This window comes from Ornithodoros turicata, chromosome 8 (genome assembly GCF_037126465.1).
Source record: "Ornithodoros turicata isolate Travis chromosome 8, ASM3712646v1, whole genome shotgun sequence".
NCBI classification, from domain to species: Eukaryota; Metazoa; Arthropoda; class Arachnida; order Ixodida; family Argasidae; genus Ornithodoros; species Ornithodoros turicata.
In genome coordinates, this window is record NC_088208.1 from 10,970,440 (window position 1) to 11,042,528 (window position 72,089).

The 72,089-nt window shown below is 46.5% G+C and overlaps 2 protein-coding genes across 2 annotated transcripts in view; one reads left to right on the top strand and one right to left on the bottom strand.

Annotated features, from left to right (window-relative positions):
• Positions 1–11,569: 11,569 nt before the first annotated feature.
• LOC135367503 (atlastin-3-like) lies at positions 11,570–43,466 on the top strand. The gene is made up of 9 exons (XM_064600803.1): positions 11,570–11,757; positions 11,944–12,274; positions 18,029–18,305; positions 27,091–27,218; positions 27,287–27,343; positions 27,419–27,490; positions 33,990–34,136; positions 43,208–43,331; positions 43,438–43,466. Exons 1-9 carry the CDS (start codon positions 11,570–11,572, stop codon positions 43,464–43,466), a joined length of 1,353 nt encoding a protein of 450 aa, XP_064456873.1.
• A 22,312-nt stretch (positions 43,467–65,778) lies between these two features.
• LOC135367504 (atlastin-1-like) overlaps positions 65,779–72,089 on the bottom strand; it is a 79,788-nt gene continuing 73,477 nt past the window's right edge. The window contains exon 7 of the mRNA XM_064600804.1: positions 65,779–66,051. Within this exon, the coding sequence (XP_064456874.1) occupies positions 65,779–66,051 (273 nt within the window). The remainder of the gene's footprint in view (positions 66,052–72,089) is intronic.

Here is a 72,089-nt window from a genome sequence, read left to right on the forward strand (position 1 = left end):
CGTAAGAGTAGGTTTTTTGTTAAGCGTAAGTGACGAAAGAACAACAACAACAAAAACTTTATTTTAAGATGACGAAAGGAGACTTTCATAGATAGAGGCGATATTCAACACTTAAAGCTATAGGCACATAAACAACATAGAAACACGTAATCGAAGTAGGCCGATTTTACCATAACGAGCCATGTTTCTACTTGATGGAAGCTGTCCTACACAAAGCGACGTTTATTACATTACCCAGATAAAAGCAACTGGAAACTCTCAAGGACTTACGGGCGAAAAGGCTCCTGGTTTGTTGGAAGTACCCTTTGGAATTGCAACAGAAAGAGCCAAGGGAGCCAATCGATCCCGTTCGTCGTTTTGTATGTTATCTTGATGTCGTGCTAGCTCGCGACAGTGACCAAGTGTCTGGTATGTGCTATCACGTCGCCCGGAATACCCTCCCCCGGTGATTGCGGATACCGATATATGATATATCGGTCTCCGCAACAACAGGTGGTTGTTTAGTTTCACGAATTCTGTTCAGGGCCTTCGACCTACCGTTGTGCTGCTTGGGATACCGCTACGCTGTCGCTCGGCGTGCTGTTGGCATCGTCCCCTGACGACCTTTGTTTAAATGCTGGTACTTTTATGGCCAGTACAAGTGCCAACTACTACCATAAGAACATGGACAATGCAGTAACGACGGAATAAAGTGCGTGCGAACAGCAATTTTTCAGACAGAACGAAACGTTTTACTGTAAACTCGAGTGTCGCAGGAATGCACAAACGATCGTCACTGGAAAAATACGTATTACTGTTCGCAAGTCAGTAGCGCAGTAAAAATAATATTAATAATAAAACAAAAAGAACAGGAGGAGTCAGCAGTAATATTACATAGGTGAGAGAATTTCACTATCGTTACCCCTGCACCTGATGTACGTCCAGAGGTACTATTCCGTGTGGGGGGAGGAGAACCCCTGAAACCCCCACTCTGGCTGCGTCACTGGCACAATTCGTTTTCCATGTGCTATTGCAGTAACCGAATGCTATGCCGGATAGGTAGTAGTATGAGGTGGTCTAGGTTGAAGAAAGATTAAATACTTTGTTAATATTAAGTCAGAATGATCGCCTTAATTGTACCATAATTCTTTAACTGAAACTTGTTGGTCAATGTGTTGCCCTTCTCAGTAACGCATGTGAAAAGGCTCCCTCAGAAGCTTTGAGACAGATGTCGCCACAGTTCTCTTCGCCAGTCGTACCAGCCATGAAGCTGCCCACCCCTCCGAGGCCGACAACGGCGAGCCCTTTCAGAATCGCCACCACCGCCAATACACTGAAAAGGTGAGGTCTCTCACAAGCACCACCTCCACCGCTTTGTCTCCAGAAGTAGAAGACAAAGGCAATGGGCGCAGGGGTACAACGTCGTGAATCCGGAGACGGCGCAAAAGGTAGAGAGACAGAGAGAAATTAATTACAATAATGAGTAGACAATACCACAAAATGTATTTTAAGATATAGAATACGAGTACCCTTTGAGAAAGTAATAATACGCTAATATACTACCAAAAGTACCTGAAAATGTACCTTATGTACCTTAACATGCGTTTGGGCAAGAAGAATGGACGACATCCATCACTCGCCTGCATCTGTGCTATTTTATCAGTATGGTCAGTACCATGCCCAAATATGCCCCTATTTGTACTTCGTTAATGGAAAGCGTAAAATAGGTGTTCTGTGACATTTGTCTTACTACGGTTACTTTTCATCGTACACACTAGATACAAAACAATCTTATCTGTACACGTCGTTCTGTAAACATGTATACGACGTGCATTTTAGAACAACCTCTCATTTACATTTGCGCGCATGCATATTAGAACATGCGTGTCATATTCCTAGAAGCACTGTACTTTCTTAGACTGGGGAGGAGGAACGTTTGGCCGTAGGCCAAACGCACGGTAGCGAATACACAACTGTCATTGGACAAACACTTATCGTACACAATGTAGGAAGGAGTACCTATCAGATGCCAGGCGAATAGATGTTCCCAGTTCTATGCGAAGTGTGAGAGTTGCCTCTGCGTAGGACACTCCGGGCGACTTCACTCGGTGAGTTTATCTCTGGTTTGAGTTATCTGTTCATGTACTGTCTGACTGGATTGTGCTGTTGCGTATCACGTTCAACATTACTGCATTAGCGTTTTATGACGTTTTTGTTTTTCTTCAAAAGCTTCAGCTTCGAGCGCGCAACTACCTTCAACAGGAAGGCAACGCTTTTTTCAGGCCTTTGTCCTCCAGGTGCTGCAAAAAGTACGTTGCTGGAAGGGGACGTATCCCCGATTTGTTAGGGTCGTTGTACGTGCTGCTCTCAACGCGCTGTGCTGCTTGCGGGGAGGGGGAAGCGAGGGCATGTTTATTAAGAAAAAAGGAAGGAAATGTCAACCAGACGGATGGCTGCATGGGTTGTGGCATCATGTTAACAACAACGAAAGATGGGTGTTTCGTAAAAAGTATATTATCATCTGTCCTGCACGTGTACTATTTTACATTTTTCCCTGCAGCAGAAGCCTGTATGTAACACATCAAAGAACGAAAGAAAATACTTGCGCACCTTAGCTTATGAAAAGCCAATATATGTAGTAATCCAGAACCTAGACTTGTGTTGAGCAAGATGGAGTGGTGTGCTAAATTGCTAAAGTGCTGCTTGGGGGTGTGCCCTCGTCAAGCAGCAGTCTTGCTGCTTTTAGGCCATCCCTTGTACATAGCCAGTGTAAGTTACATTCGCATATCTTGAATAAATTCAATTCAATTCAAAAAATTCAAAAAAAATGGGACTGAAACGGGGTCGTGACGACGGGCCTGCCGATAGGTGGCTACCAAGGGCTCGGCTCGGCTCGCTGCCGCTTCTCGCGCCCTCAGGGCCACGTGACCGCACGTGACCCGGGAGCGCCTGGGAGTTCACGCGATGCGCGAAATTGAGACATTCCACGGCAGATACAGATGGGAAAGAACAAAAAAGTGGATCTGCTCATGCGCCACTCTTGGCAGATATGATTACGACGGCCAGACGAGTTTTGCGTTTTGGAATGTTGTGGTAAAGGCTTCAAACGTCTCAATGCGTAATGCGTTCCAACGAAAGGTCGCTCGGCTTATCTTGAGTTTAGTGAGGACGTTGCAAAAATTTTGGCTGCAGGATTTTTTTACACCCCACTATGTTACAGCTCTACATAACTGCACTTGACGCATGGTACATGGATACACTCGTACGCTATGTAAAAAGTTTTAGACACGAAAGATTGACCATCGTGATACACGCTGAGAAAGTCACACAATTCGCACAAGTCACACTCATTGCGATATTCATGCTGAAATTTAGTTTTAGCCGCCAGTTCCGAAGACGGCGACATATACTCAGGGTTGTTGAGTACCTTAGTAAAAATATCTGAGTACGTGTACTTAGATACTTTGTGTATCTTGAGGAAATATTAGATACGTTTTCAAACGCGTACGCGTACGCGTGTAAATTCATTACTTTTTTCAGTAACTTGTATCTGTCTTTGTGAGTATTTTCTTGAGTAAAAACGGCAAAACACTGCCGTTTTGCAAAAACACAAAACACAGTGTTACAAAACACTGTCGCCGAGCAGGGGATTTCGCGAAGGGCGCGCCGGCACTAGGGATCCTCCATACACTACCAAGCAGTGCAGAGCCCTCTCGAAAGGCTCTTCAGCCTTAGAGGGCTTCTGGGCACTAAGCTGCGTACTCGGATGACGGACAAAAACCTTGAGATGACTGTGCCACTGCGTGCGAACAAGAAGTACCGAGTATGATGAATGCGCAGTGTGAACGAATAGTATGGTTTTCAAACAAGTGCGCGAGTACAGGCACTGTTGAGGCGTTGAAGCATTGAAGGCGTTGAAGCGTTGAAGCATTGAAGCATTGAAGCGTTGAACAGGATGACGGCACGGCAGACGGTGGCGAAGCATCACAACTGACGAGTAATCAGATCCGGTAGCCTGAGAAGAGCGAGGAAAAGAGTGAAGCGCTGGAGAAGTGGAGGTCCTGGGGTGCCACTACCGGCACGGGAGCCGAAGCTCTGAAATTCCCAGAGGAAGAAAGGGTGAGGCTCTGAGAGCCGTTGAGAGACGCCGAGACGCCGGCTGAAGCGTGCCGTGGCGTCGGCAGCCGCGACTGCCGCGACCAGCAGGTGAGCGCGAGGCTCGAGTGTCGCGGCCGGCAGTGAAGGAGCGCCGGGGTGCGGTGAACATCGGGCAGAAGTGATGGTTGATGAAGCTGTGAGGCGCGTGTGTGCCGGTTGGTCGTGCTTTGTAGGAGGGAGTCAGTAAGTCGGTATGCAGTAGTCCGCTTGCCGAGCCCAGGAAGCCATTCGGGAACGAGAAGAGGATGTTGAGGACGGATGAGAGTTGTGGCAGTGGGTCTGGACAGGTGCTGTTGAGGATACGTGGAGAGCATCATGCTCGATCGGTTGCCGTATAACAGAGCTACCATAGCGGTCCATTGTAGCGTCGGACAGGAAATGGAGGGCTTCCAGGCTGCGCGGCAGCGTGCCGTCGATGCTGGACTTGCGGGAAGGTTGCCAAATTTGGGATGGGAAAAGGGCCGAATTACGCCGAACATGGTGTTCATATTTCGGTCACCAAATGTAGAGGAGGTGGAGTTCCTCTACCTGAGTCCCGACCGACGGTGATGGTATGCCACGGAGAGGCGATGACGGTGGCCTATCTCCATGGCCGCGCCGGTGGAACTGAGGCAGGTGCTCCAGGCGCGTGGCCATCTTCGTCGCTGTCCACCGGCCGCTACACACTTTATACTTCAGTTGTGTGTTGTGTTTGCAGAGCGTAGATAGTGCTGTTCTGCATATTTTTTGCTTGTGTGATGTACTGTATTCATTGTATACAGTTCATGTAATTTACCCACCAGAATCGCAGTCTCACAGAGAACTAGTCGGGCCATAAGTTCCGTCCATGAATCTGATAGCCATGCGAAACTCAGTGAGATTTTTTGGCATTTAAAATGTTTATTTTTTGCTCAGTGAGCCAATTTTTGTCCCTGTCTCGGCTACCCCCAGTTTAGGCGTTCCCTTCAATGTTTTACCTGCAATTACGTACGATTACCCAAGAAAGGATGCCTCTGTGGCTCTAGAGTGACACTTATTACGAGCCGAAGGCGAAAGATATGGTCTGGGTACAGAATTGCAAAAAGTAACTCCACCTGTGGTCGGATACTTTCCAAGGTATTTGTAACTGTATCTCAGTATTTTTTCCTGTCAGTAACTCTAACTGTAACTTAATTACTCTTGAAGCTGAGTATCTGTAACTGTAACTTAGTTACTTTTGAAAAGTAACTTTAACAACCCTGCATATACAAACACATGCAGAGTAGTTGGAGAATGAATCAGACACCCAAGTCAATTCATGACATCAAATTGTGCAAGCTGAGCTACATCTCCTCGTTTACATCATAACATCTAATCGAGACGTTTGACCAGCAAAACTAGCGGTGTACCATGTATGTGTCGCGAACATGTGACTAGAGGTAGTGGAAGGCGACATCCTGTTTAGACAGAATGTTGCAACGGTAGGATCTACTCTGTCTCTTTACACCTTCATCCTGCGACAAAACGCTTACGCTTACGATTTCAGACCAGGGTCTATACACTATGTCACTGCTCTCTCCCCCTCCCCTTTCTTGTCTTTTCGCGGTGCCACAAGCTGTCAACGTCGACTTAAGGGTGCCATCGACGGGTCGATACTGCGTATTCATATTATGGAACGAGTAGGATTTTCAATGTCGTCTATAATAGGCTTCAACTTGGGATCGCTTATTTGCGTTTGGTTAAGACGAGACGCCATGCCCAAAATGTGTTTGAAAAATTTCAACCGAAGTGTCTGGGCGAGTACTCGGTTATCTAACCTCTGACGATGCACTACTTCTGGCAGACGTGTTTCAAACGTTCTGAATATCGGCGTCGGAGACACAGAAAATTGAACCACTCCATTTCGTGTCACCCCAAGGGCTCTAGCATGTCCTGCGCACTGAAAAGGAGTCGGATTAATCTGGATTTAATCCACAATCCCGCTGCCTATCTATTAATGGAACGGGACCTGCGTGGTGCCATGTCCCAGTGTTCATCGCGAATGGCCACTGCAAATGCACCAGGGACAGAGCAGTACGATCCCGAAAAACCAAAGACCATAATTCATTACATGGACATGAATTGACTCTATGGCGCAGTAATGCGTGAACCCGTCCCATTTGGAGACTGTGAATGGCTGTTACCCAAAGAGGTTGCAAATTTAAATGTAACCCCTGTAACCTTGTTGCAGATTATGCGGACGTCAGTTATTTTTTAAGGGTAGTATGTACATGAGCTCCGAGAACGACTAGAGATTTCCCGCTGGTGCCCGAAAAAATGAGCGTACCATATGAGTGGCCCTCAGATTATCAGAAAGACCTGATGAAAAAATCTAGCCTCCCACAGCATGATATAAACCGAAATTACTCCTTACATTGCTTGACAAGAAGAAATATTTTTTCATTATCGCAGTCTAGAGTTGTTCCTGCAGTTTGGTCTCTCGCTCGAGAAAATTCAGGCAATTCGAGGAAATTGGGTGATCAGGTTCAAACAAAAACCTGCGCTCCTGTGTTGACTTTCATTGCGAACAACGCAAACAGGCGACCAACACCTTCGGCGTAACCTGTACAAGCCTACAAGAACTCTGTTTAATTAACTCCGTATATGGGAAAACATATAGGAACGTACAAAAATCCATCGGCTGCCGCTTGGCAACGTCTGAGGAGCAAGTGTTGCCATTCTTGCATAAACAGATAAACATAATTCAGGGCTCTAAGTTCTGATATAGTCTTGTTTCAGTTCGCTCAATCGATAGTTCGTATGCGACAGCTCTGTACGTGGAGTTCACTAGCCTGGACCTCTCTAAAGTCATGATGTATGACTTTTTTTCTAACAACTTGCTTCGAGTAATCCTAGACACAAGGCTTTTGTATATGGACACAGATTCTTATTTCATGATTGTGAGCGATGAGAAGGCCCTTGCACAGCTCGCCGATACCCACATAGATACATCTCGTCATTCTTGTGATGACTCGCCATATTCTGCGAAAGACACGATGGTGCTAGGAAAATTTAAGAACAAAATGCCCCACGACTACGTCCTGGGGTTCTCTTGCCTGAAACCGAAGCGCTATGGGCTAGACCTCCATAATAAAAAACGATACAATCGTGCTAAGGGAGTGAATCAATGTGAAGCCCAGAAGTTGCATTATTCAATGTACATAGAGTCTCTTAAGCTTGGTGAAGCATACACAGTTTGTCTGAACCTCATTGTGCGCAACGAAAATATCAAAGAAAGTGTAAGGGTTACACTGATAGCTTGAAATCGTCTCGACACAAAGCGTTTCATTTGTGAGGTATGCGCTTGAATGCGAGCTTTCCATTAGGTATGCATCCAATGGAAAGGAATAAACAAGGTTTTATATAGGTGTTGCCTTAGCTGGCTGTTGTTGTTGTAATGCTGTTGTTTTTTATGTAAGATTGTGCCTGTAACGACATGGAAGTAAATACCATTTTATTGTGTCAAAGTAAACTGCAATATGACATGTTGTCTGCATTCCTTGGGAATAGCTTGCGTACAAGGACGGGTACCAGCTTGTCGTTCAGTGTGAAGTTTGTTGATGAAAATCTTTGAGGTGCACTATTGGAGCGAGAATCCACAAGCCAGCATGCTGCAGTACAGGCAGTAGAGGCCACAAGTAGCTGATCAATAGCCCTGAAGTATATTCTTGTTATAGTAAAATGACTGGGTAGGATGAATACATCGGTACATCATATCACATACATCGGAATTCTTTGTACACGGGCTGAAACCGTAACTGTGAAATTGTGTGAAATTCCTGGCCTGGCTTCCTGTCCTGCGATTTCGTTGCATGCCAATGTTCCCCAAAACAGTTCTCTGGTGCAGTAGTGTCTACTGAATGCCGCATAGAACTGCCACTCCCCCATGTTTGTTCTTCAAACAAGTTTCACTCGTGTCTTTCTTGATTTCTAGCACGCGAGACGTTTCAGATACAAACCACACCGTTACTGGTTCTGTAAGATTGGCAGCAAACGTTAGGGTCAGACGAACGTTGTCCAACGGGACAAAGGATATTCACTTCTGCATCTGGAGTCAGATGGTAATAAAGCATAAATGTCTCTTTTGTATATGCAGCTGGAGCTATTATCATATTCTAGCGTTTTAGTTTGTGAAGCAGGTGTATGCATAGGCTTTGGAATAGATGTGTCATTGGAAGTCGAACTCATCTGTGTACTGTTGTCCACCAACGTCCATTATAGCTTGCTTTAGTTTGAAGTTCTCAAGCTTGAACGGGTTTCGTATTCTACTACCTTGGTAGGCATCTCCCCTGACCATCAATACTGTTAACTTGGAGGGAACTCGCTCGCTGTACAAGTCGTCAAATATCACATGAGATTGGTTAGGGGCGATGGTTCTGTATTTAATTTCCAGTTCTCGGAGATGGTATACCGCAGGTGTTGCTTGAAGCATTTGTTTTATACCAACAAGTATGCTCCACGATAACTGAACACGTCGGAGGTAGAGCACGATGCGTGAAAATTCCACAGTATACTTTTCGAAGAAACGAAAATCCTCCGACGCTTGTCTAAGCACAATACCTACATCAACTCCGTTAAGAATAAGCTTCTCTTGTTGACATATGTCGCTACTGATCGGGTTGTACATGTCACACAGTGCCGCTCTTTTGGTTCGCTTGTAACGAGCGAAAACTCATTTTGAATCAGATGTGGGAGCATATACCACCATATACCGTAGGTAACACATGATGCACTAGTATACTTCTAAAACTGGGGTAATTTCCCAGCATACCATATACATCCCAGGTACATCCTGGCAATATAGAAAGGGTGTTCCTGTCCTTTCAGATATTTTTCTCTCAAACACATATTAAAGGCTTGACAATAGGAGGCATGTTAGCGCTGAAAGTAATTGAAAATAGTTGGTGGATATTTTTAAATTAAGAACCTGCATTGGAACGCGCTCTGGGCAGGGTAATGGTGCGCTGTTGGGAAAGATTCGTGAGTACGTACCGGGAACCCTTTTTGACCCTTTGCCCTCACGCCCTTGCAAAACGTACGTAGTACCGTTGCTGGGAGGGGACGTGCCCCGATATGTCAGGGTCTCTGCCCGTCGTTGGTCCGTGCGGCTGCCAAGGGGCTGTGCTGCTTGGGTCCCAGAGGAAAATTTTTTTAACTAGGGCCAGTTCAAACTGTGTTATTGAACTGGGACCAGTTCAAAAGCACTTTGTAACTGGCCCTAGCTTGAACTGGTCCCAGTTCAGTAGCACAATTTGAACTGGTTCCAGTTCAATAACACAGTCTGAACTGGTCCCAGTTTGAACTAGGGCCAGTTGAACACCAGTTTGTAACTGGTCGCAGATTGAACTGGTCCCAGTTCAATAGCACAGTTTGAGCTGTCCCAGTTTGAACTGGGAGCAGTTCAAAACCAGTTGGCACCTTGTCCCAACGTGAACTGGTCCCAGTTCAATAACACAGTTTGAGCTGGTCCCAGTTTGAAGTGGGAGCAGATCAAAACCAGTTTGCCACAGGTCCCAGCTTGAACTGGTCCCAGATCAATAAGATCAACAGTTTGAGCTGGTCCCAGTTGGAACTGGGACCATTTCAACACCAGATTGCAACTGGTCCCAGAATGAACTGAAGCAAGTTCAATAACACAGTTTGAGCTGGTCCCAGTTTGAACTAGGCTCTGTTCAGACCAGTCTGCAGCTGGTCCATCCTTGAACTGGTTCCTGTTCAAAATACCAGCTTGCAACTGATCGCAGCCGAAGTAGTAACGTTGGAGATGATTTCTCCTCCAAGCGGAACTGGGCCACTCAGGAGTTTATCTGGGGTGCCATGATGTAGCCCACCGATGCAGCATGATACTGAAATAAACATGACTTATTTTATCGTACACCTCCGAAACACACATTTTGTATTTCACCGATACAGTTCCTCACAGACATTACAGGAACGGTTGAGGAAAACAGGAAGCATTCAGGGCCGCCGTGTAAGTAGTCGTTAGTTGGTTTACTACGTATAGAATTGCAGGAGACTGTATCATAATTCATTTAGTTCAATACACACACTGGGAACAAGCTGATACCTGTTGACTTCTGTAATTAATTTTTTCGTTATGGCATCACTTTACCGGCAGTGAAAAAATAGGTGCCATATAGAAAGCATACTGTCATCTGTCCTGCATATGTACTATGCAAATGTACTATGCATATGTACTTCACAAACATTCACCCAATAGAGATTATATGGAACATATATGACAACTCGAGAACCCGTATGACACATGCCATATAACTGATACTAACTTTAAGTGAACACTAGAAAATATTTTTGCACCTTTGCTAACGGAAGGGTATAATTCCATAACCAGTGTGGCACATATAGTACGACTGCTACTTCTGTCTGTAAGAGAACTGTGAAAAAATATTAATATATCAACAAGATGCCTTTTCTTATGCATTGACTTTCCTGCTATGGAAGCTTGTTATTATGGATACCCGAAGTCTTCTTAAAGAAAAAAAACAACCAACATGCCAGGTTGTACTTCTTGCAAGCAGACATCACGGCGAGATAGGTTCATAGTGTTGTACCCGAAGTGCGGGGTCGATTCAGAAAGAAGAGCATAGCTTCGGTCACTGTTTGAAGAAAGAGCACCAAAAGACAATACGTTATTGAATACACTGCAAATGGCAGCACTTGCATTTGTCAGCATGACGTGAGAAGATAAGCTAGAAAAAATATTGACTAAAGTCTATCTACAAGAATGTCTCTGACGTGAAATGTTGTGGACTTTTAATCGATACCCTCCATCAATACATTATTTTCGCACGGCCCGGTAGTGGTTGAGTGCGACATTTTGGATTCAAGGCCACGATGGCTTATGAACATCATCAGAAACAGATTGGCATTATGAGTCATATCGCTCGTGCAGATTAATGCAGGATAATTTAATCACTAAAGTATTTGTTTATCTGTGTAACTTTAATATTTCCTGTGACCACGAAAACTTACCTTGAGCTGAAGATGTTCAGGCTTCCAGTTTTGTAGGCACGCTGGAGCTGGGAACACAGCCGCAGCAGACATTCATTGTAAAGAAATGGTCGTATTTTGTCTGATGTCCATACACTGTACGTGTTCTTCCACACTTTACTGACCCATCTTTTCTTTAAAACGTAGGCTGTTGTCCAAAATGCAACACAAGACGTATTATAGAACATTAAAACAGAAATCATGTGATGCTGCACTGCCAAGTTTGGGAGAGGCCTTCAAGAGCGATGTCATTCATGTTGAAAAGCGTGTACGATTGTGTTATCTCTACTTTAATAATGAAGATGTTGATGGTGTAATATAAACTACAAAAACGTCCTACAGTTCAGAGAGTGTAAGATCGGCACGTATTATACGTTTCGTTCATCGACGCTTTCATTTTGACAGGTCTACGGTGAGTGGTACGATGGTCCTGAAGAGCGGGCCTCAGCAGATCGTGATTCACGATGCTGCCAACAACACCTTTACACTGGACGAGAATGCATTGCGACGTATCTTGCTGCATGATGACGTGAAGGACAAGCCTGTTGCTGTAGTTTCCGTGGCGGGAGCCATGCGGAAGGGAAAGTCCTTTATGCTCAACTTGTTGCTGAGGTGTGGATTCCTCAAAGCCTTTTTTTTTTAAGTAGAATACCGTAGGCATTTTATGAGTGAAAAATTTAACGTCATTCAAGGAGGTCATATCACCCTTGAATGGCCTTCCTGAATCAAAGCCCGCAATCAATCCGCTATCTTTCACTGGCTGCGGTCAGTCATTGGAAATTTCTCTATTTCGTGCAGATATATGCGGTATCTTCAAGTATGCGCAGTATCTTCGAGCAAATGTGAAGACTGGCTCGCCGATCCTGATGCACCATTAGAGGGATTTTCATGGCGCAGTGGAATGAGAGCGGAGACATCGGGTATCCTCATGTGGGACGAAGTGTTCACGGTTACAACATCCGAGGGCAAGCAGGTGGCTGTCGTCTTCATGGACACAGGGGGCATGTTTGACAAGGGTGCAACAATGAAAGACTGCACTACCATTTTTGCTCTCAGCACACTGATTAGTTCTATCCAGGTGTACAACGTCTTTCAGACCCTTCAAGAGAATGACCTTCAATTCCTGCAGGTGAGATCGAATAGCTAAGAGAGCACGAACAATTAAAATCAACAAATTCGGCAACACTTTTGGGGCTATGCTGGAAAATCGGGTGAATTGGGAAAAAATATGGGTTTTAGTCATTCACGGAGGATTCTATAGGCCGATTTTTCTTTCGTTACTTCGTACTGCGTGATCCCTTTCATCCTTATAGGAAAAATTAAGTAGACGGCAAGACACCTTAAGACATCATGACTTGGCGACACAGGAGAAAAAAAAAGAAGATATAACAATAAAAATTTCTTTTTAATTTTTATAGCCTCTCCAAGGCTGAAGCGATCTTCAAAACAGATCGCGAAAGGGCGTTCTTCGTGCGCCTACACATTGTAAGGCGCCCGAGGTTCCGTTCCACATTCGGCCTAGGAAGCATTCCGATGAGCTGTGGATTTCATTTATCGCTTTTGCTGTGATGTCAGTGTTCATGGCCCTTCTGTAAAACAGTACGTCCGGTGTCGAACGCCGGACGCATTTCTCTGCGTGCGAACCGACAACCCAGAGATAAAGGGTGAATAACACACGGAAACGCCTGTGCCGAAGCGACGTGCTGTTGCCCCGAAAGCAACATCCCCATACCAAATTCGCATCACCGCCATCTTGGTTGTTTTGAACGCGGGATTCGTACGTTTCGCACCATAACTTTGCACTGCGATGCTCCATCCCGTGGAAATGTACCGAGCTTGAATATTGTTCGAGGATCTTCGGAGCTGTTTATGCAGTCAACCAAATGCTCTGGATGGATTGAGTAAGCGTGGGCTATTAGTACATACGTGAATGCTTATACAGGGTGTTTACCTTAACTTGCTGAAAAATTCTAACTGGCGACGTGTTCACCGGATGATTGTGAGACTTTCGGCAATTACCTTCTGGAAACTTTGTCACCACTAAGGAAGGCATTCGGCAAATTTTAATCACGGGGAATTTTTTTGCGGTTGAACTTTGAAAATTGTCAAGCGAGCCTCACTTTTTTTACAGAAATATGAAGTTCTCCACGGATAACCACAGACCAAATAAAACCTATGCACAGCACCGCACCAGGAATAGTCGAAAAAAAAAGAGTAAAATATTCCCTTTAGCCCCGGCTACTTTATTGTCGCAAAGAACAGCGATTAGGGGATGCGAAGAGAGGAGGAACCGTGCCCGCCCCTTGTTTCACCTTTCTTTGCTTCGCTTTGTACGTGATGCTCGTGACGACCCTCTTATCAAAAACAAGGGAAAAGGCGGAGACACTTCCTCCTCTAGACGCATGTTTAGCGCGTGCTTCTTTGCGAAAATGAAGCAGGCGGTGCTGAAGCGTAATTTGTTTTTTTTCTCGACTATTTCTGTTGAAATACGTTTAAAATGAAAGACGGAAGTGTCTGTAAAGGTTAGCCAGCTGTAGGCTCACATTTCTGTAAAAAAGAAGTGAGGTGCGCTGGTGATTTTCAAAGTTCAATCGAAAAAAAAATAAGTTCCCTTCATTAAACATTGCCCAAAGCCTTACTAAACAGCAGCAAATGTTCCCAGGAGGTAAATCCTGAAAGTCGCACAAACCTTCGGCTGCCTATATACATGCAATAAATAAGTTATGAAGCCAGTAGTAATAGTATGTTCATCATTTTGATTTTTTTTACACAGGTATAGACACGAAAAGTTTTTTTTTATTAGAGGCTGAAAATTTCCGGAAATTTTACGTCGCCAAACATACATGCATTCCCCAACATAAAGTGTGTTGTGTCAGTATCTACAGTAGAATAAAAAGCGTTAAAAACTGGGCTGCTCCCCAAGCAGCACAATGTACTGAAAGTCGAGTGCAATAGGGGTGGCCGGTATGTGTCTTATCAATTTCTCTAGGCTAAGAAGTCTGTTCAAGGCCGTCCACCTACTCGTCCACCCCTATTGCACTCGACTTTTAGTACATTGTGCTGCTTGGGTTGCTGGTATATTTTAAAAGCGATAAACATGCTGCAATCACAAACCCTTATCACACAAACAACGGCAACCAACCTAAGCAGCACAATGTACTGGAAGTCGAGAGCAATAGGGGTGGACGGTATGTGACTTATCAATGTTATGTAGTTTCATGAATATGTTCAAGGCATTTCATCCACCCGTCCACCCATATTGCACTCGACTTTCAGTGCATTTTGCTGCTTGGGAAGCAAACGCCACCCTCACCATCGAGAACACTTCCTCGTGTTAGTTTTCAATAAATTGCTGAATTTAATCAGTGAGCAACACGGAAGGATCGCTAATATAACTATAGCGTGTCTGTTGCACGAATAAAGCTTCCTTATCAAGAACACCTAACTTCCGACATTTATAAATCACTTTAGTTTTTCAGAACGGCGGTTTGCAAACGGAACAGGTCCTTAAGTGTTCGGCCAGCTCACCATAACCCTTTCCATTCCAAGCTCTATGTCCCATCAGGCGTACAGCTCCCCGCAACCTTAACTTGAACGCCGCTACGGGTAGCGGAGAAGGAGGAGAGACACCCTAGTGGGATTCAGCTGAACTATTGGGAAAGCGCGTTTCGGGGTGTTGCACACGCGTGTAGTTGTGTTTGGTTGTTGATCAAATGCTTTGACAGCAGGCGGGCGTTGCTTTCTGAAGATGGTGTTATCGGGATGGTGATTGTTTGCTTGCGTGAGATATACGCTGGATGACATCTGTAATATCGGCGATATTCGAGGCATGGCCGCGTTGCAAGCTAAAAATGATTGTGTGCGCCCGAATGCATCAGCAATGATGCTGTATCCTACTCGGGACGGCATGAACGAGGGTAAAACAACTTTATTTTGTGATTGTGAAGTTTCATCTCCTTGCGTGGCGATACTCTACACAATTGCTGATATAATACGGTGAAATGGGGATAGAAGTGCGTTACACACCTATTTGACCCAGAAAATGATTAAATAAGTCAGCCGTAGCAGGTGCGACCAGTGATCTCCGCATTATGACATAGGGTATCGGAACGGCAATTGAAACAGGACAACTTGTGCATTTTCATGTCGCTACACTTGCGAGTGTTCTTGACTGCCAATACATCCTTGCGTAAAGAGGATCCGCATAGATATAATTTGTGGTCTGGGTAAACTGCCATAACTTTTAAGATGGCACTTAAGAGAGAAAAGTAACACATACAGTTCCAAAGGACTTGAAACCCTTCACCCGGCGACGGCCTAACACCCCAAACTACTCGACAGCATCTCAAGGCATGGGCTAGTCCCGACACAGTCCGAATATGTACAAGGATGTATTGAACGTCAAGAACACTTGCAATGTAGCGACATGAAAAGGAAAGGCACAAGTTGTCCTGTTCCAATTGCCACCTACTAGGGCTGATTTAATTTCATTCTTTTAAGGGACAAATAAATGTATGATGCACTTCTATCCTCGTTTCACCTTGTTATATCAGCAATGGTGTGGGCATCGCCCCTCAAGGAGATGAAACTTCACAATCACAAACTAAAGTTGTTTTATCCTCGTTTATTTCGTCTCGAGTTGACGCAGCATCATTGCTGATCCATTCGGGTGCACACAATCGTTCTTAGCTGTCAACGCGGTCATGCCTCGAATATCGCGGATAATATATCGATATCATCCACCATACAAAGCGCACAATCGCAATCCCGATAACACCGTATTGAGAAAGCAACCCGCGCCTGCCTTCGAGGTGTTTGAGCAACAACCAAACACTCCCACACGCGAGTGGAACAGCCCGAAACGCACTCTCCCAATAGTTCAACTAATCCCCGCTAGGGTGCCTCTCCTCCTCCTCCGCCACGCGAAGCGGTGCTCAAGCTAAGGTTGCAGGGAGTTGTACACTAAAACAACGTTTAGTTTGCCCAATATACTAGCACCCACAAGACAAGAGAATTGAATAAACAACACCAACACAGGTCCCGACAGAAGTTTACGGAACACGCTGCTGTGTACTTTCACCTCGGCACGACACCCTAGCGGCAAGCGGAATCTGGCGAAATCAGGCCAGTTCACTGCATCAGAGGAGTGGAGGACTGCGCTCTTAGCGACACACCGCGGTAGATTCGGTATCATGACTCTTTTATGTGCCCGCGAAGGTAGTTGGATTTGTGCTCGCCAAGAACTCGTGACTCAACGTCAACTGTTTACCAACCAATCAATCATCAACGCCAATTCTTTATCAGCAGGTCACCACTGGGTTCTATAATAAAGCAACTGTTTATAAGATATCTTTCTTTCTCTTGTCTACATATCACGGCTTTCCAATAAAAGCAATACACCGTAATAATACACCATGTTGCCATCATGATTCGTCCTTGTTATCACGTTTATAGCAGCGAGCTCCCGGTCTTAACGATCGTTGAGTCACGTGTTGTTGGCGAGCACAACAGCTAAATCCAACTCACTTCGCAGGCACCATACCGAAACTACAGCAGTGTATCGGTAAAAGCAAAGTCGTTCACCCCACCGAGGCAGTGAACTGGACTGATTTCGACAGCTTCCGCTTGCAGCTAGGCTGCCGTACCAAGGGGAAAATACACCGCTCGCGTGCTCGGTAAACTTTTTGTCGGGACCTGTACGTCATCATGCTCTCATCGCCTGAAAAGGCAGCCTGGAGGCATGGCGTTGACGTGTGTGTGTGTGTGTTTTAAGGGGTCTCTGATGAATACAGTTACCCTGACAAAACCTGGGGTGTGTCATGTGAAACACTTAGATCTGTTTGTGCACTGCGGTGTTGGTGTTGTTTATTCAGTTCCATTGACTTGTGGGTGCCCCGTAGACTGGTCAAACTGAACTGTGTTAATGTACGTCTGATAGCTTGGAAAGGAAAGGGTTATGGTAAGCTGGGGCCGAACACTTAAGGACCTGTTCCGGGTACAAGCCGCAGTTAACAAAAAAACTAAAGTGTTGTTCAAAAGTCATAAGTTAAGGGATCTTGTTTATAAGGAAGCTTTAATGATAAAACATACAGGCAATAGTTGTAAAAGCGGGCCTTCCGTGTTGTTGACTAATAAAATTCAGCAATTCATTGAAAACTAGCAGGAGGACGGTTTCTCCGGGGGGGGGGGGGTTTGCTTCGTTGCTCTTGTTTGTGTGATAAGGGTCTGTGAAGGGTCTGGCCTTGGCTTCCACTAGGGGTCGGTTGAGAGCAGTATTGTACACTAGCGTGTGTCTGTTCCATTAAAGATGTTTGTTCAGCCAGTGCTTAGTGTGTGTATAGCCCTTCTGTGTCCCCTGCACTTTTAAAACCTGCAGTAGAACACTGCACGGTCTGAGCCCAAGCTTCATTTGGTGTACCCGTTCTGCTTGGTCTAGGTGATCAAGGACCGAGAAAGTGCAGGCCTAGGCAAGGTCCGGGCCCATAATGTCTAACCTGAGCCTCACCCCGAACTGCAATAGTATGCCCCACGATCTCCATTGAACGGTCTGCGTTATCAGTGATTCGTCAGGCGCCTCCCTAAAATATGCTTAAAGCGACTGTGGACAGCATTGATACTGGTTTCGCTTAGGTCTAAGATATCGCATCCTCACTCTCTCATAAAATCCGAGACTCCAACAATGTGCTCAATACAGTTTTGTAACATATAGCTTATCTCGCCTCTTCCCTTGTGAATTACTGGATGCTTCTCCCCCCAGATTCCGAGAGTGGAACCCTGTACGAACGTAGCTGCTATTTAACTGAACTAGAGTAAGACTAAGAGAACCTACCGCTAATGTAAAAGTATAATCGAATCAGTGCCGATTGTGGATTTCTGCTGGCAGTTTTCCACAGAGTACGGGCGTCTTGCAGCAGGGACCACGTCCGAGAGGCCTTTCCAGAGGCTTATGTTTCTGGTACGCGACTGGAGCTACCCATACGATGCTCCTTATGGTGCGGAAGGAGGAGCGATCGTTCTGGACGAGTGCCTAAAGGTTTCGGAGCAGCAACATGAAGATGTGCGACAAATCCGATTCAGCTTCTCACAGATCGATTGCTTCCTTATGCCTCATCCTGGGGACAAGGTGGCTACTTCTGCTGAGTTTGACGGACGCATATCTGGTGAGAGGCTTTTCAGGTCATCGTCGTCTAACAATGAAATAACTTGATGTTGATGACTCATAATCATGACCAATGTGTATATTGCCCATTGCTCATTAGGCTCTACGGGGCTCCCACATGATAACGCGCGATGAATTTTTCAGCGCAACCTTTGTCAGTCTGACGAAAGGAGGTTAGAAACCCAGCCCGCCCCGGGGATACCCTGTACATGTACTGGATGTCCCAGAAAACGTGTCCAAGAAAACATAGTCGAACATCATGCTTTTCGAGCACCGGACCATAACGCGCGATGACTTTTTGAGCGCAATAGCTCTCAGTCCGACGAAAGGAGGTTCCAAAGCCAGCGCCACAAAGTGATAGTAGAAAAAGTAGTAGTTCCTAAAATTGAGAGGGAAAACATTATCCCAGCGAAAGACGGACGCGATAAGCCATGCTTGTGTTATTTCTTTCTGCGATGCCGGGATGGGCTGGATTTCCAACCTTCTTTCGTCGGACTGACGAAGGTTGCGCTGAAAAATCCATCGTGGGCTATTCTGTGCGGGCTCTATAGAACATGATGTTCGGCCTTTTTTTTTTTTTTTCTCGATGTGATAGCTCCTGAATATCCCTGTCAACCATCGTTAATTTGAGTAAATTAGAATCGCTCCTCACATTGGTGGGGTGAGAAAGTGACCCTTACTTGGAAAATTTCCAACTTAAGCTCGGAAAAATTTACATACTTAAACTTACGTTACACGACACTCACATTAGGAGGTGGCAAAAAGCGAGTAAGAACAAATGCCGTTGACCGCATGACTCTAGGTGGCGTAGTTTTTTTTTTTTTATGATAATTCAATCGGCTTCTGAATTCGTCAAGAAAACCGTTGCCTTTGCTTGGATACTTTTCGAGTACGATTAGAAAAATTAGCTTAGTTTATACCTGACGCGAATGCAAACGGCCTCAATCTGTGGCAAAGGTCTCTCTGTGTGTATTTCAAGTAGTGTCACAGTTTGCTTAAGTAAAGCCTATCTTTAGAAATTTATTTATTTATTTATTTATTCATACTGTTGGTCCTCGTCATGTGGACCGTTACAGGAGTTGGCCACGGCATCTACAAATAATGACAATTGTCGCGCAAAGGTGTTAGTGTTGGGCATTCAAACAACCGTAGGTGGGAGGCTATTCCAGTCCTCTATAGTGCGCGGGTAAAAAGAAAACTTCACAATGTCAGTGTTAGCGGAGAACGGCACTAAGGCGTGCATGTGTTTATGCCTAGACTTTAAATCATCATGTACCAGGAACGGACAACTACGATGAGAGTGATGCAATTGAAACAAGTGCCGAAGCCGAAGGATACGAAAATGCTCCTCAATTGGAGCCAAGTTACCCCTATGACACAAACCAGTAGCTGATGTAGTCGTACGGAAATCTTTACAATGAAGCGATCCGCCTTTCTCTGTACACTCTCTAGCCTCTTTTTCTGATAAATGAGGTACGGCTGCCAGACCACGCAACCGTATTCTATAATGGGCAAGACCAATGACCTGTAAGCCGTTAGCCGTACATTACGGGTCGCATCCCATAACTTCCCTTTAAGCTGGAACAACCTCCGTAACGCCTTTTGACAAACATAATCTATGTGCATGTTCCATGAAAGGTTAGATTGTATATATACCTTTAAGTACTTATAAAAACTCACTCTGGTAAGAACATTATACAGATAAATTCCCGGGCTGAATAATTCGGCAACGGCTCCATCTATCGGGAAACTTTCTTTTTTGTTACCATCTCCGAGATATCGTCCACCAGCCATGCAGTGTGAAATTGATGTGCGCACTTTCATTAATTAGCTAAAAAAAAATCAACTACCCGGAAATGACAGCTTTCAAAGTACGCGTCCGACGGTACCGCGACATCTACTACACCATTGGGGATCTTGAGTACATACCCCTCAGAGGGAAAAAAAAAAAATCATCGGGTCTAGTCATTTTCGCGAGCAATTAATTAGTTTCGGTTTACATATTTTCCTCGCGTAGGGCCGCAGACACGAGTTCTTTCACATTGCTATCCGCCTCGGAATTATGTGTTCTTCCGCATGTTTGGCAGCAGAGAGTGCTGATAGAAAAGTAACAGCCGCAGAACCCGCTTCGCCAACCTTCCTTCCTGTTTATCTGATTGATGTACAGTCCGCTCTATGGGGCCGTCGTGTAGTCGAGATAACGTGCTTTTATCGCCAAAACAAAGAATGTACGCACGAAACAAACAAGCAAAACAAAGGAGTGAAGCGGGGATTCTGTTGTTGTCCTGAGCTTTCGTACCATGAAATAACAAGCCTTCTGACCAATTGACCTTCTATTCACTTTCAATCTCGAAGCTGGAGAAATTATGCGTATCATGCCATTTCCCCACTTGGTTTCGCTTCTGTAATGCCATATTCTCTGAATGTGCTACTTATGCACTGCCACGATGTATTCTTGTGCTTGCAACCGCAATGAAGATTCGTTCTTTACTTATAATGAAGGCAACCTCTTAAGTTCAAACTACAAAATTAGGAAAACACAAATTTGATTTATTGCGGCACAGAAATCACAGGATGTGTTCAAAATGCCTTCCTTCCGCGGCAAGGCACATACGGAGCCGCTATTCAATTGATTCCACGGTTCCTCGTAGCTGCTCAACAGTTATCTGTGCGCAGCATTCCTCGATCCTTCGCCTCAAGTTTTCCGGCGTCGCTGGGTCGGTGTCGTACACTCTGTCCTTTATGTATCCCCCCCCCCAAAAAAAAAAGTCCAAAGGAGTCAGGTCAGGGGATCGGGCTGGCCAGGGAACAGGACCTCTTGCGCCTATCCACTTGTCTCCGAAAATGCAGTCTAACCATAGGCAGGACGTCCGCGATGCATGACCTGGGGCGCCGTCGTGCTGATACCAGACGCCGCATCGGTCGGACAAAGGCATTTCGTCGAGGTAGTCACGGACAACGTTCCCGAGCACTTCACCGACGTACCTATGTGAAGTTCGGTGCCCGTCAAAAAAGTATGGGCCAATGACGCGGTCACCATTAATGCCACACCAGACATTAAATGTCCACTGCCACTGGTGCTTACCAGGCAGTAGCCAGTACGGGTTAGTAGAAGCCCAGTAGTGCCGATTCTGGGTGTTGACGTTTGCGACGCGCCCAAATCGCGCTTCATCGGTCCATATGACTTTTGATGGAAAGTCCTCGTCGTCCTCTAGCATGGCAAGTGCCCAGTTCGCGAATTCCGCTCTTCTGCCGTAGTCAGCCTGAATGAGTCCTTGATGTATGTGGGGATGGTAAGGATGCCTACCGGCCTTTTTCAATATGCGCCATGTTGTCGCTCGGCTCACTTCAAGGGCAGCTGCTGTGGAACGGACACTTGCATGTGGATGATCGCAGATATGTTCGAGAACACTGGACATGACCTGCTCGTTCCGCGCAGATGGCTCTCTCGTATGGAGCTTGACGAAGGTGACGTAGATTGAAAGATTTCTGTAGACGGATAATATTGTGTTATGATCCGGGTGGCGCCTCTGGGGAAACCTCTGGGCGTAAATTGTTGCAGCCAAAGATGCATTCCTCTGAGATTCCCCGAAGGCCAGGATCATGTCCACTCGTGATTCGTTGGAGTACGAACCCATATCTTGACATTTGACATGGCGCAATATCCCGGGGTTTTTATTGCCTCCAAACTGAAGTTGCGCCCAATGAAAACAAGAAGACATATCAGTGTCACATGTGCGATAAAGTGCGATTTATCCTACCCTATCAATGCCATGTACGAAGTCAGGTGCTGCCAGATCGCGTTGATGAAGGCCAGGTTAATGCGGCGCTTCTTACATGCACTGGGGATTAGTATCCCGTTTCGAGCTCTGGCACGGTGAGCCTTTACGTGAAACGGAATGCACAAAGTGAATTCGCGTGTGGGAAGTACTACCATCGAACCGTCATAGCTCGCGCTCTTTCTGCAGGGGAATATTGAGCCCCTTGAGGATCCCTGGGGGGGGGGGGGGGGGGAGTAGCCCCCGGAGCCCCTTCCGCCATCCCAATAGGGCTCCAAATTCCCCTGCAGAAAGTGTGAATATGTACAGTGCAGTGTATCTACGGCAATTTCGTCAAGCCCCATACGAGAGAGCCATCTGCGCGGAACGGGCAGAAGACTACGGCAGAATCGCGATCTGGGCGCGACGCAAATGTCGACACCCAGAATCGGCACTACTGGGATCCTACTAACCCGTACTGGCTGCTGCATGGTAAGCACCAGTGGCAGTGGTCATTTAATGTCTGGCGTGGCATTCATGGTGACAGCATCATTGGCCCATACATTTGTGACGGGCACCTAACTTCACATAGGTACATCGGTGAAGTGCTCGGGAACGTTGTCCAAGACTACCTCGACGAAATGCCTTTGTCTGACCTACGGAATGCCTTTGTCCGTACGTGCTTTGCCGCGGAAGGAAGGCATTTTGAACACGTCCTGTGATTTCTGTGCCGCCATAAACAAAATTTGTGTTTTCCTAATTTTGTAGTTTGAACTTAAGAGGTTGCCTTCATTATAAGTAAAGAACCTATGTGAAGTTCGGTTCAACTTCTTCATTGCGGTTGCAAGCACAAGAATACATCGTGGCGGTGCATAAGGAGCACATCGCTCTCTGCACTGTCACACCACCGTCGATACATCGTCCAACGGTCGCCTATGGACATTCAGAGAATATGGCATTACAGAAGCGAAACCAAGTGGGGAAATGGCATGATACGCATAATTTCTCCTGCTTCGAGATCGAAAGTGAATAGAAGGTCAATTGGTCAGAAGGCTTGTTATTTCATGGCACGAAAGCTCAGGACAATAACAGAATCCCCGCTTCACTCCTTTGTTTTGCTTGTTTCTTTTGTGCGTAGATTCTTTGTTTTGGCAATAAAAGCACGTTATCTCGACTAAACGACGGCCCCATAGAGCGGACTGTACATCAATCAGATAAACACGAAGGAAGGTTGGGGAAGCGGGTTCTGCGGCTGTTACTTTTCTATCAGCACTCCCTGCTGCCAAACATGCGGAAGTACACGTAATTCCGAGGCGGATAGCAATGTGAAAGAACTCGTGTTTGCGGTCCTACGCGAGGAAAATATGTAAACCGAAACTAATTAATTACTCGCAAACATGACTAGACCCGACGACTTTTTTTTTTCCTCTGAGGGGTATGTACTCAAGATCCCCAATGGTGTAGTAGATGTCGCGGTACCGTCGGACGCGTACTTTGAAAGCTGTCGTTTCCGGGTAGTTGATTTTTATTTTTAGCTAATTAATGAAAGTGCGCACATCAATTTCACACTGCATGGCTGGTGGACGATATCTCAGAGATGGTAACAAAAAAGAATGTTTCCCGATAGATGGCGCCATTCCCGAATTATTCAGCCCGGGGTTTTATCTGAGACACCCTGTATACAGTAACCGTGCAAAAAGACACTGTGTTTCCTTGTGACGTGCATGCAAACTGTTTTCTTTACGTTCATGTTCGGTTGAGACACATCACACCATGATACAACTTCCTGCAATGCTCTTGAGAAGGCTACCTGGTCGTCAGCACATGATATTCTGTGGTACAGTACAGTGTCATCTGCATACATACGCAACGAGACACCAAATTTACTTACGTCTGGAATGTCATTGATATAAATATTACACAGGAGTGGCCCCAGGACAGAGCCCTGAGGCATACCAGATGTAACGTCAAGTAAACCAGAACGAGAGTCTCCTAGTTGAACAAACTGTTTCCGATAAGATAGATAAGACTCTATCCAGGTTAGAATCTGTTTGTTATTAAGAATGGCGCTAAGCTTGGTTAGTAATTTCTTATGAGATATTGAATCGAATGCTTTTGCGTAATCAATAAAAATGACGTCGGTCTGAAAGCCATCGTCCATCGCTTTGGCTAAATCATAGTGGAATTCTACGAGTTGTGTGATTGTCGAGTATCCTTGTCTGAAACCGTGTTGCCTTGGGCTAAGTATGTTATGTTCGTCCAGGTAGGACATAATGTGCTTATGTAAAATGTGCTCCATGAATTTGCAACATTGGCATGTTAAGGCTATAGGTCTATAGTTAGTCGGTGACAACGGATCACCTATTTTGTATATGGGAACGACCTTGCTCAGCTTCCAATCAGCGGGCAGAGTACCAGTTTCGAGTGATCTCTGAAATATTAGTTGCAGGAACATAGCACACCAGCTAGAGTATCGAAGCAAAAATTCGTTCGGAATACGATCTGGTCCGCAGCTCTTTGTGTTAACTTTAGCAAAAGATTTAATATACCTTCAAGTGAAAACACAGGATCTAGGGCAGCACAAGATAGTCTCCGCGGTGAGATCAGCCCTTGACTTTCAACCGTGAAGACACTGTGAAAATAATTACTAAAACTACAAGCAACCATGTGTGGGTCCTCAATAACAGCACCCTCAAGGCGGAGTTTAATCTCTTTTTTCTTTCTTTTTTGGTACCACATAGCGCTAAAATTTGGATGGTTCATTTGTCATATAGTTTACAAGAGTATTGCTCAAAAAGAACAGCCTGGCATTTCTAACTTCGGTTGATAGTCGTTTACGTAGGCAACGCAGCCGTAACCTGATGTCTACTGAAGAATCTGACTTTGTTCGTTTACGACATCGCTCAAGCTGTTGCTTTAAACGGATAATAACTCTAGTTACCCATGGGTTTTGTTTAGCGGTTCTTTTTCGGCGCTTCGGGATGTATTGGAGACAATTAAATGCGGCATGCTTAAACTGATTACAGAGATCATCCACAGGAGTGCCACGCAAAAATTGTGAATGGACGTTTTCATAGCAGTCTTCTAGGATTAGTGATATTTGGTTATCTGGTGCGCCACGAAAATTATAAACTTGGATATCCCTAGATTGCGGTAGCTTCGTAGTGATATCTACCTTTGTTTGAAACACAATAATCTGGTGGTCTGATATACCATCTTCAATTGTACAAGTAGTGTTAACTAGACTCCTTGACACAAACAATCAATCCAATATGGAAGAATGATCTCTAACAATCCTCGTTGGGCTGTGAACCATTTACGTGAGCGCATGTAACACCGATAGGTCCAACAGGCGCTGGGAAGACTTGCGTTCAACATTGCCAACTGAAAAACATGTCCAGTCTACCCCAGGCAAATTGAAATCGCCCGTGATTATAACATTCTGATTGGGCCTAAAATTAACAGCTAAGTAATCATTGATACGATCCATGTAAGAAACCTCAGAAGATGGGGGTCGATCAATGCCAACGATAACAAAAGAAGTGGTTCTAAACTTTATTTTGCCAGCAAACAGATTCAACATCTCCAATTCTATCCAAGTAGGTAGAAGAAAAGTCACTTTTTACAATAATGTCAGCGATCATTTCCTCCAGGGTTGGGCCTGGATTCAGTTCCACGTCACCCGCAATATACAAAAGCATTTCAAGTGAATGAAGACACTGGTAACATGTAAACAACAAAGTGTGGGGGCACGGCAGAATGACCAACCATAGATAATCGCTTGTAATCGAAGAGTGATCATTTCTTATCTGTAAACAGACAAACAGTAGTGGGTTACACATCATGTTGTTAATGCCGTGCCCGCCACTGAAGTTGAACAGCAAGAGAGGGGCTTTTATGCCGGCTTGGAGAAGCAGCGACGACAGGTGAGGCGAACTGGTTGATGACGTCGTTCCGAACCTGCTGGCATCGAATCCTTGTAATCCAAAGTCGATAACAGGCAGATTGCAGGGAGCACACATGCCACTGATCACTCTGTGTGATTCAGCGGGTGTAGTATGCACAAACGCAGCACATGGCGAAAGAGCTACAGAAGTGGCAATCTGTAAACAAGCAAACAGTAGTGGGTTACACATCATGTTGTTAATGCCGTGTTAATAACTTTCAAATTCAATTCAATGACACTTCTCACAGGAATTTCACCGGAAATTCAATGACACTTTCTCACCGGACACCCTGTATACAGAGTGCGGCACTCAAGTGTGCCTCATTTCCGTCACTTCCGTCACACGAGATAAAAATTGTTGGGGCTTTTGACGATATTCATTTTCTACAGCCTCTTCCCGGTTATTCTGGGGACATTTCATTGAAGAGCCGCATTTTACTCCGCGGTTCGCGACATCTCACAGAGGTAGTGCAAGCAAAGCTGCAACTCTGAGCGGGGTGGAAGTGCATTCTTATCGTATGAGATGTGCGAAATTGGCTGTGAAATGCTGTCCTTCGGTGAAGTGTCCCGAAAATAACCGGGAATAAGCCGTAGAAAATGCATGGGGTCAAAGGTTCGAACAATTTTTATCTCGTGTTTGTGCGAACAGACGGCCCCCGCAAGGAATGCTAAAAAGAAAACTTCAGGAAAACGCCCCTCACTCTTAAAAATGAACTTCACCGGCATAACATGCTTCTAGCCAATCATCATCTCTAATGATACCGTTATGTGTCCTGATTTGTTGAAAACGGAAGGCGTACGCCATTTTTGTGACACTTATGCTGTTATACGGTACATTGGCACAAAAAAGGCGTCCCGTTTTCATCAAATCAGGACAGATAACGATATCATTAGAGATGATTATTGGCTAGAAGCGTGCTATGCGGTGAAGTTCATTTCTAAGAGTGCTCACTGTGCAATATTTCAGGCGGGTTGGACTTTATCCTCTTTTCTTATGAAGTGACGGAAAAGGTGCATACTTGGGTGCCGATCCCTGTATGTATAATCATTTACTGGTCGCTTAACAAACACTCGTGTTGCAGATATTGAGCCAGACTTCATAGCTCATCTAAATGACCTGGCAACTAGCCTCCTCGCTCCAGACAACGTCTTGGTCAAAAAAGTCAATGGCACAGAAGTTACATGTGGAGCGCTGGTGGATTACATTGAGGTAATTATTAGTCAGCTGAGCCACTGTTGCGGAAGTAATATTCACAACTTGATGTTTTAATTGTTCAGGCTTACATGGCCTTTCTTGAGAAAGGCGTGCTCCAAGAGCCGAGATCTATATTGCAGGTAATTGAAGCTTCAAATGCTTAGCGTTCACAGTGGTCGTCAGCAATACTGGAATGATGTATTTTGTTTTGCTAGGTAACAGCAGACTTTGATTACCTGGAGGCTGTCGCGAAAGAGATAAACCAGTATAAAAGTGACATGGATAAGGTATTGTTATTTATTTATTTATCTCTTTGAGCCTGATTTTTGTATTGTTCTTGCCCCGAAGACATGTAGTAAAGGGTTGTGCAGGTACGGGCCTCTTGAAACGGCACGACAGCTTTTCTCTGTCCTTTTTTTTTTTTTTTTTTACAAATACTTGGTCTCTTTTGCATGACAACAAGACAGAACGGACGAAAATTCATTGTTGGTTCGTGAGTCTATCTGTTCATCTCGTCCTGTGTTCGTCCTGTGTTTTCCCCTCAAACTCAAGGCAATGTTAATATCAGAAATTGTTTAGAGATACACGGTCTTCCTCCCAAGTGACAGATCAACCAAGTAACCAGAGCCAGAGGCGTCAAGACCTTTACGACAGGGCGGGGGTGGCGGTGGGGGGGGGGGGGGGGGGGGGAGGCCTCGCCTCACGTAACGTAACCAAGGGGACAGCGATGCATGTTTCTAGATTTTGAAGTGAGGCAAATGCAAAAATAGGATCCATTCATACGCTTTCTTGTCCAAGCAATCCGATGACGATTGACCATGCAAATAGCGAATAGGAACAGAGAATAGCGAAAAGTAAAGGCAGCGAGGGAGAGCCATCTCGCGTTGTGATCGTCGCGAGACGGAAAAGAATTGGGCGTTAGAGCAGCACAAAGTAAAATACCTGATGACGATTTCTTTGAATGCCGTAAGGCTAATTTGTAAACGTAGGCGCGCAGTGGCGTCTCTCTGTTTTTATATTTGTTCTCATCAAAAGTGCAGCGATTTTGTCTACAAAGGGCGTCGGCAAAGTCGGCTGTTGTGATCATGGCTCAGGCAAAAACAGGCAGGTATACCACACAAGCCATCAAACTTCACAACAAACGGCTTAAAACCTCCTCCCCACAGGATGAGCTTTCCTTCCTAGTGCGAATACTTCCCTGCGGTGATGAATAAGCAAGGCTGAGTCCTTTGGCTGAGAGAAGATACGCATTTTCTCGTACAGTCTAAGCAAGGCTACTAAATTTAATTGAATGGCATGACACTACTCTTCGAGTGGAATATCAGCAGATACAGTGTCACCAGGATAATTCATTTTCATTCTGCGGTAACAGAGCTGAAAGCGAATCTGTCTCGGATGACACTTATGGATGAAAGATGGGGTGGTGGGTGGAACCCTTAGAGCGAAAGTTCAAAGGGCGGCGGCGACTGCCTCCGCACAACCTTCCGACGCCCGTTTCAGGGCAAACTTTCTTCAGTGGAGAATGCATTTGAGTGTCTCCATTTGTTGCCTCGAAATCTTAGAACGCTCACACGAAGTATCGCCCTTCTCCGCTCAGCATCATCGTCGCCCTTGGCCGATGCTGATGTGGAAATCTCCACGATGCTCTCAAATTGGCTTGATGCAACCAAGCCAGACAATATGCGGGAGGTCAATATCAAACTTGAATGTGAAAACGATCTCAAATAGCTTATCCATTCGAGCCTTGTAGGTGCGGCTTGAATGAAGCAGACTCCACTTATGATCACGTCGGGCACATCATGTTGGTGAGATTCTACTGTATATGACATGACAACACAACATCGGCCGAGTCTGCCGAGCAACCACTCAAATTTTGCATTCGTTGTGCCGGGAGGTCTCCGCGTATCGTACGGTGGCCTGGAGTAAATTGGCTGTAATGCATGGTCTCATATTCACATACGATGACTCACAAGACATGATGTAAAAAAAAAAGGAAAATGTGAGGTGATGAAATAAACTCAATCTTGCTGACACAGTTGTGGCCTAACGTTAAAACCGACGGAACACGCCCAACATAAATCAACAGAGCAATTAACAGTAGTTAAGGGGTTCCTCCTCCCCAAACTTTTGAACTGCTCTGCAATCATCACCTTCACAGGAAACTTTGAGTAACACAGCCGGACCATTATTATATAGGAGAATTCAGAGCGGTCATGAGGGAGCCCAAGGACAACTAGTTCGCTGATGGGATTTTTGCCACAGTTTTTGTTGCCGCTTCTATTTCAAGGCTGTATCCCTACTTGTTACCTAGTTAGAGCAACGTTATGTTGATAAGGTTGCCTGGTACATTTGTCCAAGGCACTTTTAGAACAGGGCACACTAGCGGATAGGCGGCCCAACGAAATATTGGCGATTTAGCTCTTGGTGTTCTGTAGATGCGGAGACACGACCCTCATCCTCTCTGAAGTTTAGTTTGGGGCCCGAAGGCACTGGGATACGTGATTTTGAAACGGCCTAGCCTGAACGAAACATATCAGTAGACCAAACGGGGTCAAATGCAGGAGCCCGACAGCAACTGATGTGAAGAGCCTGGCTGTGATGATGGATATACTCTGTAACACATTGCCTTCTCGAAAAGCGACTGGTACTGCTGCGCGACCGAAAACGTGCTCCACGTGAAAAAAAAAAAAAGGAAAGAAAACATTTAGAAACATTTGAATTAAGGAATGAATGAAGATTATTTACTATACTGCTCAGGAGATTCAGGCACTCCTAAATGCCGCAACATCGTGTAAAAGCGTCATATTGGTCTCTTATCTTCAGTTAAATGATTTATTACTTCTTGCCCTGCGGTTATTTAGACTTCGTTTAAAAGCAAGGAAAATGTACACAGCCTATTAATGCGAGTACAAAAAAGCATTTTTGTTGAACGAATAGGTGGATAAGTAACCGTTGTACGAGCGTGTCTCCTCCGCATTCGTTAACAATGTGTTTGCCAGAAGATGGTGGGTTCCACTGGAGTTCTTGCCGATGAATCTACAGATTACGAATAGGCGCCTCACTGCAAGGATGTGTGGGATACAACTTTTCCTAGTGAATGTATGAGATGACAACTCAATAATTACGGTTCCCAGTCTTCAGTATTTACTGAAAAGAACCGAAAACTGTACACCGGTAATTTTTTTTACGATTTCTGGGTGATAAGTTCCCCACTGCACGGACACCTGTGTAGCGGCGCCCTGTTTGGACTCGTAGCATTGGCGCAGACCTAACGAATAGTCAGGGACGAAAAAGCACCGCTGGAGATGCCGTCGCAAGGTACGATGGCTGAGGTATCTGCAATACCGCAACCAGACAGTTCAGTAACGACAGAGCTTCTGACACGCATAACAGGGCTCTCTTCGTTGACGACGCAATGTCTTGAAGCGTTGGATTGTTTCGCAGTCCCAGCCTCAGGTGCCATTACTATTCCATGTACCTGCCCCCCCCCCCTTTTTTTTCCGGGTGCTCAGACAAAAACTCGGTTGCAGACTTCTTGATTATCTGTCTGACAGCCTATCTGGCTGGCATAAGAATCTCAGAGGAAGTTCTGCTAGAACGCGTCCTCATGTTGCACTATGTGGAGGTGTCTAACATATCAGACAACGAGGACCTCTAAAAGACGGTATACAGTCATGTCTCGATTATCCGTGCACGTCGGGAGTCGTCCCTTTTCTTCGGGACAACGGATTTCTAGATAGTGGAAACACGCAAATATCAGAGGAAACCTAAAAATTTTGGGAACGTCTCCGTAGCTGCACAAAAGAAAACAAGAAAGAAAATTATTACTTCAGGAATTCATGTGAAGTGAGCTGCTTGAACTTAGTAGGCAACCGTGTAACAGAATTTTGGTAACAACCACGAACCCACCGAGTCACCTTGCTGTTCAAAGATGGGCAATATCCCAGAAAGTTGGGCTCACGCACATGTATTTGTCTTTTTGCAAATGTCTTTGGTATAAGCCGAAAGACAGGTGATGCATTCGGACGGCCTGCACATTGACATTCACATATGGCTTTCCTGTGCCCGATGGGCACATGGCACCTCTTCCACTTATCCGTACCTTGTGCCAGCACACACCAAAAGGGAGTGACCTCTGAGGAAAGGGGAGTCTTACAATACACAGTGCCCAGGTGAGAAGTGACCCTTTTTCGGAGCAATGTGAACACAGCACATGCTTGGGACAGTGGCCATTGACACATTTCCGGATAAGCGAATCAGAATGATGTCGGTTCTGGAACGTTTGTCTCTGTGCTTGTTGTCTGGATACGGACAACAAATTCTGGATAGCTGAGAGAAAAGTCAATGGTCGCAGGTTCGTTCCTGATAAAGTAGTCCGGATAACGAGTTTTCCGGATATCTGAACTCCGGATAAACGCGACATGACTGAGCTTTGGGGTGGGGGAGTGTGAGTGATAGTTATCACCACCATCCGAACACGTGAGAAACGTGTTAAACAGTTTATGGTGCTGGAGCATGAAATGACTCGTTTCATGAGCAATTCGCGACGCTCTCTCTGGGTATAGTTGTTGTGCGTGCCCTGGAGCCCTTCCCTGCTTTTGGTAATAAACCTTCCTTGTTGGTTTAATTGCTGTGTTGCGATTTTCTTCGTTGCTGAGTCAGCGGGCCGACACCCAGAGAGGGGGAGTCTTGGTTCCCACAAACAGGAGTGGAAATAATTGTTCACCGATTGTCTTCAAATGCACTTTTTCAGAGCAATACTTTCAGGTGTCTTGATGTTTATTTATTTTTATGTTATTTTTGTAAATATACCCTCAAGGCCCAGAGGGCATTAAAGAGGGGAGTGAGCAAGACACAGTAACAATTGATAAACATGCGGACGCAACATAATGACAATAAACGAGCAACTTTGCCAAGAACATATTAGTGAGAAACTTGACAGTATACAATGACATTATATGTGAAGGAGGTCGCACAAACTCCTTTTGAATTCTATAATATTAGTAATCGAAGTGACAGAACCAGGTAAACTATTCCATTCTGATGAGGTGTGGGGAATGAATGAACCCTGAAATGATCTCGTTGAGCAACGCACTACACCTACTTTTTGATGATAATAAACACGAAGGGAAATGGACGATCGTGGTGTCATCAGAGACGATTTTAGAGTCGCCTTGTGATAAAAAAATTGATGGAACAGGCAGAGGTGAAGCCTTTTTCGTCTTAAAGAGAGATCAATTAATCGTATGTTAGTTTTCATAGCGGTGACGCTGGCAGTGCGATTGTAGTCGCCTAATATCAAACGGGCTGCACTGTTCTGAACAGTCTCAATTAGTTTGATGATATTATCTTGATCAGGGTCCCAGACTGAAGCAGCATATTCCAGTTTAGGCAAGACAAGTGTTTTATATAGCGTGGTCTTCACATGAACTGGGGCAGGTGAGAAGTGTCGACGAATGTAGCCCAGGGTGCGCAACGCGTTATGAGTGATGTACTCAATATGCGTACGCCATTCAAGGTTGTTAGAGATGGAGACGCCCAAGTATTTATAGCAGCAGACAGATTCAAGGGGGATGTTGTTAATAGTATAGGCCTGACTTGTCACTATGTTGCGGGACTCCGTTAGAAGCTTGCATTTTGTTAGGTTAAGTTCCGTTACCCAGCTGTTACACCATTCGGATATCGGCCTGCAACAGGTCAGTGTAATGACTGTTAGTGATTTCTCGATAAATTATACAATCATCTGCGTAAAGCAGGGCAGACAAGGTGATATAATTCGGAAGGTCGTTTATGTAAATTAGAAAAACGAGGGGATCAAGTACAGAACCTTGAGGCACACCCGAGACTACATGAGCGAACTCAGAGTTGTTGTCATTTACAGATACGAACTGAACACGGTTAGTAACAAAAGAGTGAATCCAAGCTAGGATAGTGTCTAGATGTCTCAAAGTATTACCACTGAAAGACACCGCTTCCTCTGAGCAAAATAGCCATCGGTTTCCCCCACCGAAAATCTCGAAAATTAAGCAACGAAAACCTAGAACCCTATGAACAATCTGGATCTCCAAGTAGTAGGACCTATGTAAGATACAATTGGAAAGCTGGGCAAAAGATGTTCAGCGCTAGAACTGCAGGACAGGAGACGTGTTTGTGACATGGAGTTGGAGGGTACAACGAAAGTTGAAGTCGAGAACTAATGCCAGTGGTTTGGCACCAAACAGGCTATGCGTGTTAGTTGATACCGCTTTTCAGCCCCAAATTGAAAGGTTTGTACCTTGTGCGCCTGTGTACATCAGAAAATTAGTGACGCTGTACAAGTCCCAGTTTATTATGCACAGGATATCAGATGTTGGGAGCCGGAGCTCCGTCCCGCAAGAGGACAAGAACGCCGTAAGCGTCACAAAAGTTCTAACTGGTGAATATATGGGTACGGTTGTCCCGTTGGTAGTCAAGTAGTATCCACTACTAGCAAGACAATATGGAAACTGCAGGAAGCAAACTGCGGAATGTAGTGCTGAACCAACTCGTGGAAATCTCATAGAAATATGTACTTACAAATCATTACACAGTACATATGGGCCATATGGAATACATACGACCACGGTATATGAAAATACCAATAGCAACGACAAAGTAGCTTTCATTTGAGATGTATCACAATCACTATCACTGATATGTTTCTTGAAGACATGATCATGCCACTCGCTGTAATCGTTGTAATCGTGTAATTGATGTAATCGTTGTTTATGTTGATACTAATGTATTTTTATACATTGGACACGGTAGATTTTTAGCCAGGGGGAATGCATGACAGACGATGAACTCGAGGAGCATCACAAGCGCTTCAGCAACTCTGCACTGGAGCACTTTCGTGCCATTCCTAGATTTGGTGGAGACGACTACATCCTGCATTTTCTTGGAGAACTCAGGCAGGTAAGTATCATCTTCTACTACTTTCACGAGTTGGGCCTGGGCTTCGTTAAGTCGTCATAATTTTAGTCTGCATCCTCTGGTACTTCTGTTAATTATCCACATGGATTTTTGCCCTCATTTCTAACAGATTGGGCGTGAAACCAAATTATCTATTGATCGATCTATGTATTTAATTGTGCTTGGCAAAGTCTGATAATCTCTGGAAATGGTGTAGTTGGTATTCATGCTGTGAGCTCAGCATAAGAAACGGACCGGGGCACAGGAGACTGCACGACTGTGAGTGGACATAGTACACCACTGGCGTCGGCAACCGGCACCAATCGGGGGAACATCAGTAAATTTATCGCGTGTCTCCACTAGTGCAGTATCTCTTCTTTTTGTATCTCGATAGACGGGCTGCCTGATACATCCCGTTATCTACCGTTCGTGAATATACATATATAAAAGCTTTGTATGCAACCCTGTTCATTTGCTTGTGGACTGCGGCTTCAATGGTCATTCTGCGGAACAAGGGAACACACGCGCACTTCCTGCAATGTACCCCTAGACCACAGGTGTGTTGCAGTTAACTAACGCTTAACTTGCGCTCTTATTCTGATATTTGCGCACCATCCCGTCTATACCATGCAAACTCTTCCACAGAACTTGTCCTTTTCTTACCTTCCTTAAAGGGACTATGCAATTTCCAAAACCACGATATATTTTTAGCTGGCAACGGTTCTTTTCTGCGAAAAACCAATATGCCAGAAATTCTTCCGGTTTAAATCACTCTGTGAGAAGCGCGCGGTTACAGTTTTCCTAAGTATTCTTCCACCCCCACGTGCATTCCCTTGTGGATCAAGGAGCAACGCGTGCTGTGCTTCTGGCCGTCGTTACATCACCGGTGTTGCGCAATGCCAAGCAATGCTCCCCATAGCTAGGTGTCAGCGCGGTGGCGCCTGCACCGGTCGCACCAATAAGTTCACAAAGTCTCTAGTCGCGTCAAAATGCTGAATCATTACGTTTGCCTTCGTTGTATGCTTGCGGATAACACTCTATAACGAACAGCTTTTTTGTGTGAATCGTTTGCTGCACTTGTGCTGGCTGGTATGCCTATTTTTTTTTTGTCTTCTGGTCGACTGCCGTTCGCAACAAGGAAAGCAAGCACCCACCTCCGTGGCTATGAGGTTTTTGCTGACGGAATAAATGGGCCTGCAGCGATTCACCGCGACTTTGTATTGGTTGTATCGACGTTAGCAATGAAAAGTGTCTACTTGGTTGACCTGGGTTGCAATTATATTTATGTGTGTGCAATCTGACAACAAAGCAAGTGCGTTGTGAACTGTGACGTGATGCTTGGAAACTTTTCACTTTTGTTGCTCGATTTGTTTGTAGGAATTATTTATATAAAAGACTAGTGGTCTATTGTTTCGTTATATTTTGTTTATTTCGTGTTCTCCATTGCCATTCGTATTATTATTCAAAGCAGCTTTGCGCTTTTAAACGATTCTGATTTACTCTGCATTTCGTGGTCTACAGAGGCGATGGGCTGGCCGTATTCCCTTCCATCAAATAACTTATTTTTTGCCAAAAATACGTTTCAAGCAGCAATTTGTGTTTTATGAGGTATTCATTGTTGAGCACGTCGCGGATGTGAACAGTTAGCATTAACAACAACCATCCCTACTGAAACTCAACTGCAGCGTAATCCGTAAGAGTATTCCGCGTATTATACTTATTTCTGATAACTGTTCGTTGCTTAACACAATTTATTGTTCAACCAGTTTTCCAGTACTACGCAATACACCAATAATTGACGCCGCGACTGAGGGACACAAACTAACGACACCAGCTCACCTGCTTCATAGCCACCTTATACTGTGGTGTTACCTAAGCTTCAAGTCACCAGTTGAAGCTCATGGAAAGACGCACCAGTCACGTAACATGCCCAATATTTTGCAATTCAGAAGGGGAAGAAAGAATGACAAGTAATTGGGACTATTTCATATAAATTGTCTTTCAGTCTTCTCAGGAAAACCTGACTTGTTCCTAAAAAAACCTGTTCAGTTTTGCAAAATTTTCAACGCCGATAGAAATCTAGGAAGACGTCCTACCTATTGCACTGTAGAAGAATATCCGATTTATGCCTGGAGAAAAGATTAAAAAGGTACTTTTCGCTGAACTGGAGAACGTTTTTTTTTTTTTTTTTTTTTTTTTTTTGACGGGATGCTTGCGGAGCATAAGCTTCGAAGCACGGTCAGCGAGCGCGAGCGTACCATGTTCCTCCTTACCTTGAAAAGCGCAATAGCAAAGTAAAATTGCTGCACAAGAAATGCTGGGGACTGTTTCCCAAGGTAATTAAGTCAGCAATAGGAAGTCGATGATTTGCCTATTGACATTTACCGACGAATGAACGAAGCACAACACAAGCCTCATAACGCCCACTCACACATTTCTACTGGATGCAGTGGGTTCGAATCCCGCTGCCATCATAGAACTTTATAGTATGGCGGTAAGGGCCGTAAGAGGAAAATGGAAAAGAGCCGTCAAGCGAACCTGAAGCAAGCTTGGGGCCACAGATCAACAAGTTACCTGTCAAAAAGAACTGGTTACAAGTTAAGTTGCAGTGTGAAAAAAATTAAGTAAGCTAATAAGGAAGTTCTTCAGTCTGAATGTAACTCGCAGTTACTGAGTTACTTAAAAAAGAACGAGTTACTCTCAATTTACTTCGGACACAAAGAGGATAAGGCAATATCATGTAGAACGTGCAAGAGCAGTTGAATTAGAACTTGATTTGCCTGCGGAGGAGCGCAACACGCTTATATAGTTTTCGTTTAGATCTCTCCCTGTTTGTAAACAAATGACATCATAGTGTTCGACAGCGCTGCAAATTTCATAAAGTTGAACTATGCTCGAGGCTAGAGGTGAACAAGGTCACGCCCTAAACCAAAGGTCTTGAGGGCATCACCATGGTCTTTAAAAGTCATGCTTTTCTTTCGATGGGAGCCGGGCAGCGAGCAAGTGCCTGCTTCTTGAAATCCAGCCCTCACCTTCACATTTGTTTTGGTTTTAGTCTGCCGATCAACTTCATGATTACGTTTCTCTGGTAGAGGTCCATTCGAAAGCTTTGCATCTTACTCCCTGTGGGCGAACAATGGTTCTGCTTTATTTCAATGGCAGCGGTTCTTCCTTCCTGAATAGAACACGGGCATTGATTGAATATCACAAAATGGCAATAAAATCCATCAAAGACCCGGAGAGAAAGCAAGAAAATATGTGGACGCGAGTGAAAAGTGAATTAAATGTAACTTGGAGTATAAGTTACTGTGACATAGTCACCTGAGAAAGGAACGAGTTCCTCTGAAAAAAAGACAGGGAATTATTTACAGTAACGAGTTACCTCGAACCCTGCTTGGGACCTCTTTTCAGCCCCGTCACTGAGACGGTCGAAAATATCATTAGGCAAATGACTTTGCTGATATTGACTTAATTAGTTTAGTGAAAAGTCTTTGGCATTTCTGTTGAAATTATCTCAGTTTTACACTATGTTTCTCGAGGTGAGCAGGTGCAAGGGGCGCTGATGCTCGGTGACTGAGCTCCGTAGACTATATATCGTAAGCCGGGCGCCGAGAATTTCTTCAGTTGAAGTGCGTTCTCAATTTTTCTTCACGCATAACCGAGCTGTTCTTCTACAGTTCTGTGTGAAGCTAAGTTGTTCTTCTAGCTCGCTGTCGCAGTTGAACCTTTCCTGACAGAAATATGGCACTTTTCAAGTATTATCATGATTTTACGATTTTTTACTACACCGCAATTGCCGAGAAAAGGGTTCAAAATTTTTAATGAGAACGTAGTCGCGATAAACAACTTTATACCTCTGACATTTTGTTTTGTTAGAAGCTGCAGTTATTTTCAAAACTGTTGAATTGTTCCCAGAATTCCCCAAATCCGAAATCTTGCAGGAGACTTCTGAGACTCGGTCAGTGAGTGGCGTGGTCCTTCTAGGCAACAGGTTTAAATTCCGAGCTTCTTTGGTGCGGGAGAATGCTCACGACACGTTTGCATGGGGGTACGGCTTTTGTTCGAGGCTGAAACTTGACGGCCCTTGTGGGATTTGCTCGTATTTAAGTAGTCTCTCGCACGGGTGTAGGCTGTAGTAGCCAAGTTCGTTCCCTGCTGCCAACCAGGATTGACTCTGACACGGAAAATAGAGGTCACCACGTCGTCCTTTATTCCCTCTTTTCCGCTGCCTCTCACGCCTTCGCCCGAGCAGAGACTGACACCAGCGGGTCGCTTCCCCAGACCCCTCAGTCCCGCTTGCCTTGACGATAACAGGTTCCGCAAGGTCATTGCAATCGGCCAGCGCGACGGCCCCCGAGGAGCTACATTGCTGCGCATCCCCGCTCTATCTAGCGTGAGAACACGGCGGCGTTTGAGGTTTATATTTGGGATTCAGTATATATGTCTACCACGACAATGAACTCTGATTTTGTTTTCGTTACAATCGGTGATGATCCAGCAGCATCGCCGGATTACTCGGCGTGTAATGCATCTGTTGTGTTCATCACATGAAATCCTGGAAGTGAAACAATGGCTAGGAAGCAAGCGAACTGGTGAAGATGATGCATAATGTAAAACCCCGAGACTAGGGAATACGAAGGGACAGACACAACGCGAACTGTGTGTCTGTCCCTTCGTGTTCCCCTGTCTCGGGATTTTTACCTTATGCATCCTGGAAATGTTTGGTACTTTTCACGTAACATCATTAGACATATAAATCAAAAGACGATGAAATGGTCGGCGCTGTTCAAGCTACATTTTTATAAACTGCCAAAGAAGACCGCTATCACGAAAAGTCAGTCAACTATTCGGCGGATGGCAATGCGAAGTTTGCACCGCAATACACATGGCGCCTAGGAGGTGTCCGTCTTGGTTGAGGTTGCTTAGCTGCGATACGCTGTTTATGTATGTTTAATCGCTGCGCAGGGAATAGACACTGAATACAGGAAGTATGCGGAGAACAATGAAAACAGACGCGCCGCAGCACAATCCACATGGAGTTGCAAGATCTACTAAGCAGCAGTGGCATCAACATTAATGGCTGGAGCGACTGGCGTAGGCGCAGTCCTGTCTTCTGGCGCCACCCGTGCCGCTATCGCCGCTACTGCCGAGGCTGATGCGAAAGGTGCCGTCTTCAGTTGCGGTTTTGTTGCAGCCATCGGTTCAGCAGGTGCAACGTCCTTGTAGATGTACGATTTTGCTTGCAACACCCAAAAGGCTGGAAGGCTCGTTGCAGTAACTGTGCCCAGTGAATAAAAGGACAAATGCAACACATAAGCTCCACACCTAGTGGATTATTCCATTAAACAGCACTAGTGATAAATGGCCAAATAAGTGCAACATGGCTCATTCCTCCTCTCTGTCTTCCCACCCGGTCCTAATTTTTCAACCTCTCCTACACCAGTGCTAATATTTCACGTTTGAATTTTGACTTTTCTATTTTAAATCGGTCATACACGAATAGCAACAACAACAACTTTATTTAGAGATGATGAATGCGGAACTTCATCGCCCGGGGCGATACACTTCCCCACTGCTAGTGGCGAAACGGGGAATGGTATAGTGATCCCCGTCACAATATGGATCAAAATCCTACGGTATCCAAAAGGTGAAGAGAGCTACAGTGGTCGGGTCTTTGGATTAATTTTGCCCATCTGAGGTTCTTTTCCAATCGCCGAAATCTCGACACACGGCACACCCGCATAGTGAGCTCTTGTATAAGCTCCAAATATTTGTCAAAAATCAGAATTTGCAGAGCTTGCTTTGTTCTTGCGTTACTGGTAGGAGACAGTTTCTGAACTTTAGCTCACAAACTTCACAGCATTTTCTGTCATTCTCAGGTGTACCTCAGGGCGCAGTGTTAGCTCCAATACAGTTTCTCCTTTATATTAATGATATTGTTCGTCATCATGAAATTCAAATCAGAAGGTTATTGATTGTATAAAATTCATCAAAGGTGTTTGTGACCAAAAGATCTTGCAAAATACGATAGATATATTTTTCATTGGTGCACTCAGTAGAAAATAATTTTAAATGTAAAAAAATAAAAATAAATAAAGCTACAGAACACGGGCAGAAATCCAACGAACCTGTAAGGGAGTATAAGGGGAATTTCCTCAGGACGAGAGCCGCCGAGATTTCCAACACAGACTGTTCTTCTTTTTTCCCAGAAGTACAGCCTCTGTTCGAAATATCGGCTGCTTTCATCCTGAGGCACATCCCTTCATGTTTCCATTACTTCAGCTCGTAAGCGTAGCCCCCTTATACAGGGTGTTCAAAATTAAGCTTTGACGAGCGCTACGCAAACACACCGATGACATGAAGCCGGATGCTAACTTTACGCTTACTTGTGGAAGAAACTTGAAACTACTTGTAAAATACTTGGAATACTTGTACTTGTTGTACTTGAAAAAGAAAACTACTTGTGGTGCTGCTAATTATGTAGCGCCTGTTTCTTGCTCAAGGAACAGAAAAAGTAGCACCAGTTTTCTTTTGTTCGCATATTTATAAACTGCTAGTGAAAGCTTAATTTTGAACACCCTGTATTTGCATAAGGTACCGCGGACGCACCACTTGACCAAATGAAAATCTTTAAATATCTAGGTGTTATTTTTGATTCAGATGTATATGTATATATGTATGTCAGATGTATATATTAAGATGTATAGGTGGACTGCTCACTTAGAATATGTGTTAGGAAAAGCATATCTGAAATACTTAATTTTCTTAGATAAACATCAACTTTATTACGAGATGATGACTGGGGTGTTTTGTCCGCAGGAGGCGATACTCTACCCCATTGCTGGTGGTAGAGCGTCTTCCAGATATTACGGTCCGACATATTTATCCTCATTATACGTATGTATCTGCGACGATAAGTGCAGTAGATAGCTGGCTGAACCGAAATTCCTTTAACTTTTACGGCAGACGTTCGTGCATCACGCATGAAGCTTTGCTCACGAACAGAGTTCTGTAAGCTGAGAAACCATAAGCATGTAGAAACTAACAAGAATGAACGCAATGATTTTACGAACATTTGTGGAAAATATATAGTATCTAACAAGCTCCTGTTTGTGACACAGTAGCTTTGAGTTCTAGCAAGAGCTTCTTACCAATTGGAACAACAACAGCCGCTTTATTACAAGATGATGAATGGGAAGTTTCGTCGCCTGCGCGACACTGTACCTCATTGCTGGTGGTGATGTGGGGAATGGAATAATGAGCCCCTTCACAGTAAGGATCGAAGGCCAATGGTATCCAGAAAGGTGAGGAGAGCTTTGAGGGCAGAGCGTTGGTGGACTGCATGTGGCCAGGGACGAAGAAATTTGGTGAGAGAGAGGGGGCGAGAGTTCAGATCCTCGAGGGATCCGGTGAGTATGGTTCCGGAACGGGGAGAATATGTTTATGAGAAAAAATAAAGGAAAGGTCAGCGGGGAGGTTCGGGAAGGGTGATAGTGCAGGTAACTGAGAAGTATCCAGCGCCAGCTGTTTTGCAAATCACGATGGAATAGGTCATTGCAGGGCTGTGATCGGTGGCTTGCTATCTTGACGACATTATCATCACCGAAAGAAATAACACAGAGCACCTCACAAACTTGAATAATGTCTTCGCTCGACTACAGGAATTCGGCTTCACTTTGAAGGGAAAAAGAGAAGTGTCCGTTCCTACGACCGCAGAGGGGAGGGGGGATTTATTGGCAGAAAAAAAAAGAAAAGGAAAAACGGGGAAAGGTCAGCCATGCAGTACGCTATTCCCTAAAGACGAAAAAACGAAAACAGGAAAAATATAAACAAGACAGAAAAAGAAACAACAAAGAGACAAATAAATAAATACAGCTTCAGGTTGGGTGCTTTGGCCGGTTACTATCCGTGGCCTTGATCAGTCAAAAACTAGCTTTGCAAGCGGTAAGGTAACGCAAAGAGATGCTTTGGCTCCTCTTGCTTTTTGTGTCCGAGATTACATCGAGGATAAGGAACCAAACATCGCCGTTCGAATTTTGGGTAAAGATTACATCGCCCTTATCGACACGGGAGCTACGCTTTCCCTTATCGGGGATAGTGTTTACGAGCATTGCGTATCACGGCATGTGGAATTGCAATCCACAGATGTCACTCTTCGTCTTGCTTCCAATGACGCCGTTCCAGCACAGACTGCAGTTGTGCTCTGGGTACGTTTGGACGGGAGACAACGAAAGCAGCGCTTCGTGCACCTTCCTGGCCTGGCAGTTCCTGTTATCCTGGGCAGAGACTTCATCATCCGGCAGAAGTTGGTGCTGGACCTGCCCAATGGAGGATACGTGTACCACGGCTCGTCGGGATTTTTCCGCTTCGCCGCAGCACGGGAACACTGCACAGCACAGCAAGCTGTGGCAGCGTCCGTTGAAACGTCTGGGCTGACAACTGTCTTGGGGTCATTCCATGGTCCTGAGGAGCAACGCCGTCAGCTTGAACAAGTACTGCGGCTGTTTGACGGAATCTTTACCGAAAAACCGGGTAAGTCGTCTGTGTTACAGCATAGCATAGACACCGGTAACGCTAGGCCCTGGCGTTGTAATCCGAGACCATTGAGTGTGCATAAGCGTGCTTTATTAGACACTGCTCTTGACGAAATGCTCCAAACCGGTGCAGTTCAAAGGTCTCAGAGCCCTTGGGCATTTCCTGTTGTTCTGGCTCCGAAACGTGATGGTACGGCTAGGTTATGCATCGACTACCGTCGACTTAACGCAGTAACTGTAAGGGACTCTTATCCCTTTCCGTCCATTGATTCAATCTTGTATTCCCTGGGCAACGCAACTGTGTTTTCAACGCTTGATTGTAGTAGAGGATTTTTGCAAATCGAAGTTGCCCCGGAGGATGTCCCAAAAACAGCCTTTACGTGTCATAGAGGTTTGTTTGAATTTGTACGAATGCCTTTCGGACTGTCCAATTCACCCGCCAGTTTCCAGCGGTTGATGGATACAGTGTTGGGAGGTGCGAAGTACAATTTCGCAATGGCATACATGGATGATGTCGTAGTGTTTTCTAGAAATTTTCAGGAACACTTGGAACACCTCTCAATCGTCCTTGCAATGATGAACGAAGAGGGCATAACGATCAACCCCCGCAAGGTGCAGGTGGCATCGTCTAGGATCAGCCTTCTCGGCTTTGTGGTGGACGGAGGTACCATCCGTCCTAACGACGACAATCTAAAGGCGATCACGGACTTTCCGGTTCCCGGTAACGTCAAAGCCTTGCAGCGCTCCCTAGGTATGCTTGGTTTTTACAGACAATTCATTCCTAATTGTGCCGAGCTAGCGCAGCCGCTTAACCAGTTGTTGCGCAAGGACACGCGCTGGAATTGAGGAGAAGAGCAGGAACGATCATTTCGACCTCTATCACAAGCAATCGCTGATACGGCTAGGCTTTATCTGCCCGACCTCAACAAACCATTTGTTGTGCAAACAGATGCAAGCGATTATGGTGTTGGCGCAGTTCTCTTGCAGGAGCATGACGCTATTCTTTGTCCAGTGGCTTTTGCAAGTCGCACGCTGAATCCGGCAGAATGGAACTACTCCGTGATGGAAAAGGAGTGCTTGGCGATCATCTTCGCTTTCAGGAAGTTCGACCTTTACCTGGACGGCAGTACCTTCACTGTCCAGACTGACCACCAGGCACTTTCTTGGCTGCAGCGGCTCCATAACCCGTCTGGACGACTTGCCAGGTGGGCCCTGACGCTACAAGGCTACTCCTTCAACGTGGAGTACAGGCGGGGCTCAACGAACGTGGTAGCAGACGCACTGTCACGTGCGCCTCTACCGGAGGGGGAAGAGGAAGGCACCGAGGCGCCTTCTCAACTTCTGGCAGCAGCACAGGTGGCACAAGACGTATCTTCGTCTTGGGGCACGGTCGCGAGCAGACAGCAGCTCCTAGACGCTCAGAGAGCGGACGGCCTTTGTCAGCGGGTGTCGCAGTGGATAGCTGAGCAAGACTCGGCGGACACCGAAACGACTGACGGACGGCACGACTCCTATCTGCTGGGCGAGGATGGCATCCTGTTCAGATACATACCCCAGGCGGATGAGGACGACGGCTCATCCCCGTTCAGAGTCGTGGTGCCACTTAAGTTGCGTAAGTCTTTCATACGTTACTTTCATGACTCGGCCTTGGCAGGTCACAGCAGCGGCAGGAAAACTTATGAAAAGTTGTGTCGTGTTGCGACATGGCCAGGAATGAGGCAGGATGTAACAAAGTATGTTCGTGCTTGTCCCGTATGCGAGAGAGCAAAACCTCGTGGTGGTTTACCCCCTGGGCGCTTACAGCCTGTTCAGAGTAATAGACCTTGGCAGATAGTTGCTTGTGATGTGATGGGACCATTTCCCCATAGTCCTAGAGGTAACCAGTATTTGTTCGTGGTTACTGATCAGTTCACGAAATGGGTTGAGCTGTTTCCTCTCAGGACGCTGACTTCCCAGAGCGTGTGGGAAAAACTACTCGACACCTTTTGCCGGTTCGGGTTTCCCGCACAGCTGATCACCGACAACGCAACCTACTTTACAAGTAAGGTGTTCTCAGATTCTTGCGCTGTCTTAGACATTCAGCATAAGAAGGCTTCCCCGTATCACCCTCAGGCTAACATTACCGAACGTGTTAATCAGAACCTGAAAATGATGTTGGTTGCTTTTACTAGCCAGCACCACCGTGATTGGGATCTTCGCCTGGCAGAACTGGCGTTCGCTACACGGACGACGGTCAACAGATCTACAGGCTTCACCCCGGCGTTCCTGAACTTGGGACGAGAGGCCCCTTTTCCAGTGGAGAATGCTCTGGGCCTCCGGGATGGTGCTACCCGGCCTCCTTATTCAAGGTTTGCTGAGGACCTCCGGAGTCGACTGTACGATGCAGCCCGGACGGCTCGGGAGAACCTGGACGTCGCAAGGTTGGACCAGGCTCGCCAGTACAACCGTGGACGTCGGAACCTCACCTACAGTGTCGGTGACCTCGTCCTTCGACGGACTCACCCGCTAAGTGATGCGTCACGAGGCTTTGCAGCTTCACTCGCAGATAGATGGGATGGCCCCTTCGAGGTAAGTGCGTGCTCCTCCGGCCTCACTTACAGGCTTCGTCGCTGCGGCACCGGCGAAGAGACTGGGCCAGTTCACATCTCGGACTTGAAGTCTTACCACCTCCGAGACCCGGACGGAGAGAAGCCCGATTTGCAACCTGCCTCCCTCCAGGACCTGGACCCGGATCCCGTTCCCGCACCTGCGTCCAGCCGCTACAACTTGCGTCCCCGCAGGTGGCGCACGTAGCTGCGACTATCTCCATCGCTAAGCATAGTGCTTGTGATTTAGTGTTTTATTAGTGTGATTTCTGTTGCACAGTTTTCCGCTGTTTGTCCTAGGGAGTGCCCTTCCGGCGCTTACGGCTTGGGGATGCCCTCTTACCGTGTTCCCTTTTTTCTCTCGCAGATGCAACGACGTCCTCAGTCCTCCGCCCGCCGTGCACCCTCCCGCTCCCGTTCTAGCGGGAGCCGCCCGAGTCCCTCCGGACCTCCAGACCGAGCCCAGGTGCAGCGCCCACAGCACCACTCGGTCGCCACCTGGACGCTCGTCTCTAACGGGCAACCCGTCTCCTGGGCATCCCGCTCACGCTGGACTGCCCAGCCACGGCCTCTCAGAGGTGACGACCAGGGCCGCACACCTACACCGTTCAAGGGTCTGACTCTCTCGGAACGCCACCCGACCGACTCCCTTCAACCTTTGACAGCGGAGGAACAAAGGATCATCTGTCCCCTTTGCCAAGTCCCTGAAGTCCACAGGGCAACTCATCGCAGAGGGCCCCTCCACCAAGCCCGCACCGAGGCCATACGTTCCTGCCAGGATGTCTCCGCTGCACTCAGCACACTCCGACGTCTCCGCCCGGAACTACTAGCGGAGTCTCTGCCACCACCACCTCCGGCAACGCTCCCACCCCAAGTGCAGGCGCCCGTATCCCCCGAGGACACTATAATGGAGGACCTGCTGTCCCTCTGAAGGTGGGGGAAGTGTGGAAACCACATCGCAGTGGTTCCACCGTCGGGCGGAAGATGGCGACACCGGTGGGAACCGGTCAGGACTGTGGGGGGCGTTCCCTTTCGGGTTAAAAGCGGTGCGGAAAGAAGGGATGGGATGATTGTCGTTGTTGAGTAGCTGCTGAGAGTGTGGACCTGGCATTCTGAGAATAAACCTGGTATGTTTGCTTGAAATCTGCTTTTGTGCTGCTTGTTCCATCGCGCACGGAACGGAACGGAACGGAACGGAACGGAACGGGCTGACGCCCCGAGGTTGTGGGAACCTAGGTTTCCACACTTTTCATCCTGGAGCAGTCTTGCCAGCTGATGTGCGTCTTGGCTTCACATGTCACCCTGTCAGCGAATATGTGGCTCCTCCCGTACAGTTTTATAACTGCCAGCGTTTCGGCGACATAGCTGGTGAGTGTCGCCGGGCACGTCGCTGCAGGATGTGCTCTGATTCGCATGATTTTGAGAGCTGCACCGCTCATCGAGGTGGCCAGAGCAGCCTTAGCTGCGCACGTTCAGAAAGCCATTTATGGATCAATGAGACATAAATAAACGTCCAACTCGAATTCAGACTACATGAAACCCCTGGCGCAGCAGCAGCAGGTTGCTCAGCGTGACACCTTGCCGAAGCTACTTTGCCCTTAATGGTTGCAAGTCCTATGCCGATGCCCGGCGTCGGGAACATGGCGCCCCCACCGCCCAGCAGCAGCCGCAGTAGCCCCCTCCTGCACTGACGGTTGGGTCGCCGCAGGAGGGAGACCCCCCACGTATAGCTGTGCATGGCTTTCCCGTGTCTGGGGAAACGGGGATCCTGGCGGTTGAGTGGACTCGGAGGTTGGTTTGGACCCTTCGGGGCCCCTCCGGGAAAACAACACACCGCTTTGGCCCCTGCTTCCCATAGTCGGGCGGTCCTGGAAGGCCCGGCCAGGATTATTCAGCTAGTCGCCATCTCCCTTTTCATCACTTTCTCTTCCTTGGTCTCCTTCTTTCTCTCCTTTTCCTCTTTTCACCTTCTTTGGCGGCAAGGGTCAACCTTGGGCAGTCTTTCACTCTCCAGAAGCTGCACTGGGGTATAGTGTAGGCGTACCTGCTACTGCGTCAAACGCGGTCCCCTGGTTGGGCTCCGTGGTGGGCGGCAGGACCCTTGCATCGAATTGTATTGTCACCTTTATGGCTTCCTCTTCCTTAAAACCCCGAGATCGGAATCGGAAACGATTCCGCACCGAGTACCAGCAAATTGATCTAAATACCTCAACACCCGAACCATGGTTTGCAAGGTTTCTGGTTGTCCACTCTAATGATGACACAAAACCACTGTCAAAGGTATCTCCTTTTGTAATAGCGAAAGCACTTGAACAACTGATAGGTAAAGAATACAATGCCAAGAAACTGGGCTCTGGAGATATCCAGGTCCACGTTGAAAAGCGAGAGCAAAGCAGTGCGCTTCTTTCACTGACAAACATCAATGGGATATCTGTCACAGTAAGTTCACACCGGAGTCTCAACATTGTTAAAGGAGTAATTTCTGAGAGCGATCTTCTTGACTGTTCGGAATCGGAACTCCAAGAAGGCCTACAACAGCACGGTGTGGTAGCTGTAAAGCGAATAGTCATGCGTAGGGATGGGAAAGAAATCCCAACAAAGCACATAATCCTTTCTTTCAAGCTCCACAAGCTGCCAGACACAATCAAGGCCGGTTACCTCAGTTGCAATGTGAGGGCTTACATCCCCAATCCGAGTCGCTGTTACAAGTGCCAGCGGTTTGGCCACGGTTCTCAGGTATGCCGTGGGCAGCCCGTCTGTGCTAAGTGCTCCGGCAAAGACCATTCGTCAGAGTCGTGCAGCAATGATTTTCAATGTGCCAATTGCAAGGGTAGCCACCCTGTTTACTCCAGATCATGTCCTTGTTGGAAGGAGGAGAAACAGATCCTCAAGCTGAAAACTGAGCAAAATATTACATACATTGCAGCAAAGGCACAATTGGCGTTCCAGAAGAAAGGAACCTTCTCTGATGTGGTGCGCAGGGGAGTGGCACCACTCAGAGTATCGGTGGAGACCCAGACCTCTGGGGCTCCCCTCCACACTCCCCAACACAAACAGAGGGACACTGAGGGTTCTCCTCCAGTGGCCTCTCAGACGAACAGCCAGGGAGATGCAATATTAACCTCAGAGGAGGTTGTTGCATCCCCTTCCGTTTGGGACGGGATTGCCATGGGCTTGTCCCAAACCACGAGTCAGAGCATGGATCTCGATGACGACGACTGCTGCTCTCAGAAGTCGTCTTCGAGTCTACCAAGTCTTTCCATGGGCAAGGAACAGAGAGGGAAAAAAGATGGCCGAGGACGAGGAGGAAAAGCCAAGGAACAACAACAAAGGGTTCCTCCACCGAGAATACAAGCTCCTTAATCCCTCCGCATCCATGGACAGTTGTTCCACAAGGTCTTTACGCCTCAGAGTAGTCGTTCAGTCCATATTCTTTTTCCTCTTCTGTGCATTTCTTATGGGTTCCCAGAGCATTATTCAGTGGAACTGCCGGGGTTTGCTGAAAAATCTTGATGATGTCCATGATTTGGCAGACAAACATCATGCTGTCTGTTTCTGTCTCCAAGAAACAAATTTGATTCCAGACACCCCTTTCCACCTCCGACGGTGGAACGTTTACCGTAAGGACCGAACAGACACGGCACGTGCTTCCGGAGGTGTGGCCATTCTCACGGCCAGAACACTTCCCACGAGAGACGTTCTACTTTCCACAAATCTTGAGGCCATTGCTGTACAGATCTGCACTGACCGTGTAGTGACGGTATGCTCTTTATACCTACCGCCATCAGTCAGGGTCGAACAGAGACAGCTTGAGGATCTTATTAATCAGCTTCCATCGCCTTTTCTACTACTGGGAGATTTCAATGCGCATCATTTGCTCTGGGGTTGTTCCAGAGTTGACACCCGAGGCAAAATGTTTGAGAAATTATTAGCATCCTTGCCAATCTGCCTGCTCAATGCAGGAAACGCTACTCATGTTAATGCTGCTTCGCAGTCCTTTTCAGCCATAGATATTTCGCTGTGTAGTCCATCTGTATTTCAGGACATTTCATGGACAGTGGACGAAAACCCTATGGTAGCGATCACTTCCCTGTCCTTTTAGAGATAAATCGACCATCAGGTGCTATTAGAACCCGCCCACCTCGTTGGAAGATACAGTTAGCAGACTGGAACCTTTTTAAACAAGAAGCCACACTTTCTATAGAGTCCCTCCTTGGGCTGAACATTAATGACGCAAATAACTATGTAACAGACACTCTAGTAAAAGCAGCAACCAAGTCCATTCCACAGTCATCAGGTCAACTGCCCAGGCGTTGCAAGCCTTGGTGGTCAGAGGACTGTGGAAATACACGAAAAGAGCAGAACCGAGCTTGGGGCAAGTTCCGGCGGTATCCAACCCCAGCAAATCTACTGGCGTTTAAGAGAGCTCGAGCAAAAGCGAGGTGGACACGCCGACAAGCAAAGAGTGAATCGTGGAAGGGTTTTGTCTCCTCCTTGAATAGCAATACCGCAACTAAGGTTGTGTGGGATCGATTAAAGAAAATAAAGGGCAGTTACACAAGCTTCTCTATTCCTCTCTTGGAGAGGAATGGTACGGTGTGCCAAACTTTAGAAGAACAAGCAGATGTGTTGGGAGAACACTTCCAGAGTGTTTCTTCCTCCTCTCACTACACTAGGGATTTCTTAAAAGTCAAAGATGATGCTGAGAAATTCAAAATTACATATGGCACCAATGACAGACATGCTTTTAATAAACCATTTTGTTTGATGGAGCTGCTGCGTGCTCTGTCGTCTCCAAAACAAACAGCACCAGGGCCAGATCGAATCACGTACAGCATGTTGCAGCACTTATCAAAAACATCACTAGAAGGTCTTCTGCACTTTTTCAATTCAGTTTGGAATCAGGGTGAACTCCCATCTCGTTGGAAAGTGGCGACAGTCGTTCCACTTTTGAAGCCAGGGAAAGATCCTTCCAACGCATGTAGCTACAGGCCTATAGCCCTTACAAGCTGTTTAGGCAAAACCTTCGAGCGCATGGTTAACTACCGCCTGATGTACTTCCTCGAAGAAAATGGATGTCTCGACAGGTATCAGTGCGGATTTAGAGCCGCCCACTCAACCACTGATCATCTGCTGCGGCTGGAAACTGTCATCAGGGAAGCGTTTGTCAGAAAACAGCATTGTATTTCCATATTTTTCGATATTCAAAAAGCGTACGATACAGCATGGCGATATGGTATCGTTCGCGACATGTACAATTTCGGTGTACGCGGCCGTATGCTCCGCTGCATCGCAAATTTCCTACAGGACAGAACTTTTAGAGTCCAGTTGGGCACTTCACTCTCACGTTCTTTTATTCAGGAGAACGGTGTCCCACAGGGTTCCGTTCTGAGTGTCACACTCTTCATAGTCAAAATGAACTCTATTGTGCACGCTATTCCGCCATCCGTCATGTACTCACTATACGTTGACGATGTTCAGATATCTTGTTCGTCTACAAGCATTTCAAGATGTGAGAGACAACTCCAGCTCTGTGTGAACAAATTAGCAAAATGGTCATCTGAGAATGGATTTAATTTCTCGCCTGAGAAAACGGTTTGCGTACCCTTCTCAAGAGTAAGGGGTATGTTTCCTGAGCCAGAATTTAAAATGAATGGCCAAGATATTACGGTCAAATCTGAGCATAAATTCCTGGGTATACTTTTTGACCGCAAGCTCACTTTCAACCCTCACATAAGGAACCTAAAAAGTAAATGTGGGAAATCGCTGAACATTCTCAAAATCTTGTCACATAGATCCTGGGGTGCAGACCGTGAGGTTCTGCGTCGCATCTACACATCTTGCATCCGTTCCAAGCTTGACTATGGATCTGTCGTGTACGGCTCTGCACGAAAGTCCGTCTTGAGAGCTCTAGACCCTGTCCACCACCAGGGACTGCGACTGGTCTTGGGAGCGTTTCGCACATCGCCGGTCGAGAGTCTCTATGTGGAGTGCAACGAGTGGTCATTAGAAAGGCGGAGATTTTACCATGCCTCCACATATGCACTAAAAGTACGAAGTTATCCACAGCACCCAGCTTTCTCTTGTGTTACTCAGACACGCTGCAAACAGTTATTTCTTAACAAACCGTCATGTACACCTCCTTTCAGCTTGCGAATCCTGCAGGAAATTGAAACACACGGTTTTTCAGAGTACGATTCTACGCCTGTAGGAACTAGTGGGATGATTGCTCCGTGGCAACCACCGCCCAAACACAATACATCTTTATTGCAGTACAAGAAACACGAAACTCACACAGCCGTACTCGTGCAAGAGTTTCTGTCTATAAAAGAAGGTTTTGGGGACCATGTCGCATTTTACACAGATCGTTCCAGAACGGACACCGGTGTCTCATGTGCAATGGTTACAGACACATCTTGTAGATCGCATCGATTGCCAAACACAACTTCCATTTTTACCGCAGAAGTGTATGGCGTAATCTTGGCTTTTAATCATATACTACGACTTTCCATCAGGTCATCAGTTGTGTATACTGATTCACTTAGTTGCCTGCAGGCTATATGTAGCCTGCAACCACCAAAAAACCTCCTTGTTCTGCGAGCAAAACACCTGTCTAGCCGCATAATAAACACAGGTCTTTCCTTGACACTTTGCTGGGTGCCCAGCCACGTCGGGATACCCGGTAACGAGCTCGCGGACACAACGGCTACAAACGCACTCTCAGGTGACATAACCCCCTTTGACGTACCAGCACAGGATCTGAGGTCTGCCTTGCGTAGAGCAATTAACTTAAAATGGCAACATGACTGGGACACACAGACAAATAATAAATTACATTTGATCAAGTGCAATGTAGGTAAGCCTGCAGGAGTTTTCAAAGAGAGGCTTTATGAAGTAGTCATGTCTCGTCTGCGTATCGGCCACACATTTCTCACACATGGATTTTTAATTCTCCAGAGGGACCCACCTCAGTGTGTGCCCTGTGCTGAGCAGTTGTCTATTCTTCACATTCTCATCAGCTGCCCTCTCCACGAACATCATCGCCAAAGTAATTTTTCTGAGTTCTACCAGTATAGAATTCCTCTTCACCCAGCCCTTTTGCTGGGCGATGAGCCGCTTGTAAGTTTTAGCAGAGTTTACAAGTTTTTTAGGGACACTGGATACCTAAGAGATATCTGAATTCACATATATTTTTTTTATGTTTACATCAGTTTTAAATTCATCGTTATCTTTTAACTGGTAAAGAGATCATATATCACAGTATTGGCGCATTATAGCCTTAGTTGCTCATACGCCATAAAAACCCGAATCATCATCATCATCCTATGCCGATGTGGTAAAATGCAATAAGTCCGGGGACGCACGGAACGTTGGTGTGCTGCACCACGCACTGTCAGCCCGACGCAGGTGCAACCCTCATGCAGCAAGGTTTCGTCTTCGAAGATCATCCTGAATCACCTCCCTGCATCGGAGCCGCTGTCTTGCTCAACTAGCTCTGACACTGAAGTTAAAAGCCATCCGTCTCGTCGGAATCTGTGGACTTGCCGCTGTCTCTTGTGCCCCTCTTTTTCGGAGCAATTCGCGTCGTTCTCCGTGGCCAGCCGGAATCTGCAAGAGCTCCCGAAGTTCAGGCCGTGCTAGCTTTTGAGCCACTCCTCGCAAGGTACCTGCCTTAGGGGTCATCAGCCGCTAGCAATGGCCTATAAGTGTAATGGACTTACGATTTTTCAGTGGAACTGCAACGAATTGAAGTCTCAAGCAGGCGATTTTCGGAACTTTGTGCACCGCCATGGGTTCCCGATTTTGCAGTTACCTGAGCCCAAAGTGGATGTATCGTTTAGGCTTTCAAATTACGTCCTACACCAGTCCCAGAAACCAGGCCATGGACCGGCGATGGTATGTGTGCGGAAGGACTTGCCGCATACCCTGGTAAGGTCATCGGTTCATGAGAACCTTGAATACGTGGTATGCGTGGTACGTATCAAGGATCAGAAGCACACTGTGGCCAGTGTATACGTGTCGCCGCATGTTCGTATTGCCGAACAAGATCTGCGAGACCTGTTCGCCCGCCTACCTTTGCCTTTTATGGAATGCGGGGATTTTAATGCGCACGTACGTCGCATCCTGGGGCTACAGTTACACTGATGGAAGAGGTCGTTTTCTTGAGAAGGTTGTTGAGGAGCTGGGAATCTTAATTCTGAACGACTGGGTCTCCTACCTTTCTTCGGAGGCGCTCCTACTCAAGCTGTTTGCACCCTTCCCTGTGCTCGAGGGACATCGCACGCTCGGTGCGTTGGACTGCCGACGTCGATCTAATGGGAAGGGATCATGCTCCTGTGCTCATTACTCTACTGTCTTTAACGAGTGGAACCCGGAGGTTGCGTGTCACAAACTGGAGGGAGTTTGCAGCGAAGGCGGAGTCTCAAACTTCTACTTTAGAAAACGATGCGAATTTCGATGACTTCACTTTGATTATAACAGGGTGCCAAGCCATGACAACAACTACGATTCCAGGTCCTGCCAGACGATCTGTCGTCGACGTGGAGTATTACCGGCTGCGAGCAATTCGCCGGAAGGCCGAACGCCGTTTCCAGAGGACTGGTGACTTCAGAGATTACAAATAAGCTTGTCGTATCAGGGATCTGCTCCGTCGTCATCTAGAGCGACTGGTTCGTAGAGCATGAAGATCGTTCTGTTCATCCCTGTCACCCAATACCGCGACGACTCGAATATGGCAGGTTGGGAAATCCTTGAGCTCCCCAGTGGCGCAAACGTCTCCCTTTAAAGCCTTAGCGATGCATCACAACGTACACGAGCCTCTCCTTGCCGACGATTTCTGCAGAGTGATCCTAGGGCCATCAACAGCTTCATCATCTCCCGAGCATATGATCTCTCTTGAGAGAGTTAAAATGGACACTGATACTAGGACCTCAGTCGAAAATTTTCCGCTGGACGTGGACTTCACGGCGCTGGAGCTACCTGCGGCGCTGCGCGCTTCCCGTCTGTGTACTTCTGCTGGCCCCGACGGAATATCGAATCGAGCGATTTCAAACCTGGGTCCTGCAGCCTTACACGTTCTCCTACGGTTTATCAATGAGAGTTGGAGGGAGGGCAGAGTCCCTCACAGCTGGAGGGTGTAGCAGTAGTGCCTGTCCTGAAGCCTGGAAAGTCGCCCATGGCTCTTTACTCTTTCCGATCCATCAGCCTGACAAGCTGCCTGTGTAAGCTCACAGAGCGTACCATCATCAACCGGGTAGAGTGGCATCTAGAGGCAAAGGCACTTCTGCCTCAAGCGATGGCCGGTTTTAGGAAATCCCGATGCACAATGGATTGCGTTCTTGACCTGGTATCGAGCATTGAGCACGAGCGTGGATATGGCTAGCTAACTGCCGCTGTCTTTTTAGACATCAAGAGGGCTTATGACTCTGTAAGCCATGCCCACGTGTTGCATCCATTGTGAATATTGATTGCTGTCGGGCGACCTCTTCGGTGGATTGCGTCGTACCTGGAGGGGCGGTCGATCTTTATCCGCACTGGCACTAGAACGAGTCTCCACCACCTACTGTCATCGGGTGTCCCGCAAGGAGTAGTTCTGAGCCCCCTGCTCTTTAGCTTAGTACTGGCTTCACTCCCGAGCTTGCTTCCCCGCCGCGTGAACATCAGCATGTACGCAGGTGACATCTGCTTGTGGTCGTCAGGCACGCAATGGCCAGCCATACAGCGTCGGCTTCGGGAATCGCTAGAGATAGTGGCGAACTTTCTATCTCAGCGTGCCATGAATGTGTCCATGGACAAAACAGTCGTCCTGCCGTTTACTAGAAAGAATCTTGCAGGCTTCCAACTCACTATCGGTGGGAACCCAGTGCGTAGAGTCACCTCCAATCGGTTTCTGGGTGTTGTGCTGGGCAGATGCCTCTCCTGGTCAGCAGAGGTCTCGAGCCTTCGTGTGAAAAGGCTGCTTCACGCATTAACGTCTTGACGTTTGTGGCAGGCCAAACGGTGGGGGTCACCTTGTGCTGCGATGCTTGGGCTCCACTCTGCCTTGATTCGCCAGATGCTAGGGTATCACTTGTCGGCACTCCATGGCTTGTGTCCGACATCTGAGCAAGTTTTGCACAGCGTATTGGCTCGAAGCGTAAAGGTCTGCCTCGGACTACCACGTGCAACTCTGAACGACGGAGCCATAGCAGAGGTTAGAGAGCCCCCCTTGCAGGCGATACGTGAAACAGAGTCTTTTCGTCGCTACGTTCGTTTCGCTATAGACGTTAGTTTCGGCCATTCAAAGACGACGTTTTTTCAAGCATTCATAACGCAGTAATGCCATATAAGAATCATATCTCAGCGCACATGGCACCGGTCCAACAGCGTAGTCACTATGAACTTTTCAAACCCCTGTAGTCAGCACGGTGGTCCCGGACTTCCCGACAATAAACCTGCGTCAAGGTGCGTCGTCCGTCAGTGCAGTCTGGACCTGATGACGCAGTACAGCAACCGAATGGCAGTATTCAGAGACGCTCCCAGCACGGCAACAGCGTCTGCTTGTGCTTACGTGATCCCGAACCTCCCTGTTCAAGGGTATCTTAAGTTATCACACCGTGCGTCCTCGACTGCTTCCGAGCTCTATGCAATGGCTCTGGCACTCAACTACATCGAGAATTCCACCAGTGCCACTACATGCGGTATTCCCACAATCATTTACACGAACTGAACACACTTGTGAAATGACTCACTTGAAAACGAAAGTGGAATCATAAAAACGACTTTCGAAATTTGAAAAAGTCTGGCTCCCACCGACCGTCCCGATGGAAGTACTTCTTCCTTCCTCTGCTCGGCCAACGTCACCGTGCATTAGTCATACCATTCGGCGCTGTTTCATGACTCTCACTGAAGCAGATGACCATTGTTTTGTAGTGCTACTGAACAATAACGAGACCAGGCAACAACATGGCGGTGGAATGGCCAGGTCAGAGCGAGAGCTACTGGGGATCCGTTCCACCTTCAAACCTGACATAGGCTGCGCCGTCGCCGAGATGGTATACGGCACGTCCCTACGCCTCCCCGGAGATCTCATTTGCCCGTTGCCAGGCAGCACTGCTCTCTCACCAGCTGACTACGTTTCGCGGCTCCGCCGTACTATGGCCGCCCTTCGCCCAGCAACATCTCGGCCCTCGCGTGTGTCCTCGGCCTTCCAGCATCCCGACCTCGCCTCCTGCACACACGTCTTTGTGCGCTGTGACGCTGTACGGAAGCCCCTGCAACCGTCCTACACAGGCCCTCATCTCGTGCTGCGCCGTTCACCCAACTCTTACACCATTCAGCTGAACGGCCGCGAGGACACTGTTGCCTTACGTCGACGCTGTACCACCGTTGCCGCCCTCCTTCTCCGTGGAGCTACAGTACGACTCACCCTCCACGACAGGCTGTCCGCTCACTACTCCAACTACTCTTCCCCCACCGTCGCCTCCTTGACTGTCTCCCCGACTCAGACCGCCCCGACAAGTCACTTGGGCTCCCAAGCTCGTTTCTATTCGCCAGCTTGCAGCGCTTGGCTAGGGGGGAGGCCCTGTGGCGGCATTGCCAGCACCATCACATCAAGGCGCGAATAATAAATGGCCTTGCCTCGCTCACCCCGAGCTCTCGCTCTGACCTGGCAATTCCACCGCCATGTTGTTGCCTGGTCTCGTTAGTGTTCAGTAGCACTACAGTTTCTTTCCATCTGCGTCTGAGTGATAGATCCCCAATCTTCGTCCACTGTTTTGTTCCGGGAATGTCACGCAGCGGCTACGACCTGTGTGGTGGTGCTACTTGTCCGCTCCATGCAAGGTGGCGTGCGCATTGGCCTTCGGAAGGGAAAGGTTTTGATACTCCTCTCCTCATTCCTGTTTCGGATTGATTGCTCGCTTATTTAAGGCATAATTCGTCACACGAGAAAGAAACAAAGCTGATGGCAGATACACTGTGGACGTTAAGCACCAACTACAACGTGCAGCGATTTTTTCACCGATCGTTCCGAAGTACCCCTCATTATGATGTTAGCTGCAGAGGAATTCAGGGCATACCTTTTGTTTAATATGTAGTTATTATTATTTAGTGTGTAAGTTGTTTTCAAGTTTGCAAGTTAATCGTGCAGCGGTGTCAAACATTACCGTATCCACCCCACACATCGTTCCCGGATACCATCACGCGTCTCAGACCCCTATCCTCGGCCGCGGGTCGCTCCAGTCAAAATCCGCTGGGTTCGCTACTGGAAATCAGACTCAGATGGGGGTTTGCCCTGTTTTGCTTCTACTTGTGCAGTGCACAACGTATAGTTTTTGTGCAAAAATCGAAGAGGGTGCCCGGAGCCTGTTTGTCGATTAGTAATGAAACTACCCAGCTTAGTCAAACCACACTCTGGCTGCGTTACAGGTACGAGCTATTTGCACATGTTGTTGCAATGAACCGCATCATTTTGAATGACCAAATGCCAAACTAGATTAGTAGTACAGGATAGGTTGGTATAATAGGGGACCGCATGTTACCGGGTTGGTTGTTACCCACTTTCGCGATAAGTCCACCCCATCGTGGTAATTTACGCTCGCCTACGCTTCCAAGTTACCGCTACATGCACATGCCAAAATAGACATACAGAGAAAGCACAAATGAAAATATGTTTATTATAGCCAATTATATGCGAATGGTGCTGGAGATTGTGCCAGTTGTAATCCGAATCAGGCAGAAAAAAAAAAAAAAAAGAAACACCAAAAACCCTTCACGATCTGGAAGAGAGAGAAGACCAGGCGGCCCTTCACTTCAAGATAAAGAATATACTTGATCCTTACCAGAATCAACGCTTTCATATGGGTATTATCCAGAGCCATTAAAGCGAGCCATTGCCCAAACTGAATTAATTCAACTCTACATGTGAAAATTTTAAGGGCGTACTGTCTTGTCTCTTTTTCAGATAGTGAAGGTTCTTCGCCTGGGTATTTCTCCTTCACTTGATTAGCATTACATTTCGCAGAATTACCAGCATAATTGGGATACACTTGGCTTTAACAGGCATGTTTTCACTTGTACTATTGGCGACACTGTTGCCTAAAATCTCGAGTCCTTGGCCGAGCAGTACCCTGTGGGCGAAGTCGCGCACGAAGGAACCATACCATTACAGTCTCGGAGGTAAGGCCACGCAGCGCCACCTATCGTGAGAGAGTACCATTCCATTTTCAGCGTCGTCTGCTAGGGAGAGCAGTTCAGCGCAGCCTCCCCTCGGGAAGGGCATCGTTATAGTTCCTTCGTGCGCGACATCGCCGATAGGGTATCGCTCCGCCACGGGCTGAAGATTTTAGACAACCGTGTCCCAAACAGTACTTACGCGCAGGCGCGCGTAATTTATCGTCGTGGGGTGATTGTCGCGAATACTAACGACCGCACCGATAGCAGATGGTCCCGGATTATAGCAACCTATCTTCTACCACTCAGGTACTCGCAAGATCATAAAGCCCACAGTGAGAAAAATTCTTATTCGGTTTCAACGAACAATGTTGCAGTTATTGCCGTCGCCAACTTGCTGAGCGGACTCAGAGTGTGGCAGCACGAGTGTCGATTTGCCTCCCGCCCGTCGTCCATAGACGCGGTAGGACGGTATTTCTTCCGTAGACCTTCATACGTAGACCAGTAGACCATCGCGCCTGCCCATTCCTACTCTGATAACGTCAACTTCGGCTCTACTCGGAGTCCATGCCTGGTATGCCACAGCCCTCTAATGACGAAGAAAGGCGTGCACGTATTCCTTTTACAATCTTGGCCGACGACTTCAGTTGATTATTATTATTCTTATTCTTATTATTATTTTACCACTGTATATGGCAGGACGGCAAAGAAAAAAGTTGCCAAAGGGCAACCTGCAGAGCCCTGCCGCCCAACTTCACCAGCAGGCACATACTTATGGAAGAACATAAACATCAACTGCTGCAGGAGGTCACAAATAAGAGAGTTTGCAGCACTAACAGTAACTGTAATTTACAATGATATCAAAGTAAATAACACGAAACGACAGGAAAGTATTGTTTACAATTGGTACATCCAACACATCTCTTCAATGAGAAAAACAGTTCCGAACATTTTTCCTGTTACATGTTTTAATGGAGATACATTCGCTAGAGAACTGATTAAGTAGCTGCGGTGGACTTTAACAGAGTAATTGCATACCATAGTTAGTGCGAAGATAGGGGTATCCAAATTAGTTTACGCTGTGCTGCCTCCACCTAAAAGACAATTACTCAGTCGATTTTGAAACAGGGTAAAGTAAATTTGACTCAGGATTTTTAAGGGTAGAAATGAACGACATCTTGAGATAATACGCACAGCTTTGGATTACTGAAGCACTACGTAATGAACTTGAAAAATCCAACTCATGTTCTTAGAAACGTGGACACCTAATATTCGAAATGAATTCACAATCTCGATCGGACTACACTCTTAAAATTGGTGGTGGTGGTGATGGTGCTGAAAGGGCTTGCTGTTGTCGTCCTCACAGAGGTGGGCAACGTCACGACTGTCACCCATGGGGAATGTACGTCCTGGGCCGACTTCTAAGGAAACCGTGCAGACAGCTAAAATTGAACTTTGCCACATACCACACTCCTAGCCAACAGTTTTGCGAACTACAGGAAACAGCATTGATTCTATTGATCGCGGATTTCTTCGTGCCGCGGTACGATTTTTTGAACCGTTCAAACAGGCGTCAGGCGCCGCCACGTGGCATACATACACCGATTGTGACGTCACTCACGGAACCTATTTAAGCAATATCCAACCCTTGTACCTCTTTTGTCCTGACGAAGACAGTGCCACTGTCGAAACGTCGACCATTCTTTTTTAATATATGTGCTCAATTACCCATTATATAAATTAGTTTTTGTTAACGTTCCTGTAATCTGTAGTCCACGTCTTCTTATTTCACTTTTATTCAACTTCGTAGCCGTCTGATATATTATCCTATTTGTCCTATATATATATACAGGGTGGGTGCAGATAAAGTAGCCCCACATTTTTGCACATATGGCGTTCCTTGCTTACCGCATGAACTTCCTGTCGCACGGGATGCCGCATTTATCCGGTACAAACGCACAAAAACATCGTAGTAACCCAACTCCACGTAACAAAAAAGTTATCCTCGCAAATGTTGCACTCCGTGCATCCCGATTTTCCTACGCTGAAGTCAATATGCCGGTCACGGCACAGTTGAGTCTAGCTACCGCTAGGCGTACCATATATCGTTTTGTTTGTGTGTAGGTGGCACCCCTAGCGGTAGGGTGATGCAACTGTGTTACAGGCAATGCCCCATTGGAGATATACGGAGCGAAGTTCACGTTGCTAACGATTTCATTGCGCTGAGTTTGGTTACCATTTTTTTTTTCTCGATTTGTACCGCATAAATGCACTGTCCTGCTGGGAACGCGCTATGTGCAAAAATGTGGGGCTACTTTATCTACACCCACCCTGTATATATTAGAAGCTGAAGATGGCGGTTGACCACGAGAATAAAATAAATAGGAAAAATCAGAAGAAGACAAAGAGCTTACAGGAAAACACAAAGGCGAGTCAAGTAACAATTAGTGACGGGGGTCGACGTTTCGGCAGTCAGCGCTGCCTTCGACGGGACCGGGGTTTGGTGACGAGAACAAACTGTATATATGGGAGAGGGTTATGTAGAAGGGAAAGAGAGCAGCGCATGCGCTTTTGTCATGACAAACATAGGTTGGTGACTAAGTCGAAGGGGAATGACCGAGTCAGTCCAGCAGGACTTTGGGTGGGGGGGGGGGGGCACCTGTGAGCCTGAGAAGAGGCGTAAGAGCGTGTGTATTGTGCTGGATTAGGAATGCAAGTTGCGGATAACAGAAAGGATTCCGGGATATTCGTTTATCTGACACTGGAATTTATGAATGAGATAAGATTCGCGCTCTTCCCTGAGCCGCTGGGAAGCAAAGCGTGAGTGAATGATGAAAATAGATATGGTGATTGAGTGTCCTGGTTTACTGAAACATAATATAATATACTGATATGTAATATATACAGGGTGTCCCAGAAAACGTGTCATTGAATTATAATAAAAGAACTACACCACCTACAGTCATGCGGCAACAGCATCTGTTCTTACTAGCTTTTGCCACCTCCTGATGTGAATGTCGTGTAACGCAAGTTTGTGTAAATTTTTGCGCACTTAAGTCGGAAATTTCCCAAGTAAAGGTCACATATTTACCCCACCAATGTGAAGAGCGTGTCTAATTTACTCAAATTAATGATAATTGACAGGCATATTGAGGAGCTACCCCATCGAAAAAAAATAGCCGAACATCGTGCTCTACGGAGCTCCCAGAGGATAGCGCGCGCTGAATTTTTCAGGGCGATCCTTGTCAGTCCGACGAAAGGAGGTTGGAAACCCAGCCCACCCCCGGCATCGCAGAAAGAGATAACACAAGCATGGCTTATCGCATCCGACTTTCGCTGGGATAATGCTTTCCCTTTACCAATTTTAGGAACTTTTTCTACCATCACTCTGTGGGCTGGCTTTGGAACCCCCTTTCGTCGGACTGAGATCGATTGGGCTCAAAAAGTCGTCGCTCGTTGTGGTCCGCTGCTCCGAAAAGCATGATGTAAAACATCCGAAAATCAAAAGTCGCCCCCGATAGTAACTGTGACAAAGCTCTAGACATCTATATCAAAGCAGTGCAGAAGGATATCCTTATGGCCTACCAAAATTCCAAAGCCAAAAACGATAATCAAACCTGCTAGGGAAGAACAACACAGCTTAGCAGAACTGGAAAATCGTGACGATCTTGTCACAAAGAGAGCGGACAAGGGGGAGTGCAACAGTTGTCATGGGCATGGCGGACTATGTCAATGAAGGCAACCGCCAATTAACTTGCGGTAAATCTACAGAAAACCGGAGGATGATCCTACCACACGCATAGTCCTAAACTAAGGCACTAAACAGCCTAAAAGCAAGGGGTACACTCAATGTAGACCTATTAGAATACCTTATGCCTAGAGATCCCACACCCGGTAGGCTCCACATGCTCTCCAAAATTCACAAAGCAGGTAATCCTGGAAGACCCATAGTATCCTGCAATGGTACCGCAACCGAAAATATGTCCTGTTTTGTTGACTATCTCCTTAAGGATATACCCCCTATATTACCATCATACATCAGGGATACTAACGATTTTCTTGACGCCATCCAAGATATCACACTTCTGGTACCGTGTTTCCTTGTAAACTTAGATGTTAGTTCTCTCTACACTAACATCCCTCACACTGACGGAATTGAAGCTGCTAGGACGCATATTTGCGCTATTCGGAAAGAGACTAGAGATGTATGTGTTTTATGGGAGCTCTTAGATGTAATACTCACCAACAAGAATTTCGAATTCGATGAAAAACGTTACATCCAAATGAACGGCACTGTTATGAGAACAAAGATGGCCCCAAACTATCCAAACATCTCTATGGGATCACTAGAGGAAACATTTCTCACATACAGTGAAAAACAACCACTCCTTTTCAAGCGATTTCTAGACGACATATTAATGATCTGGCCTCAATCCGAAGATGATCTATTGGAGTTCATCAATAGCTTCAACTCTCTACACCAAAGCATTAAATTCATTCATACCTACTCCAGGACATCTGTCAACTTCTTAGATGTACAGGTGAACATTGAAAACGGGAAAATTACAACCGACCTATTCCGCAAATCTACGGATTCCCAACAATACCTTTGGGCTGCCACCCCCGACATACCAAGCTTCCGATGTCATACAGCCAAGCACTTCGATACTGCAGAATAAGTTGGATGAGCACCTTAGTCAACTTGAGAATACTCTGGTCATGCGAAATTATCGGCCCAAATTAGTCCAGGACGCGCTTTCCCAAGCAAAGTAAACCGATCACCAATTCCTTTCTACCAGGGGAACCAAGCCGCAGTCGTCAAATTTAATAAATGTCACTTTATCGTTTCATGACAACATTCCTAACATTAATGTCATTGTAAAACGCCATAACTCCGTTCTCTCACGGTCGGAACGCATGGAGTCAGTATTCCCTGACCCACAACGCGTCACATATCGCCGTAGTCGTAATTTGTAAGACAGGCTAGAAAGAGCTAAGATCAACAAATCAAGAGATGTCAGATCTGCAAATTAATGGCATTAAATAACATGTCAAACAGTTCAAAGCACCAATTCACACGTTAAGACTACTTGGCAACTTGGATTGCAGTTCTTCTAATATCATCTACCTCCTTCAATGTACGTAACACTTGCAATTCGCAATATATCGGCCAAACAAAAACTTTCTTACTCTACCTGACTCTACTGCCCAACTGTTGACGAAGTTTGAACCTTGTCGTCTTCATTCCGGCACCACGTGCATCTCTAGTCATCAATGTGTGCGTACATATTCATGCCTGTGTTACTTGCCTTCTGGCGATTGCAATTTGCAATCTGTTGCCGAAAACTTGCGTTGGTAATAAAGCGTTAAACATAAACTCCATTCTTATTCATTTCATGAGTGCAGTGGCACAGCGGCCTCGAAGCTGTGGTTATCGTCGAGACAACAGCGAAACTTCAGAGTGAGAGTGGTGACTTTTGGGTGGCGAACTCCAAACATGCACTGATACTCTGATGCTTGTTTTTGTGCGCAGGCATGGCCTGGCTTCGATTCTAAAACTGCATATCAAACAGATTAATTGTCTCAGAGCACCATAAATTTAAGAAATCGTTTCAGAGGGACGTTATAAAATTTCAGCTACCTTTAGCACTTTCCCCTGCGTTTTAGCTACTTTTCAGCTACTTTTTAGTGGTATTTCAGCTATTTTTCCGCTGTACAGTTTGGCAACACTGGCGGCATTTGTTCTTACTACGGCTGCGTTCCAATACCCCGGTTAGTCGACTGCCTAGCGGTCTAACCGGAAATGCCGCCATGTTAAGTCTCGTTCCAAATCTCGCCAAGTCCGCTATTCAGTCGGCTACCGCCTAGTGCGCATCGATGCAGTCTAGTTATACGCCTGACCATCTGACAGCCGGGATGGCTGACAGCGGGAAACGCTAGTACCTGCTGCGCTTGCGCCTTACGCATTTCTTGCGTGAGCAACGAGATGGCGCCACAGGCGCCTCGGCTAGGCAAGCCTGTTCCAATAGTGACAAGCAGGTCTCTCAGCTGCCTAGTCAGGCGGCTTCGCGGGCGCGAGGTATTGGAACGCAGCCTAGGTTTTTGCCGCCTCCTAATGTGTATGTCATGTAACCAGAGTTTAATTATGTTATTTTTTGCGAAGTGAACTCGGAAATTTGGCAAGTAAAGGTCACTCTTTTACCCCACCAACATGAAAAGCGTGCTGAATTTGCTAACATTCATGATAATTGACAGTGATATTCAGGATCAATCCTGTCGGGAAAAATAGCCGAACATCCTGCTTCTCGAGGCACTTGAGTATAACGCGCGAGGGCTTTTTGAGCGCAATCGCTGTCAGTCCGACGAAAGGAGGTGGGAAACCTAGCCCATAGAGTGATAGTAGAAAAGTGACCGTTCCTGAAATTGGGAGATGGAAGGTATGGTCCCAGCCGAGACCGGATGCGATAAGCTATGTCTATGTTATCTCTTTCTACCATGCCGGTGTGAGCTGGATTTCCGACCTCCTTTCGTCGGTTTCACAATGACTCCGCTGAAAAATTCATCGCGCGCTATCCTCTGCGAGCTCCGTAGAGCATGATTTTCGGCTATCTTTTCCGATACGATAGCTGCTCAATATACCTGTAATTATCATTAGTTTGAGTAAATTCGGTACGCTCTTCACATTGGTGGGTTAAAAAGTGACCTTTACTTAGCAAATTTCCGAGTTCAGTTCCCAAAACTGTACCTAATTAAACTAAGGTTACACGACATGCGTATCAGGAGGTGGCAAAAACCTAGTAAGAACAAATGGCATTGACCGCATCGTTCTTTGGCGTGTTTTTTTTTTTGCGTAGTTTTTTTAACAAAGTTCAATGACACATTTTCTGGGACACCCTGTATGTAATATATGATTGATAATATAATAATAACTTGAATCATTAACTTAGTTGACAGGCTGTACTCCTGTATACGTGCATTTCATTTCATGCATAGTGATATGGAAAATGGCAGAATATTGTAATATTTTGCTCATCTCTCTCTACTTATAATACTTTCAAATTGAATTTGGTGATTGGAATTTATATGTTACCATTGGAAATTGCATTCTTATTCGTGTATGAGCGATTTAAAATGAAAAAGTCGAAAAATTAAAGCCTGAAAAATTGGCACTGGGTTGAAATATAGCTTAAAATATTGGGGTGAGGTGGAGGAAGAGAGAGGAAGGAATAATCGTGTTGGTATTTATTTGGCCATTTATCACTACTACTGTTTAATGGAATAATAATACACTAGGTGCGAAGCTTATGTGTTGTGTTTGTCCCTTTATTCAGTGTTCAGAGGTACCGCAAGGTCCCTTCCAACCCTTCGGGTCTTTCAAGTAAAATTCTTGGTAGTTGCCTTTGCAGCACCGACGACTGCGAGAGCAGCCGCACTCAGGGCGCCATTCGAGGAAATTTCGGCAGCGCCTCCGATAGCTGCACGGACGGTGCCAGAAGCCAGGGCTGCGCTGACACTAGTCACTCCAAGCCCTACTACTGTTGATGCTATTGCTAGTCCTTTGTAGATCTTGCAGTTCCATTCGGATTGTGCTGCCGCTTGTCTGCTTTCATTGCTCTCGGCATACATATTGTATTGAGTGTCGATTCCCTGCGCAATGATTAAATATACATAAACAGAGCATCACAACTAAACGTCCAATGCTATAAGAGGGGATACTTCCCGCCAGGCGCCATGTGTCTCGGGTTACAAACTTTGCATTGCCTTCCGGCAAAAAGTTGACTGATCTTTCGTGATGGCGGTCGTATTTGGTAACTTTTAAAAAATGTAGTTTGAGCGGCGACCCGTTACTCATCCTCTCATTATATTTCCAAAGGCGTTACATAAAATTTATGTAAAAAAAGGATTTCACATGATGAGTACAATGAGATGCATTCCACGCCAAGTGATCAAGATTTGCTCGTCAACCATCGCCGATTTTAACGGAAGGAAAACCAGAGGTCATTATGGTGATGGACATCTGCCATCCCCCAAACATTATTAGCTTCAATCGCCGCAGTGTTCTACCGCTATAGGGCATGGGGTTACGATCCAATGCAGCCCCTCATGGGGTATCCCGCTGGCCGCACGCAATGACCTGGCCATCGTGAAAGCGAGCGGGACTGGGGGGTTCGGGGGAAGTGACTCGCTGAAGTCAGTCGGTGCTCATGCGATGACGTAACAGGCAGCGGAAAAGAGGGATTCAAGGACGATATGTGAGCTCTACACTCCGTGTCAGAATCATTCTCTGTTGGCAGCAGGGAACAGACTTGTCTATTATAACGCACACCCGTGAGATAGGCCAACTAAATAGGAGAAAATGCCACAAGGGTTCAACTTTCCGCTCCTAGCAAAACCCAGACGTCCTATGGAAGCGTGTCGCTCAAAAGGAAAGCATCGCCGCATCGCTCAGGTGTGGCAATGACCGTGACAATGATGGTCGGGTTCTCTCACTAGAATTAGACGTGGGAGGAACTTTGTTGCGACTTATTAATCTGTACGCGCCTGCGCGTCGCGGAGAGCGCGCCGATTTTTTTCGGAGCCTTGATTGTTTCTTTTTAGGAAACTCTAATGTTGTGGTTGCGGAAGATTTCAACTGCGTTATTGACCGGCATGTGAGTAGCCGTCGACCAGTTAACGTAGAGCTTTCTCGCTTAGTTAACGAGCTTGGACTTGTAGATGCCTTTCTGCACCTCAACAATGGGCAGTACCAGTCCACTTGGTCAAACTCTCGTGGTGCACATAGCCGTATAGATCGTTTTTATGTTTCTTCTGGCATCGCTTCGCAAATGCGTGAGTGTGTTGTCTGCCCTTCTGGGGACTTATCAGACCATGAAGGGGTTCTTTTTGTTCTTGGTGGCTTTCGGCGTTACCGCACTGGATCAGGCTGTTGGAGGCTGGCTGCTTCCCTGTTGAGTGACTCGGAGGTACGTAATGATGTCAAACTGTGGCTCGAGAGTCAGTGCGCTGTCTCTGTTGTTTCGCCAGAATGGTGGGAACAGACGAAGCTCGGAGCCGCGAGACTTTTCAGCCAGTGGCGGGCAAGACGTGCTCGTGAGAGCCGGGAGGAGATACAGCACCTCCGGCAAGTACTCTCTATCTTGCGTCACCCAGGTTCGAGGGGCTCTGGAAACGACGACGCTATTCAGGACGTACTCAGGAGGATCACCTCTTTGAAGTTACGTGCCTGGGACCAGTTCGCGGCTTCGCAGTCGGTCGAACGCTGGTCACGAGAAGCATGTTGCTCTCGTCTTCTTCTTGGCCGTTACTTTCGCCACCCTCGAAACACTGTCGAGGAGCTACTGGCGAGTGATGGGTCAGTATTGACGGAGCCTGACTCCGTGCGGTCACTCTTTCGTGATCACTTTTCCGCCCTGTACGAGTTGGTGGTACCTCCTGATGCAGCACACCAGACTTTTTTGCCAGAGTCCAAAGACTTCGTTCTGAGTACAGCCAGATTTACTCAGGATTAGTATACGGCAGATGTTAAGGCTTTGCGAGCTGGTAGGTCTCCCGGCTCCGATGGTCTCCCTGCTGAATTTTATAAGTGTTTCTGGGGGGTACTTCGACGCCCCCTGACCGAGTTATTTAACAACTGCTTAGCTACCGGCCTCCTCTGCCCTTCCATGAGGCAGAGTATAGTGTCTATGCTTTGCAAAGATCCCACACGGAGTCGTGACACTAATGCCTACCGACAGGTATCTCTTCTAAATACAGATTACAAGATCATTTCTACCACAATTCTAAATCGAGTTTCTCCAGTCCTGGGTTCTGTCATCCCTGCTTCACAGGCCTGCGCCGTCCCTGGGCGGTCCCTTGTGCTTCACACTCAGGCTTTGCGAGACGCGATTTATTGGGCTCATAGTCGCCACCAGTCGGCAACGCTGGTGTCTTTTGACCAGAACAAAGCTTTTGACAGAGTGAACCACGAGTACATGTACCGGGTGTTGGGAGCTGTCGGTTTTGATCGCGCGGTGGTATCTTGGATAAGGGCTCTCTATGCTGAGGCCTTTGCCTGCATTGGAGTCAACGGGGGAATGTCTGATACCTTTTCCATCAAATCGGGGGTGCGACAAGGTTGTCCCTTATCTCCTGCTTTGTATGCCATGGTCTTTAGCCCGCTCTTGGAAGCTCTCGCAACCTCGCTTCGTACTCGCATGCTACAGCTGCAAGGTTCCGTAGCCCTTCCGTTGTTTGCATATGCAGATGACTTATCCTTGATCCTTAGCAGTGAGGACGCGATAGGTCAAGTGTTAGCCATCCTGGAGGCCTACGGTAGAGCATCGAACGCGCGGATAAACAGGGATAAGAGTGCAGCGCTCTTTATCAATTCAGTCCCCTCCTGTGCGTCTCCATTCGGGATACCAGTTAAAACTGAATTACGCATACTGGGATACTATTTCAATAGTCGGGGAATCGCAGTATCATCGTGGATGCGCATTCACCAGCGTAGCATTCCCGTACTCCGTGAATTGAAGGGTCTGGTTCTTCCACTTACTTGTAAGGCCCGGCTAGCGGCGTCGTGGTTCTTAAGCAAGTATTGGTACCATGGTACCATATCGCTTCCGCCACGCCAGATCTTTCTTACTGTGACCCGTATTGCTTTTCAGTTCGTATGGGGTAACAGTGTGGAATGGGTGTCGCGCGCGCGTCTGTACCAGTCGTGTGATGTTGGTGGCTTGCGAGTGCCACATGTAAAAGTGAAGTGCCTTGCTTTAGGTATAAAGGCAATTTTTGATGCCCTGAGTGAGCCTAACCATCCCTTTTGCACTACCTTCTTGGCCCGGAGATTCGTTTCTTTTGTTCCTTCCAGCAGAATAGGCCGCGCTCAGAGTTTACTGCTCCCCCCTTAAAAGAGTACGTGTCATCAGTCCGTCGCCTCCGCGAGAGCCACGTGGATGCTGATCTTTCTACATGGTCAGTGAGGCGGTTCTATGTGTCCCTGCTGGGCTTACTTCCGGCACCCACGAGTGTACCGGAGCTATCCGTTCCGCGTCAGATCGCGTGGCGCTACGCTACTGCAGGATGGTTGGATTCTCGTCGTGCAAGTTTGCAGTGGAGACTTGCGCACGATGTCCTGCCGCTCAGGGATCGTTTGCATCGTTATGGTCTCACCTCGCCTCGATGTCCTTTCTGTTCTAGCCATGAAACTGCGCAGCACGCTTTTCATGAGTGTCTCGTTCCCGACGTTTTGTGGCACAGAGTTGAGGAGCTGTATGGGGTTCCACGGATTCGCTGGGGCACCATTCAAACGCTCCTTCAACCCCCCGTTCCAATCCGGGATAGACGACAGTTCATTCTCTTAGCCGTAGAGATAAATTACCAAGTGTGGATTGCGCGCTGCATAGCAGTACACGGCGGTCGCGCTCGGGGGACGTCACACGTTCTAAGCCTCGTTCGAGCGGGTGTTCGCAGAGTCTTACAGAGGGAGAGAGCAGTCCTCGGTGCTATGGAGTTCGGAAGACGCTGGCTAAATTCGTCTGTGCTATTCGAAGAAACGCATGGAAGGTACGTTGTTCATTACTAAGCGTTACTTTCTTTCGTGCCGTTATCCCGTACGCAACTCTCCGCAGTCTTGGTCTGTTGCATGGCGACGACAAGCACGAACAGCAATCCTTAACGTGACGTGATTTCACAAGCAGGAGTTGGCATTGCACTAGTTATAGTTTTAGTCCTAGCTTGTTGAGATAGTTATATGGGAGCTAGTCCTTGTGACTGGTCTTCCGCCTCGATGCCAATACTCAAAAGGAAAGTACTTAAACTGAAGGAATTTGTGGTGTCGTACTTGCGACGTAGGCTATGGTCTATGCAGCACAGTCACCAAATATGAGCGCGCCTTGCTCCTGTGCACCTCGAGAAGCGTAGTGTAAAACTCAAACAATTACAACGGAAATACTGAAGATGGTTCTCTAAGCTAATTAAGTTAATATTGAAAAGGCTATTTGCCTATTGACCTTTTTCGAACGTCCCAATGTCCGATTCTTAAGAGGTCCCAAGCTTCCTTCGAGTTCGCTTGACGGCTCTTTTTCGTTTTCGCTCCTTTGGGCCTTTCCCGCCATACCATAATGTTAAATGATGGCAGTGAAATTTGAACGCACTGCATTCAGTTGAATGAATAAGTGGGCCTCATGAGGCTTGTGTTTAGTTTGTATTACGTTTAATTGCCTCGTCCACTACACCGTGAATTTAATGTTTTACTTCGCTATACATGGGTTTTACTTGTCTCGACCCTCTATAACTTGAAACTTGGTTTCTGCTTCAGTGAGACCTCAGAGTTTTCTCACCCCCGTTGAGAATAATGGCGCTAAACTAGTGAAGGTGAGCGAAGCATCCTGCGCAGGGAAATTCTATATATGCGGCAGTTTTAAAATACCATAGTTTTAACATGACTGATTTGGACATGTGTAACATGCTTTTCCTGGTTTCCGCTTCCATTTTCTTTTCCTTTTTTTTTTTTTTTTTGTTGTTGTTGTTGTCGTAGTTGTCATTGAGCTGTCCGCTATTTTGAACCGTCGATGAGAGTTACACTATGCAAGTAGAGAAAACAACATCCACAGAGGTAAGTGTTGAATCGCTTTCCCGCATTAGCCGAAGCTCGTTTTACTAGCTACGGCTAATAACACAAATAAAGTAGTAGAGTTCCATGAGGCCGCGCTCGCAATCGTACTGTCCGCGCACCAGGGGGACGTCATGGAGGTCACCGCGCACACCGCACGTGGAACAGAGGGTAGACGCGCTGACACCGAGGAGGTGTTTGAAAGCAAACGTCGAGTTGTATTATTTTTCCGAGGGGGGGGGGGGGGGGGAGAGTTGCTCACTATATGCACTTGTGCCAAAGTGCAGATTTCAGTTAGTGATCTATTTCTTAGTAGAAACCTTATTTCACAGATGGTAGTGAGTCACAATATTATTAAAAAAAATAAAAATACAGTGTCAATCTCTGTCAGCACACGTACGACTTTGGAATATCCGCTCCTTGGTATATTTGCCACATCCCATGGGATGGGTTTTCTGTGTGGGTATTCATGCGGGGACGTTGGAGATGGTCGTAGCAAAAGCTGTCCTATACAACTGTCATTTAACAACCAAAACTTGACGCCTTATGATGTGTACATGAGTTGAAATGAATATTCGAGAAACGTTACAGCAGTATGAGTGGTCAAAATGAAAATTAAAGGAAGGCTACCATCCTCCCTCGATATACAGGAAGGTCCTCACAGTTTTTGGCACAATTACCTATCATTCGTTTGCTTCTCTCCTGTGATTTTGCTGCATAACAGACGTCACTCTCACTAAAAACGACAGTATTCCTTCGGAGAAAACGAACTGTTTTTTCAGCATGAAATGTTGCATAACGCACATAATTTCTTTTTGGCGTTATGAAAAGTAACGCATTACACAATTTTCAGCCGTGTTTCAGCAAGATTTTCTGTAGTACAGACTATAACACATATGCAGCACATATTTAGTTAGCGCGCATATAGCACAAAATAACGGAGAGCTCAACGACGGACAACCACAATAAAAAAATTCTAACAAATAATTTTTGATTAATCATTAATTAAAAAGGAGCGGTTTAACAAACCAAGATGAGCAGATTACATGTGTTCGAGTCAGTGGAGTTCAAACTATGGTCTTTTAATAAAACT

Coding starts and splice junctions, on each gene's coding strand:
- LOC135367503 (XM_064600803.1), top strand. CDS start 11,570: ATGGTCCTGAAGAGCGGGCCTCAGCAGATCGTGATTCACGATGCTGCC. Junction 11,758..11,943: donor ATGCTCAACTTGTTGCTGAG/GTGTGGATTCCT, acceptor TATTTCGTGCAG/ATATATGCGGTATCTTCAAG. Junction 43,332..43,437: donor CGGCTTTGTGGTGGACGGAG/GTACCATCCGTC, acceptor TGGTTTTTACAG/ACAATTCATTCCTAATTGTG.